The sequence below is a fragment of the Hylobates moloch genome, unplaced genomic scaffold, assembly GCF_009828535.3.
Source record: "Hylobates moloch isolate HMO894 unplaced genomic scaffold, HMol_V3 SCAFFOLD_3, whole genome shotgun sequence".
In the NCBI taxonomy this organism is placed as follows: Eukaryota; Metazoa; Chordata; class Mammalia; order Primates; family Hylobatidae; genus Hylobates; species Hylobates moloch.
In genome coordinates, this window is record NW_026652278.1 from 128,750,330 (window position 1) to 128,822,418 (window position 72,089).

General features: G+C 37.3%; 2 pseudogenes; one reads left to right on the forward strand and one right to left on the reverse strand.

Moving 5' to 3' along the window:
• Window positions 1-27,275: 27,275 nt before the first annotated feature.
• LOC116481160 (stathmin-like) lies at window positions 27,276-27,786 on the reverse strand (annotated as a pseudogene).
• A 22,153-nt stretch (window positions 27,787-49,939) lies between these two features.
• On the forward strand, window positions 49,940-50,357 carry LOC116463968 (small ribosomal subunit protein uS12-like; annotated as a pseudogene).
• Window positions 50,358-72,089: the final 21,732 nt, after the last annotated feature.

Genomic DNA, 72,089 nt, shown 5'->3' on the forward strand with positions numbered 1-72,089 from the left:
AAATTTTCACATAGCTTTGGAGGACTGTATTACCAGAAAATACTTCATGTATTTCATTTACATGTCTTTAAAAAAAAAAAAAAACTATTCCTCAAGGACATAAACTATTTCTTTGTATCCTATATGGAGTCTTACAAACAGTAGGTGTTCAATTACTATTTGTTGATAAATCATAAATACATGATTCATATATTTATGTATGTAATAGTTTTAAGATCCTAGCATTTGATTTTATATGCCTCTAAGATCCAGTGGCAAAAAAAGAGAATTTCCAGTAATGATATTAAAAAGTTATATACTATAGATAAGTTAATTGCACCCATGGTTTCTAAATACTCTTGTATATTAATATTAGCTTTTGAGTATGATATATGATATTCAGTAGATAAACTGAAATGTCAAATGTGTTTAAGATCTAACTTGACATATATTGAGCTTATTTATCTGATTTTATTTAGAGTTTATTTTAAGGAAATATAATCATTTCAAAATTTGGAAAGTGCACAGGAAAAAAATAGCTCTGCCTATGTTTTTGGCAATTGGAAATAAAATACAGGCTGGGTGTGGTGGCTCAAGCCTGTAATCCCAGCACTTTGGGAGGCCGAGCCAGGTGGATCATGAGGTCAGGAGATGGAGAGCACCCTGGGTAACATGGTTAAACCCCATCTTTACTAAAAATACAAAAAAAAATTAGCTGGGCATGATGCCGGGCACCTGTAGTCCCAGCTCCTAGGGAGGCTGAGGCAGGAGAACTGCTTGAACCTGGGAGACGGAGGTTGCAGTGAGCTGAGATCACATCACTGAACTCCAGCCTGAGCGACAGAGCAAGACTCCATCTCCAAAAAAAGAAAATACAAATCAACGATTTCTTCAAATTAATTTAATAATTGAAAAATATTGCCTGCAGTATTTCATACTTTTGCAAGATACAGTGACTTCCAATTTAAAGCTACATTTCAGGAAGAAGAAAATATATTATTTTCTCTGAAGATAGTCTTTTTATTGCTATTATGTTATATTCTCTGAAGATAGAATTTTCACTGCTAGTATATGACTCTGTGCTCATTTTCATATGTCAACTATCTCCTTCAACTGCCTTGGTGAAACTTTGGTATTTGGTCTAAAATATTGGCATTAAATTATTAATGTCTGAGATAACTACTTATAATGAACGGATTGAAATGTGTGTAGTTGGGCCCAACACCGTATCAGAGAGCCTGACCCAGGCCCCAGTTAGAATCCTCTATTTATGTCATGGCTCTGCTTCTGATTCATCACTAGGCGTAATGAATAGCCAGACATTTGTTTATTGACTCCCACTTAAAACTATAAGCCTTTCACAGTAGGTAGGTCAAGATTCACAAACTTAAATTATTTCTTATGGTACAATTTTACGTATGTGTTACACATTTTAGAATTTAAGAAAAAGCAAGGGACTCTAACGTTTACTGTACACTCTCCATTTATGAAATGCAAATCTAAAACATATATAGGGCTGATTTTTTAAGCCTGTATTCCAGTAAAGTTTATAGTCCCAGTCCTGTGGTGGGCTCCTCTCTTTAGGCATTTCAGAAAACTTCTTTTGGAAGAAGATTTTTAGTCTGTGGTATATTTTATTGACTTACCGAGTAGTGCTGCACTTTAAATTTGGATTTCATCTGAGGAAAAAGATGGAACTCATCTGGACCAAGACACATGAATAATGTAAGTGATGGATCTGGGCTGTGCCATTTTTGGCCCCAAATAGTCTGTGACTTTAATAGTTCTAAGATTGATTTTTGTTTTTGCACAACTCACATCTTTGCAAAAATATATGAGAGGAATTCCAAAATCTATGTTTAATGGAATAAACAGACCCTCTCCCAAGCTGTCCATTTTAAAGGACAATGCTCCTTTGAAGGAGTAAATTTAGACATATTTATAAAAAGATTATTTAAAGTCACACTTTGCACTTTCACTTAGGAAGAATAAGGTGTTATCAAGATTGCACAGGAGCAGGATCTGGCTTTGTGGGCGTTAAGTCGCTTGTCTGAGATCTCCAAGCACATTATGGAGTGGCATCGTGAAACTCATTATCAGTAGCTTTTTAAAAAACTTTTTGAAAAACACCTTTCCCTGTGATCTTCTGACTTGGTTCTTACCCTTGTTAAATTGATTTTTACAGTATTATGTGATGTTTTTAGCTTTGGAATGACTTGGGCTTAAACAGTTAACATAAGCTAATAATTCCTTGTTTTCTTTGCTTTTCTGGTAGGCAAGAGCTGGGCATTTAGCCAAGAAAGAAAACACTTATAATAAATCCAAAAACTGAATAAATACATCTTGTTTTTCTGATGGTGTCCTAAATTGGGGAGGCAAAGGTGACATTTTAAAATTGAGTCTCAACAAAAACTAAGTTCCTCCTGGAGAGTCTGTGAAACCACTATAACTGGACAACTGCAATTTTGGGGACTTTATTTCCATGGAAAATTAGAGATTCTCTCTAAACCTTTTTTAAATTATATATCTAAAGAAAGTAGTACTTCTTTGTCTCTTGAGGCTAAGCCCATACTGACTTGAACATTGGAAGTTTTGAGTCACATTTCTTTTTTAGTCTAATTTAAGATAGTTGTGGAGCTTAACATTTCTCTTTTATAATACAAGTGTCTTAATAATAATTGGGGCTCCATGTAATGCATAAGGTGTTCAAATCCTTAACTAATAAAATCATAATAAAAAAGCATAATTTTCAAATGTATTAATACATTTATTTAATATACACTTATGAAGTTTTTTTTGGTTTGGACACAATGCTGAAAGTTAGAGCTATAACTACAAATCAAAAATGAACAGAGTTCCTACCCTGTGGATCTCATAGTTTATCAAAAGACATTATTTGAGAGAATAATTATCATAAGCTGTGCATCTCAGGCTTATCTAAACCATCACATAGAGATAAAGAAAATCAATGTTATTATCCGTATTACAGTCTTTGAAATAGACATTAATAAAAAATAAAACGTAAATATTAATTTTTAAGAATTAATTTCATGATTGTGAATAGTATGATTGGATAACACCATAGGTCTTTTTGATAGGAGCCAGTACTGTGGCTTAATTATAATTTCAGAAATTTATTTTATGCTCAGCACCTTTGTTCCTTTACTCAAAAACAAATAACAACTACCATATCACCTATTTGTTTGTCTGGTTTTCCCAATAGGAAAAGAGGAAACTCTATTTTTACAAAACTAAAGCAAGCATTTTGCCCTTAATTAAGACTTCTGTAATAATTGACTCTTATTATTTTTAATGTTGTGTATGAATAGATTCTACATTTACTCTTTACTGATTTGCTCTATAGTTCCAATGATATGTTTTTCTTAACCAGATCTCTTGTAAAATAAGAAGCCAGAAGCCTCTGAAGCAGATTCAAATTTTAAATACAATAATCATGGCAGGTTAAGGAAGGTATATGGTGAAAAAGACTTGACCATTTCAAATAATAAATTACTGTAAAATGTATTGAAGAAAGCCAGTTAGAAACCCACCTAATTTTGTATTTAATTTAACCAGTAAAAAAATGTTTAATTAAGTATATATTTCTCTTTGTACTTCTAATTTTATGCAGTCATAAAGAAAATTATAGTTCTTTTCACTTTTCTACATATTTTGTGTTATATCTGAACATGACGTTTTTTCTAGAAAGCACTAAATATTTTTTGTAAAAAAATAAATCTTTATCTTTCACCCTTAAATTAGGAATGAAAATTAATTTCAATATTATATTAGATATATTAAAGTTTAGAAAATTAACAGTACATATAACATTATAACATTTGTTAAATGAGAGTTTTGTTTAGTATTTACTAGAACCACATTTTAAATAGGATTTTTCAGTTTACAATACTCAATAATGTCATTGATGCTTACAGTTTCTTCCGTGAGTGTAACTGAAAGCACTTTATTAATAATGTCAGCATGCCAAAAAAATTCTATAATGAAGGTACAGAATAGAAATTATTAGAGACTATAGACTTGACAATCAGTATGGCACATCCAAATTTATTTGACTTTATATTTGTAGTTAGGGGTAGTATGATGTTGATCATTAATATAAAAGACACTGTGTACTACTAGGTCTTTTAAGTGAAAATACAATTTTCTCAACTCTTTTGAATGGCAGTGTAATTGACTGATAAATTTGACATATGCTGATAGTGAATCACAAGCTAAAGATAAATTAATTTTATATTATGAATAGAAAACAAATATGCTATTCTAGGAAACAAATGGTAATTCCAGATATGGCACTGTAGAAATAAATAGAAATGAGGTATTTTCCCTGAAAAATGTTATCGATGATAAAAATAGATATGCTCTATCTCAAAATAATACAGTTTTTCATTGTGGTAACTGTTTTCGTTATTACAAACAAAACAAACCCATTTAAATAATGAGCAGTCATTTAAAATGTATGCCTTCTTTTTCCCTTAAATAAGTGACTATGGAATATTCAAAGGCATTTTAATAGTGATCTTGTAAATATAATTAACCTGTTGATCTGCTGATAACTGCCAAAGCCCCCCATCAAATCTTCACTTTAGTTTTCATTGATACATGTAATTAACAAATATATCTACCAAGTTTTATATAACTTCTTCTGTCAACACATTTCTAGGGTGACAACTTCGTATAATAGTCAATGAATTAATAATTATGTCCGATTAAAAATGATTTAGACATGGATTCTGATTTTCACAATCTGGGAAGATATATTAGGATAAAAAGAAAACTATCACAAGAAAAGTAAGGTATTAGAAGACTTACAGGGGAGAAAGTATTATTATAGATTACTAATAAAAATTACCATTACAGATGTAGTATTTGCTTTGGGAAAAATGAACAAAGTAGGCAGTTGAAAATATGAAATTAGAAATAAGGCTTTAAGACTTGTCTTCCTTAAAGTTCCAAAATCTACAGTGTAAATAAAGGACCTGATCTGGTATAAGTGACTCCGAAGTCCATGCTCTTAGAGAAAAAAAGACAAATATATAGAACATATAATAATAAACAGGGCAAACGCAGATGTGGAATATACTACTTGTGTCTGACATTCTGATTTTAACTTATACCTTAATCGGTATTGCCTTTTCAAGCTTGAATCTCATTTGCCACTAACTGCATGTTTATTACAGGAAAAATATGACAGTCTGCAATTGAACTGTTTCTTGAAGAGTGACATAATTGTCCTCAGATTAGGTGGCATCAATTAATCTTGTAGTATAGATAAATAAGAGTTCAGCATTCATTTCAATAATGCTATTAATTTCACCCTCAATGATTCATTCCTAGCACATCTTTGTTGGTGTTCGTCTTTCCCTTTGCACATCTCAGGTAAACCATTGTACCAGCAATACTGGAAAGGTTGCCATGCCTGTGTTTTTAAGCAAGAGAAGACATGTTCCCTTTTGAGATAAAGCCACATGAAGATATCTAAGGAGCACTTCATCCTAGAGCACAGAGTGAATAGTGGTTAAGTAACTGGGCTTTGTACTCAGGGTTCAAGTCTTGGTCAGTACCTACCAGAAGAATATCTTTGATAAGCAGTTTAACCATTACATATGATAGCTAACATTTATTTAGTTCCTGCTATATACTAACCACTCCAATAAGTATTTCACTTTGATTTTCTCAAATCTGTATGACTCTTTAAAGTAGCTATTGAGTCCTCTGTTTTACAGTGAAAGCAACTGATGATAATCAAAGTTTAAAGTAGGTCTAACTCCAAATTACTTACTGTTAATTGCTAGACTAAACTACCTGTCTTTCTCTCAAATTATTGTAAATTTGTTCTTTGACACTTCATATTTACTTTCATTCCTTTTCATTCCTCTCATTCTCTTTTTTTGAGACAGGGTCTCGCTCTTTCGCCCAGCCCGGAGTGCAGTGGCGCAATCTCGGCCCACTGCAAGCTCCGCCTCCTGGGTTCACGCCATTCTCCTGCCTCAGCCCCCCGAGTAGCTGGGACTACAGGCGCCCGCCACTGCGCCCGGCTAATTTTTTGTATTTTTAGTAGAGACAGGGTTTCACCGTGTTAACCAGGATGGTCTCGATCTCCTGACCTCGTGATCCGCCCGCCTCGGCCTCCCAAAGTGCTGGGATTACAGGCGTGAGCCACCGCGCCCGACCTCACTCCTCTCATTCTTATAAGAACCTGGATCTATGGAATATCCCTCACCACTCTTCTAACCTCAAAATCGTTTGGTTTCTCAGCAACATCTAGGAGACACATTTTTCCTCCCTCAGAAGTCTCCTTTCATTCTCAAACACATTGTCACTACATAGATTTCATCAAAACTGGTTTCCTTCTCAGTCCACAGTTGAATATAATTTGGTATCTGACCCATCACTCCAAGAAAATAAGCAGATTTTGCAAACTTCAATAACTTTTTTACTAAGCTATATAAACTCTATCCTACTTGACTATTCTTGACAGTATTTCACATTCTCTACCACAGTCTTCTCAAAACATACAAAATAGTGGTTAATGGATGAGCATTAAATTAATTTACATGTATTTAAATCCCAATTCCATCTTTTTTTTTTTTTTTTTTTTTTGAGATGGAGTTTTGCTCTGTTGCCCAGGCTAGAGTGCAGCAGTGCTATCTCCGCTCACTGCAAACTCCACCTACAGTTCAAGTGATTCTCCTGCCTCAGCCTCCTGAGTAGCTGAGACTACAGGTGAGCAACACCATGCCCGGCTAATTTTTGTATTTTTAGTAGAGACACGGTTTCACCATGTTGGCCTGGCTGGTCTTGAACTCCTGACCTCAGACGATCCACCTGACTTGGCCTCCCAAAGTGCTGGGATTACAGGTGTTAGCCACTGTGCCTGGCCCCCAATTCCATCTCTTAATTGTGAAACTCTGGGCAATGTTTTAAATTCTTTCTTTTGAAAATTCATACAGATCTATGTAGGGGGAGACAAAACACACATACATAAAAATATGTTTTCAAGCAGGGAATTAAAAATAAGAAGCAGGCCTGGTACAGTGGCTTACACTTGTAATCCTAGCACTTTGGAATGCTTGAGGCCAAGAATTCAAGACCAACCTGGCCAACATAGTGAGACCCTGTCTCTAATAAACAAAATAAAAAATAAAATAAAATAAAAATAAGAAGAAATGGAAATTAGCTGGTGCCTACTTCATATTGGGCTAGTGTATGTGGCAGGAGGGCAGGGCAGTTGTTTGGGCTGATACACGAAGAGGAGCTGGTCATATGGAAAGTGCTGGGAAGATAATCCCAGGCCAGTAAAAGGGAACAAGATTGGTATTATTGAGGGAAGAAAGCCTGTGTGTCTGAAGAAGATAAGAGAGTGGTATAGCATGGTCAGAGAGGTATGCAGATGCTAGAAGATGTAGGGCTTTGAAAATAAAGAGTCTGTATTTTACTCTAAATGCAATAGAAAGTCATCGAGGAGTTTTAAACTAGACAAAATAGAGCCTTATTTATACTTTTAAATGCTTAAACCTGATATGTATATAACATAGCAGGAGTTAATCAGGGAGACTAAATAGAAAGCTGGATTTCATTTAACTATAAATCTGAAATACTTGAGAAAGAGCAAGACTGGCTCTACAGACTTTGCTTTTATATCAAGAGAAAGACAAAGAGACAAATAAAAACTGAGCTCAATTACGGATAAGCAGCTAAAGCATTCAATTCTGCTATTCAATTCTGGTGAGTTCTGCTCTATCATCTACTTGCACATATGGATTAACATTGGAAGATTGCACCTAGTCCTCCTGCCCCAATGTTGGTGGGAATCTTCATCCCACTCATTAACAAACAATTTAGGGAATTTTTATGAACAGTTCAAGGGATTTCCCTTATATGTGCTTTATGATTGCTATAAGGATCAATGTGTAAGTACCTGGTACAATATTTGGAACATAGCAGCTGCTTTTGGTATAGATATAAATATAGGCATAGGCATATAGAGAATGCCCGAGATTTTATTGAATTCTTTTTGTATTTGTTGCATCTTTATTCTTTCATAATACAGGTTAGTTTGTTGTGGTGGTGGTGGTGGTGGTGGTGGTGGTTTTTGAGACAGCCTAGGCTGGAGTGCAGTGGCATGATCTTGCTCACTGAAACCTCCACTTCCTGGGTTCAAGCAATTCTTTTATCTCATTCTCCCGAGTAGCTGTGAGTACAGGTGCCTGCCACCATGCCTGGCTAATTTTTGTATTTTTATTTATGTATTTATTTATTTATTTGTATTTTTAGTAGAGATGAGGTTTCACCATGTTGGCCAGGCTGGTCTCAAACTGCTGACCGCCCGTGATCTGCCTGTCTCTGCCTCCCAAAGTGCTGGGATTACAGGCGTGAGCCACTGCACCCAGCCACAAGTTAGTTTTAAATCTCAAATTTAATGTGAACTAAGAATGTGATGATAGTATCTTCAATTTTATATTGATTTATAGTGTTCATTTCTCAAAAAAAAACCAATCTCAAATAATACAGAGAAACCTACTATTTGTGCATTAGTCCCATTTCACAGGTAACTAATCAAATCAATCAAGGCCTTGGAAAGATACAAAGACAAATAAATATAGTATCATGGCTTTTCTTGGAAGAAGAGGATAAAATATAATATTTGGTTTCTAAAATATGAACAAACTCACACAGCAGCTTAGCTCCAATCCCAGACTGCACAAGTTCTGTCATATATTTGATTGCCTCACATTTATAAGGTTACAAGCATTTATCAAGGACAAAAAAAACCTTTGAAGGATTACAAATAGGTAGATCAGTAGGTCATCCTAAGCAATGTAGAAATCTCAGCTGCCATAAGCAAAATGAAAGGTATATGGCATTACACATAAATTGTTTAGTTGTATGGCAAAAGATACCAATAACAAGTATATAGAAAAATGTAACCTTGATAAATATTTGTGGCACAAGTGGCAGACATGGGATTAATATGCTCACTACACAAATAAATATAAACAAATTAAAAGACGAATAATCAATAACAGTGGTCAAAGTACATAGCATTTCACACAAGGAGAGCCCAGATGGTTAATAACGTATAAAGAGAGGCTTAATCTTAGTAATCAGAGTCAGAGAAATGCAAATTAAATAAATATTTGAAAAAGGAATAGGTGCTAGTGATAGGTAGAATTCTCCTATTGATAGAGTAGAAATTTGGGAGATCTTTGGAAATATTCTGGGAATTGGCATTAAAAAAAATCACAGTAGTTGCGAAAACTTAAGATACCATAATCTTTGACTTGGAAATCCTTTACTGTGAAATAGCCTTAAGGTAATAAAATATTCAGTCTATAAGAACTTACATGCAGGAATTTTTAATGCAACAGGTTTATGTGCAAGGATTTTATTATATTTGCTTATAGCAGAAAATAAAACAATAATAATGGTATTGTTTAATAATTATATCAAATAAGTACTATTGAAATATTAGAAGATATTTAAATTAATGAAGTAGATGTATAGTCATTTATTGAAAAAAGCCATTATAATTTTATACTAAGCAAATCATCATATAAATTATAAATATATGTGTGTGTAACAGCTTAACAGCTTTTTTCATAAAAAGATAACCATTAACCTTCACAGACGTGTGCATGTTTTATGTATATTCATATGATAATTCATAAAAGTATAGAAAAATACATGTCAATGCTGTTATTATTGGTTAATTCAGTAAGGTGGAAAAATATTAAATATATTTGCCTTACACTTTTGACTGATTTGTTAGCTTAAACAAGCATGTACTACTTTCATAATTTATATAGATAATACATTTCTAAAAGAAATATAAATTATTTTTACAGAATAAATGTAATGATGTCCCTCCATTTTCAGAAGAAAGTATTTTATTACTTTCTGTCTTCTCTAACTGTAGCCTCATTTCCAGACTTGCCCTTTTTGTAATCACTTTGATCATGAGTTGTTTATTTGTAAATTTCTGTGATCCATGGAATCTCAATTCGAATTCCAAGTTAAAACATCTCAAGTGCATAGTTTATGCCCCGCAGAGCCCTAAAATGGCTTAAGATATGTAGCCCTTTGGTGGATGAGACAAATACGAGAGCACTTTCTTTTAAAGAAACAAGATTTCATCACCTCAGTAAAAAGCGTTTTTTTATTTCAAGTTTCTCTGCTTTCTCTGAATATTACAAAGCACTGCAGCATAATCAAATAATCAAACAATGCTTATTTACCATCGTAACATACCAGTGCTCAACAAGCTAAGGTACAAAAGAAATTAAGCAGCCATTATCACTTTATCCCTGCTGCTTGGAAACTAATAAAAGCACATTAATAATAAACTGTAGTCAAATATAAAGGGCTGTGTAACAAGCTAAAGCAATAGGAAAAGTAAACATTGTACAATTAAATACACACCTCCACAAAATTCTCATCACTAGGACTGGCCACAGAAAAAGCCAAACATGTTTATAGAAAAGAGAATAAATGAGGCCAAAATATATGTGTAAAAAAAAGACATGTAGATTGTATCAGGACACATAAAGATCTCATATTAATCTTACATAAGGAAATAGGGTGAATATGCCAATTCTTTAACAAAACAAAACAAAATTAACTTACAAAAATATCCCACAATGAAAACACACAAATACCACTTTCACATCCTCTGCAGGACAGTCAGGCAAACCGAGTTGACCATTGCCTAAAAATGTTCCAGGTACACTAGATTTTATAAGTGGATGTGTTTACTGACAGTGGAAAGGATATTAACAATAGGTAAAACTCATTCACTTGGAATTTAAAGTACATAAAGCATGTTAAGTTTGAGGAGTAAGGTAGGATGTCAAGAACCCCCATCACATAGGTGTTATATGAAAAGATCTGAGACAAAACCCACTTGCTGACAGCCAATTCTCCATGGGTCTCATATTTCTTTACATTTTCTGAGACAGAGTACTGACTGCCTTTGTTCAAAACTGTCATTTTAAGAGTGTTTGTATAGCAAAAAACCCTGGAAATTAAAGGTAGTGTCTTCCTCTAGAGCAAAGAGCAGGCATGCTTATTGTCTAGTATAAGATAATGACTCCCTTTGACAAAAGGATAGGCATGCCTATTCTCCTTTGTAAAAATTCTGGGTTCCGTAAGGTTAGGGTTCCTCTCTGTAATGCAGCCACCTGGGTTCATTTACATGCCTCTGTGGGACTTTGGACGAGGGAAACGTTCAAATATGCTGCTCTGCTGCTTACTGTGCCAGGAGAAGCAAAGTCCTTTCTCTCTGACTCAGGAGTCTCACCTCTTCTCCCGATCTATGAAATTGTGCTAGGCTAACTTGTTAGCTTACAAATAGTGTAAAACCTCAGACTTTTCATAGTTCTTTACAATATTCATTAGAAGGATGAAATTACAGAGAATGCTTTTGGGAAAAAGAAAGATGAGGGCCTTTCGGGCCAAATAAGGGGATTCAATAGAAGTCAGGGGATTGATAGCAAATATGATATTCTACAAAAGTATTCATCTACAATGGGTTATAAGTATTAGAGGGACAGAAAGATAGAGAAAGAGCAAAAGAGGAGGGAGAGACAGAAGTTAGGAACCAGGAGAGGGAGGGAGGGACCCTTTCCCACTTTTTTTTTTTTTTTTTTTTTTTTTTTTTTTGAGACAGAGTCTCGCTCTGTCTCCCAGGCTGGAGTGCAGTGGGCAGTGGTGCGATCTCGGCTCACTGCAAGCTCTGCCTCCCGGTTTCACGCCATTCTCCTGCCTCAGCCTCCCGAGTAGCTGGGACTACAGGCGCCCGCCAACACAACCAGCTAATTTTTTGTATTTTTAGTAGAGACAGGGTTTCACCGTGTTAGCCAGGAGGTCTCGATCTCCTGACCTCGTGATCCGCCCGCCTCCGCCTCCCAAAGTGCTGGGATGACAGGCATGAGCCACCGTGCCTGGCCCCCACTGATTTTTAAAAGTACTGCTCTAGAAAATTATTCTAAATCTGAAAATGTATGTAGATTGTTATAACAAAAAGATGCTCTTAGTTTGAGAAACTTAACACTATGGTACTGTTTTGGTTAATAAATGTTCTGATATACATAATGTATGTGGTTTTAACATTGTGTTTGCTTAAAATGTTTTGACTATACAAAGTGCTAGATCTGCAAATTTCAGCTCTAGGCTTTTCATTATTTCTCATTAATAAGATTGACTCATATACCCACTCTGACAAAATTTGACTTATCATTTTAATATTTGCTAACGAAGTCATTCAATCTCTTTGCATTTCCTTTTATGTGTATATTATTTGTAGCAAAGTCATATTATGTGTATAATTCTATGATCTTTATTCCCCCTCTCTATAGGAAGAACCCAAATCAAGAGATTTACTACAAGTTTGAAATAATTTTAAGTCAATGATGAAGAAATTCTGATTTACTTAAGTAACCAAAATATATTGAAAACTTGTAAGGTAAGCAATATTACTATAATCTTGCAGACCTTTTGAGACTTTATTGATGAAAGGCTGAAAAATATCTTAAATGGGACATTTTGATTCTTACAGTGTCAAAGGCTACATTTTTAAAGTCTCAGGAAATTCTCTGAAAAAAAAAGTAAAAGAGATGATGGAGAAGAATACTGAACATATTCATGTGCTAAGTTTCATACTGAGTCCTTTTAAATTCTGTGGCTTACTTGAGCTTTCTTATTTTTTAAAGTATTCTTTGGTTAACACTCATTAACCATACCCTGCTGATAGCAAGAAATAAATTTAATAGGCAGCTGGGTGAGAGGGACTGTAGCAGAGCTAAAATTGCCCTAGACTAGTGATGCAAAGATTTATCTTTCTCCAAATCCACTGCTTATTAAATACATGTTACCAAATAAGATGTATATTAAAAAACTCTTTAAGTACTTTTGCACGTATTATTGAATACAAAAGGTGCACTCCAATAAGTATTGACCAGCTGACAAAATAGTTGAAAGCAATATATATACATATGCATGTGTATGTGCAAGAGAAAGAGAGAGAAAAAATATGTACATATGATAACATGTGTATATATAACTATACATCTACCTATACATACACTACATACACATACACACATATAAAACACACATACATTTGTAACATTAATCTGCTGAACTCAACGTTCAATCCATTGGGATCATTCTTTATCTTTGTAAAGAAGTATATGATATAACATTGCCAGAGTGGAAATGAGATGAGTCATTATCAAAAATTTCACTATAAGATTTCATGAAGAGTTGTGATCATACTACAAAGAACCCAAGTTCTCTCTGCTTCTCAATTAGTGTTTAGACAGGCTTTTCAGCTGGCTCTGTCATCTTGCCCATGGCAAAAATATTACATAGGACTATCTCAATTAAAATATAATCCCTCTGAGTGTAGGTGTTATTGGAAACATAGACAATCTCCATCCTATATGAAGGTTGTATTCTAAAATTTTCTTTTAATTCAGCCATTTGGAACTCAAATGATTTTTTCTATGTAAGTTGGATTGTGTAGTGTTCTCTATTTTTCCAGGAAGGCCACAAAAGGCAATTCTGTCCATAAAATGTCTAAATATGACGGCTAATTCTATTTGAATTGCACTTAATTATTGTTCTGTAACAGGTGTATTCAAAATAACATGTCTTCCCCTTCTGAAGGACTGGGGCTCTCTATTTCCTATCAAAGTGTTGTTTAATCAGAAGGCTGGCTCTCTAGCAGAGTGTGAGTTGGCTTAGAGGTTTTCTATATTCCAACAGATTGCCTATATTTTTGTAGAAATGGATAATTGTTTTTTGTAGTTGAAAAGATAAATCTCTAGCTTAAACACCGACACTTATGCTCCCATTATGTCCTATACACTATGGTAGGAAGAAAAAACATAGAGGTCATAGATACTGACGAGGCTTTAAGGGCATTAGAAAAGCAGGGAACTCAGTACTTACACTTATCTATTGCACACAATACTCAGCATATAATAATAAATGAGGCTGAAGAAAACGTGAGCTGAGGATATTTCATATGGGTTCTTGCAAAATTTTTCGGACTAAAAATTTTACGCATTCATAGGTTTTATTAAGATGTCACTGAAAGCCCCGGACATACACTTTGAAAAGTTTAATTAAGAAGTTGTAGGTTTGAAAGTTTGGAAGGGAGAATAACTATTAGAGGACCCGTTAGTTTATTGCAACGGTTCAATCTCTCTCCTTAAAGTTGGAGAACAATGATCAAATATCTCCGGTATAAAAATAAAATCCTATATAGACACAAAACTACTTTATGAAATTTCATATATAATAGTTTCATTAGACAAGGGGTATTACTAATAAGACATCAATACTTACAGGAATTCCTGCATCTAAGTTATGCAAGAAAGCTCAAATATTCCACTTTAGATAATTTTATACCCTTTATACTAGGCATCTAACAGCAAATAACTATCATTTGAGAAAATACCTCCTTTTCCTAGTCTGTCACAATGAAGTATAATCAGTCTGTATGGAAATATGCACCATACAGGTAAAAATACTTTGAAAAATATGTGATTTCCTCTTTCTCTTATACAGAAAACATAGTAATTGCATAAAATATTATAGATATGTCAGCTTTGGAAGTCTGAAAATAATGTTCCTGACTAATAAAAAATCAAGTTGCTAAGAAAATTAAAGTAAGACAGTGAAACCAATAGATGCTTAAAGAAATCATGATATTAAGCACATTGAGGCCGGCCTAATCTTTTGGATCACTGAGATCTCACTCTGTGCTGGATGCTTATAAGAAGATATTCAGCTCCATGAAGAAATGTGATAATTAAATAATTTAGTGGCGACTTCTATGTTATCACACTGGCATTTTTCTTTTCCACACTTATTCAAGCATGGTGGTTTATGACAATTTTCTTTTTCTAACACAAGAAGAAAAAATAATTGTTTTTTATTCCTCCTACACATATATCACACACACGCATACAGTTACAAAACGTAGTTTAAAAAATCAAATATAGTTAAAGATTGAAGTTAAATTGAAAACTTTTAAATTGATCAAAGGAAATTTTTTTTTTTTTTTTTTGAGACAGAGTCTCACTCTGTCACCCAGACTGGAGTGCAGTGGAACTATCTCGGCTCACTGCAACCTCTGCCTCCTGGGTTCAAGTGATTCCCTGCCTCAGCTTCCCGAGTAGCTGGGATTACAGGCATCAGCCACCAGGCCCACCAAATTTTTGTATTTTTAGTAGAGACGGGGTTTCACCATCTTTGCCAGGCTGGCCTTGAACTCCTGACCTCATGAACTGACCGTCTCGGCCTCCCAAAGTACTGGGATTACAGGCGTGAGCCACAGTGCCTGGCCGGAAATTTTTTTGACATGGAAAAAATACGAAATGTGATCAGCTTACTAGGTGCCACTTTCTTTGCAAGTTGAAAGCTATGTAATATTGGACACTGAATCTTTATAAAATATAATATTGAGATATCTGATCTCTGATTTTCTTTCCAGGCCCATGACCAGACAGTCAAGCCATTAGTCACTGCCAGAAATCTGCACACGTTCCCACATTCAGCCACTTGACCTACTATACAAAATGAATGGTTAGTGATATAATTTGACTCTGTCCCCACACAAATCTCATCTTGAATTGTAGCTCCCATAATTCCTACATGTTGTGGGAGAGACCCAGTGGTAGGTAATTGATTCATGGAGGCAGGTCTTTCTCATGATAGTGAATAAATATCTAATAAATAATAGTGAATAGTATATGATGGTTTTATAAAGGGGAGTTCCCCTGTGCACTCTGTCTTGCCTGCCGCCCTGCCACATGAGACATGACTTTCTCTTTCTTTGTCTTCTACCATGATTATGAGGCCTTCCCAGCCATGTGGAACTGTGAGTACATTAAACCTTTTTTTTTTTAATTTATTACCCAGTCTCAGGTAAGTCTTTATTAGCAGCATGAGAACTAACCAATAGTTAGGCCTACTCCTCACAATTCTACTCAATGAAAAACTATTTTTCTCACTGCCTTTTAAAAGCACCCCTGTATGTGACTGTAATGTAGCTACAATCCATTCTTAGCTTCTTCTTTCATGTCAGTATGTCCTAATCATAAAGTAGAAGTTGGGCATTTTCCTTCTCTGCCAGCTACTAGTATCATCCCCCATAGGGGACAACCAGGGAAGAGGTTCTAGTGGGTAACCTGGAAGTCTGGGCTGCCTGCTCCTCAGCTTATCCAGCTTACTATTCTCTGCTCAGTCTCAGATGTACAATTTCCATTTTTGGATGAACTGCTATTTCAGCCCATTCAACTTTATGACTTGGAACAGCTGACGTAACTCAGATCATAGGGACAGTTCTTTGACGCATACTCACTTGGTGGCCTATCATCAAATGTTTAGTGTCTACGAAAGCCCTGTAACATGCCAAGAGCTACTTCTAAAACGATACACAAATCTCTGTTGAGGATGTGGTGGCTCTTTTCCAGAATTCCAGGGGACTTTGTTGTAATTTTTTCACAGAGGCGACACAAATATATCATACCATATAGTTTGCAATCACTGACACCATAGCACTTGATGAATCACTGTGGTAGAACAATTTGCCCCTCACCCTAGACCTGCTGCAGAGGTATCAACAAATCTGCAGCCTTCTTTGTCACCCAGTATATTGGCCTGGAGCAGTATTGCTAAGTCCGGGATATGTTGCCTCAAGAGCTCAATGAGGTCTACCAAGAGCTGTACTTTATTTATTATGGGTAGGAACTGACAGGCCATGAACCTTAAAAAGTTGACTAAAGTGTCAGGTCACTGAATCTTCAGAATGTTTATTTTTCATCCTCCAGAGCATACGTGTGAGACACCAAAGCTCTAATGGTATAGATTTAGCTACCTCTTGCTCATCCTGTCCAAGTAGGGTGATGTCATTGTTTTAATGGATCAGTGTGATATCCTGTGGAATATTCAGGTAGTACAAATATCTTCATAATATATTAAGGAAGAGGGTAGGAAAATTAGTATAGTACCAATGCAGAACTGTCAATGAATATTGTAATTCATCTGAGGTAAATGGAAACTGTCCATCATCCTCTTGCCTAATGAAAATAGCTGCATTTCACATACCTAAGGCCGTTAATCTACTCTAGCAACAATTTCACATCTCTTACAGCAATGTGGTTGGAGCTACCACTGGTTGAATTTGCAGTGATTTCCAGCCATTTTCTACAATCTTTTCACTTTTTTTTAGGAACCAAACTAGTGAATTAAATTAATTACAAAATAAGAAACCACATCCTTCCTTATTTTAGGTTTTTAGGTTTTTACAGGTAGAATATCCGCCATGTCCCCCTCTCCCCAGTATGTAATACTACTTTTGCTGTTCTGTTTTGAAGTCATTTTGTAAGGTTTCTACTTGGCTTGCCACAAAGGCCTCTCCCAAAGACTAAGTACTCAGTGTGAAATTTATCCCAACTGCCAATTATGTCCATTCCAATATCACACTCAGGGACTGAGGAAATGACCACTAAGAGGGTAATGGACCAAGGTAATCAACTGTGAGCTGAACTTCAACCAGGACTTCATTTACTACCTGGCTCCCATAGACCTCCTTTCTAAAAGTGGGACCATGATGACACTTTGACTCTTCAGTTACAAGTGCCAACTGAAACCTGGTGTTCAATAATTCTCAAAATGTGTAAGTATCACTTTCCTCAAAATGCCTGTGTAAATGGCCATAGGTTCCTCTGGGTGATGGTTTGGAGAGACCATTACCATATATATTCCTTGCAAGGTCACAGGTTTATTCATATTAGGAGCCTAGTGACCAGTTCAGTCAAATAGATTTCAAGTTTAAAAATTAGCTTAGGACTGGGACTTGAGAAAAAAAAAAAATCACAGAATTTTCAGAGGACAGTTTTAGTATCTAGTTCCTCCCATGGTTGTCTTTTACTGACTGTAGATGTTAAATAACACAGTTTGGCTGCCATTCTGTTTTGTTCCTCAGAACACCATATTCTGTGAATCACTTCCATAGTTCCTTGTGGGGCAGTGCTTTTGTTCACCCCTCAAGCATTGCTTTAGACAAATGTAGTTTCATGCCCTATTTTCTGGTTAAGTGATGCCATCTGGCTTCTATTATTTCAGAGCCCAATCATCTCAATGGACACTAACGAACTCAGTTCTATTAGCAGTTACCTCTCCAACTCTTAGTCTCTGTCTGCAGAAGAAATAAAATTCACAGTGGCGTTAGTGCTCCTTTTAACAGCTAATTTCTCATATATCCTCTGGGCCCTCATGCCCAGCTGATCTTCATATAATCTATCCATTACAAAATGTCCACCTTCCTTGCCCAGCTCCTTTATTCCTGGCTCCACTAAGCCAGGGAAACTCAATCATTTTCATATCACTCAGCACTGGCTGTTGCTTTTTTTAGGCTTCTGAAAGCCCTAACAGTGAGTACATTCCACCTCCCAGTGTTTTGCCAGAGTTTATATTCTGTGTCCCAAGAAAGTGCCTGAAAGTGAATGAATTATTTCACTTATATCCTACTTATATTTGATTCTATTGATTTATCCTACTTATATTTGATTCTATTGAATTACCCTACTTATATTTGATTCTACTGATAAAATTTCAATCTGAGGGTAGTTTGCTGACTCGTGTACATGGGAGCTCTTTGGGTATAAAACCTTCTTCCATCTCTATCACTTAGTTACTGACCAATTATCAGAAGAGGAGCTCCTTAAGAAGCTCCTCTATCTGCCTTTCTGAGAGGAAAAATCTTTTTCAACATCTTTAGCATAGATGTAAGCTATGAGGGCTCAGGAGAGCAATGCAGGGACGGCATCCTTGAGATAAAATAGAGATATTTTCATCTCATATTTCACAGTCCCAAATTCCTTCTAAGACCCTCACCTTGCATAACAGATCTTCTTTAAAGACTGAGCATTTAAAGGTCTGCAAAGCTCTGCAGACTTCAGTTAGCTGCTCTACTTTATTTGTTCTTCCATTGCAAGAAATTAAATTTTCTTTTTAGAATTAGTAAGTGAGGATTCCCTTTTCCTTGATTTTTTTGAACAGCTTCAGTGTTACTGGTACTAGTTCTTCCAGGATACAAAATCAATGAACAAAAATCAGTTGCATTTCTATACACCAGTAATGACCAAGCTGAAAACCAAATCAAGAACTAAATACCACTTCCAATAGCTACCCAAAAAAAGTGCCTAGGAGGCTGGGTGCAGTGGCTCACGTCTGTAATCCCAGCACTTTGGGAGGCCGAGGTGGGTGGATCACCTGAGGTCAGGAGTTTGAGACCAGCTTGACAAACATGGTGAAACCTTGTCTCTACTGAACATTCAAAAATTAGCCAGGCGTGGTGGCACACACCTGTAGTCACAGCTACTCAGGAGGCTAAGGCAGAAGAATTGCTTGAACCCAGGAGGCAGAGATTGCAGTGAGCCAAGATTGCACCACTACACTCCAGCCTGGGTGACAGAGTGAGATGCCGTGTCAAAAAAAAAAAGTGCCTAGGAATACATTTAAGACGATGAAAGATCTCTACATGAATAACTACAAAACACTGATAAAAGAAAGTATAGATGATACAAAAAAATGGAAGAACATCCCATGCTCATGGATTAGGAGAATCAATGTTATTAAAACAACATGACTCCCCCAAATAATCTAGAGTTTCAATGCAATTCCTATCAAAATGCCAACTTCATTTTTCACAGAATCAGAAAAAAAATTCCTAAAATTCCTGTGGAATCAAAAAAGAACCCAAATAGCCAAAGCAATTCTAGGCAAAAGAAAAAAGCTAGTGGCATCACATTATCAGACTTCAAATTATACTACAAGGATATAGTAACCAAAATATTATGGTACTGGTATAAAAATAGACAGCTAGATCAATGGAATAGAATAGAGAACCTAGAAATAAAGCCACATACTTACAACCAACTGGTCTTCAACAGAGTAGAGAAAAACATACGCTGGAGAAAGACACTCTATTCCATAAATGGTGCTAGGGAAACTGGATAGCCATATGCAGAAGAATGAAACTGGATCCCTACGTCTCATCATATAAAAAAGTTAACTCAAGAAGGATTAAACGCTTAAATATAAGAGTTGAAACTATGACAATTCTAGAAGAAAACCTAGGAAAAACTCTTTTCGACATTGGCCTTGGAAAAGAATTTATGACTAAGACCTCAAAAGCAATTGCAACAAAAACAAAAATAGACAAATGGAATTTAATTAAACCAAAAGGCTTTCACACAGCAAATGAAATAGTCAATACGGCAAACAGACAACCTATAGAATTGGAGAAAATATTTTCAAACTATGCATCCTACAAAATGGATTCATTTATCTAGACTAATATCTAGATTCTATGAAATACTCGAACAACTCAACAGGAAAAAACACAAAATGCCATTAAAAAGTAGGCAAAGGACATAAGCAGACATTTTCAAAGGAAGACAAACAAATGTCCAAGAAACATATGAATGTTCAACGTCTCTAATCATCAGAGAAATGCAAATTAAGCCCATAATGAGATACCATATTACACTAATCAGAATGACTATTATTAAAAACTTAAAAAAAAAAAACAAGTTGGTGAAAATGAAGAGAAAAGAGAACACATTATACACTGTAGGTGGGAATGTAAATTAGTACAATCTTTATGGAAAACAGTACAGAGGTTCTCAAAGAACTAAAAAATAGTACTATCATTTGATCTAGCCACCCCACTACTGGATATCTACTCAAAGAAAAAGAAATCATTATTTTACAAAGACACCATACTCATATGTTTAAAGCAGCACTCTTCACAATAGCAACGATATGGAATCAGTCTGTGTCCCTGAACAGATGACTGGAGAAAGAAAATGTGATGTATATGGAATAGTACTCAGCCATAATAAACAATAAAATCATGCCTTTTTCAGTAATGTGGATGAAACTGGAGGTAATTATCTTAAGCAAAATAGTTCAGAAACGGAAAAGCAAATACCACATGTTCTCATGTATAAGTGGGAGCTACATAATGTGTATACATGAACTTAGAAAGTGGAATAATAGCCATTGGAGACTCAGAAAGGTGAGAGGGTGGGAGGAGGTTGGGAGGAAGGTGACGGATAAGAAATTACCTAACAAATACAATGTACTCTATTTGTATGACAGTTACATGGAAAGCCCAGATTTCACCACTGTGTAACATATACATGTAACAAAACTTGTGCCCTGAATCTTTTTGTTTGTTTGTTTATTTGTTTTTAAGCTACCAAAAAGCCACTCTGACTCTTACATCTAGCCTTTAATCACTAGTCCTCAGCTTCTCATTATCTCTCTGCAGGCCTCAAGACAACTTGACAGAAATCAGCCAACTTTGCTATTTTTGTAGGCTTTGTTCCTCTATATCTTTCAAACGCCTGAGGTTTTTGTTTTGTTTTTTGCCTTCAAGAGCTTTCCTGCCACTGGGACAGTTTTTAAAGTTATTGGTGAAATATTTGTTAAGTGTGCTATCAACTTTTTCTAGGTACTAAATGTGCCTCACAGACCATTCAGATAATCTCCATTTTGCCCAACAAGTAGTCTCTCTTGTACATTTCTTATGTTAATCTCACTACAACATTCCAAGAAGATCCTACATTCTAGTTTGCCTGAGACAATCCTGATTTAACCTGTGGTCCTGGCGTTATTGTTAACACTGCCCTCTTTCCTTCTAAAGATTGTCTACATTGCATGATAAATTACTGATCATACTAATTAGAATACACTCCCACTTCTCACATTTTACCCATAGCAAAGATTTATATTCTTGACATTGGTGGTAATGTTATACTTTATAGGCCATTCTATGCCAGAGATACAGCTTATGTATATTATCACATTTAATACATAAATTATTATCTCCCACTTCTAAAATGAGGAAATTGAGTATGAGAGGATTTAAATAATTTTCTAGCTATTACCTAGCTGATAAAGGGAAGGAAACACAATGTAAAACCAAATCAGTCTGATTCCTAGGTTCTCTATTATGACCCTTTGTGTTCATTTCTGTTGCCACATTCTTATAATAACTAACTGAAAATAGCTCCATTACTGCCACCAATTTTTCTGGGCATTAGTTTCTCCCATGTCAATGTATATAGGTTGGCTATATAATTTCCAATGTTTTCTTTAAATCTATAATTCTACTATCTAAATTAAGAAGCTGGCTTTATTATGAATGTTATCAAACTGCTTTTGTATTTTGTGAAACAGGGTAGAAACATAACTGATTTAAAAATATAGTTGTACATAGATTCTTTAAAAGCAGCTGGCAAGGGACGGGCACGGTGGCTCACGCCTGTAATCCCAGCACTTTGGGAGGCCGAGGCGGGGAGATCACGAGGCCAGGAGATCGAGACCATCCTGGTTAACACAGTGAAACCCCGTCTCTACTAAAAATACAAAAAATTAGCCATGCGTGGTGGCGGCAGCCTGTAGTTCCAGCTACTTGAGAGGCTGAGGCAGGAGAATGGCGTGAACCCGGGAGCCAGAGCTTGCAGTGAGCCGGGATCGCGCCACTGCCCTCCAGCCTGAGCGACAGAGCGAGACTCCATCTCAAAATTTTTAGTAGAGACGGGGTTTCACTGTGTGAACGAAAACTTCCTGCGAAGTTCAACTATTCTTCAAAAAATCAGAATGTTTCTGTAAGGGCAACACCTTATGGATAACATAATACTGTTCAGTGATACCCAATACTGAAGCATACCCATTCATTTTAATTTTACTTTCACATAGTTTCAACAATCAAAAGGATCTATAAAGCCTAGTGAGAGAAATGGCAGTCACATGCCCTTATCCCATTCTCTTAGCTCTTTTGTTAGGCATTTTTCTTCACATCTATAAAATATATGTTTACCTTGCTACTGAGAGGTGACAGCATGCTGGCAGCCCTCCCTCGCTCTCGGTGCCTCCTCGGCCTGGGCGCCCATTCTGGCCGCGCTTGAGGAGCCCTTCAGCCCGCCGCTGCACCATGGCAGCCTTTCTCTAGGCTGGCCGAGGCCGGAGCCGGCTCCCTCGGCTTGCGGGTAGGTGTGGAAGGAGAGGCATGGGCGGGAACCGAGGCTGCGCACCGCGCTCGCGGGCCAGCTAGAGTTCCGGGTGGGCGTGGGCTTGGCGGTCTCCCGCACTAGGAACGGCCCGCCGGCCCGCCTGCCCCGGGCAGTGAGGGGCTTAGCACCCAGGCCAGCAGCTGCGGAGGGTGGTCGGGGCTCCCCAGCAGTGCCGGCCCGCCGGCGCTGCGCTCGAATTCTCGCCGGGCCTCAACTGCCTTCCCGCGGGTCAAGGCTGAGGACCTGCAGCCTGCCATGCCCGAGTCTCTCCAGCCGCCCTGGGCTCCTGCGCAGCCCCGGGCTCCCCAACAAGCGCCGCCCCCTGCTCAGTGGCGCCTGGAACCATCGACCGCCCAAGGGCTGAGAAGTGCGGGCGCACAGCGCCGGACTGGCAGACAGCTCCACCTGCGGCCAGGTGTGGAATCCACTGGGTGAAGCCAGCTGGGCTCCTGAGACTTCTAGTGAGTTGGAGAACCTTCACGTCTAGCTAAGGGATTGTGAATACACCAATCAGCACTCTGTGTCTAGCTCAGGGTTTGTAAATACACCAATCAGCACTCTGTATCTAGCTAATCTAGTGGTGACCTGGAGAACTTTTGTGTCTAGCTCAGGGAATGTAAACGCACCAATCAGCACCCTGTGAAAACAGGCCAATCAGCGCTCTGTAAAACAGACCAATCAGCTCTCTGTAAAATGGACCAATCAGCAGGATGTGGGTGGGGCCGGATAAGAGAATAAAAGCAGGCTGCGTGAGCTAGCAGTGGCAACTCGCTGCCCTCCTTTTCCTTTTTGTGGAAGATTTGTTCTTTTGCTGGTTGCAGTAAGTTTTGTTGCTGCTCACTCTTTAGGTCCACACTGCGTTTATGTGCTGTAACACTCACTGTGAAGGTCTGCAGCTTCACTCCTGAGCCAGCGAGACCACAAACCCACGAGAAGGAAGAAACTGCAGACACATCTGAACATCAGAAAGAGCAAACTCCGGACTCGCAGCTTTTAAGAACTGTAACAGTTACCGTGAGGGTCCGCAGCTTAATTCTTGAAGTCAGTGAGACCAAGCACCCGCCAGTTCTGGACACACTACTTTTTGATTTTTTTAAAGACAGTATTTTTTGGCTTCCTACTACGAAAATTGAAGACTAAGTTCTGTTTTGTTTCCCATGTTTTAAACAATATTTTCCCATATTTCACACTTTCACCTCATTCTCAAAATATAATTTTATTGTTTTATTAGTATTCAGGTTTTCATTATGACTATGTAGAGGGGTGAAGGCTAGTCATGGTTTAGTCGTGGTTTGTGTCTACATAGAATTTAACTTTGGCAAAACTTTAGTTTTCTTTTTTTTTCCTTTTTGCTCGTTTCCCAGGCTGGAGTGTAATGGTGCGATCCTGGCTCACTGCCACCTCCGCTTCCTGGGTTCAAGTGATTCTCCTGCTTCAGCCTCCCAAGTACCTGGGATTACAAGTGTGCACCATGACGTGCAGCTAATTTTGTATTTTTAGTAGAGATAGAGTTTCATCATGTTGGTAAAGCTGGTCTCGAACTCATGACCTCAGCCTTGGCATCCGAAAGTGCTTGGATTACAGGACTGAGCCACCACACCTGGTCAGAACTTTAATTTTCAAACCAATTTTCTTCTGCTATTTACTTAACTGTCTGGGAACATACCATTAATTTACCCCAAAATTGCTGATGTTAGTATCAATCTCCTCAGCACATTCAAGCACATCAAATGTTTTACTGACTTAATATATCAAAGGCATATTTCCTCGTGAGCACTAGAAGTCACCAGCCTGGGCTGGTTGCTCTTGAGGCTTGTGACACAGCTGTCCTACTGGGAGGAACTTTCCCGTTTCATCCTGGAGATTCGCTTCTCTTTGCACATTGAATCTGCCTTCTAGGCCACATAGGTTTCTTTTCTTTTTTTTTGCTTTACTTCATTTTAGTGGTATATTAGTCAGGATTCTGCAGAGACACAATCTGTAGGATATAGATATTTATTCTAAGGAATTGATTCATATGGTTGTGGAAGCTGAGAAGTCCCATGATCTACCACGTAGAAGCTGATGACCCAGAAAGGCCAGTCGTGTAAGTCAGTCTGGGTCTAAAAGCTTAAGAATCAAGGAAACAAAATGGTCTATGTCCTGATCCCAGGGCAAGAGAATAATTACATGCCAGCTGAAGGAGTGGGACAAAGGGGTAAATCCTCCTTTCTTGCATGTTTTATTCTATTCATGCCTCGATTGAATGATGCCTACACACATTGAAAAAGGCCGTCTGTGTTACTGAGTCTAATGATCCAAATGTTAATTTCATCTGAAAACATCCTTACAGACTTTTTCAGAAATAATGTTCAACCGTATATCTGGGCATCCCTGATCCAGTTCAGTTGATGCAAAACTTAAACATCAGTGGTGGAGTACATCAGCTAGCAACTTACTGAGAAAAGAGGAATGGAGATAATTTTTGAGACTACGCATATATGAAGAAAATGTTTTTCTACCTTCATATTTGATTGATAGGTGATGAAATATACAATTTTATTTTGGGAACAAGTCTCGCCCAGGACTTTGAAAGTGCTTTTGCTTTGTTTCTGTTTTTGTTTTTGTTTTTTTCAACTGGTTGCCTATACCACTACAGAAATCTCTGATGCAATTATGAGTCCTGATCCTTTTCATGTAACCTATGTCTATATCTTCTCCCGCTCTCAAAACCTTTAGGATCCTCTCTTTGCCAAACTTCAGTTTTCTAGAATTTCATTGTGATATGCTTTAGTACAAGGGTGCCAGAAACCGGGTAGTTTCTTTTCACCTGGGAAACATGCTCTACTGTGCTGGGAAAATCCTTTGAATGATTTCTTTGATATTTTATACCTCTCCTTTTCTCTGTTTTTTATTTTTGGAAATATTTTGGGGTGATGGCATAGTGATCCTTTAATTTTCTTTACCTGTCTCAGTATTTCTTATCAATTCTTCTATTTTCTAACTTTTCAAGCTACTTTCTAGATTTTATCTTCTAATATTTCAAATGTATATTTTCTAAAAATTTCTGAACACATGCAATTATTAGTACATTCATAATAACTTGTACATTAATAATAAATTACTTGAATTTTTAATTACTAAAGTGTCTCTTTTCTCCAATTTCCTTTTTACTTTTCTCTGTTGTGTATTTTGGTCTCCTAGGGCTTCTCTCAAACTAACAATCCCTACTTTTTCATTAATTTATATGTTTAGGGCACTTAAAAGAAGATGGGAAATTCTCTGGGCATGGGTTCAACTTATGGATCTATGGGCTGGTCAAAGCCTCAAGGAAGATTCTTTTGTCATCTATTATGAGGATTAAATTTGTCTGTAAAATTCAGAGGACCAAGAGAATCACAAATCTAGTTTAAAAACGTTCATGTAATTCTCCATTTTTATTTTTTTATTTTTTTATTTTTTTTTTTTTGAGACGAAGTCTTGCTATATCACCTAGGCAGGAGTACGGTGGTATGATCTCGTCTCATTGTAACCTCCGTCTCCAAGGTTCAAGCAATTTTCCTGCCTTAGCCTCCTGAGTAGCTGGGACTACAGGCATCTGTCAGCACACCCGGCTTATTTTTGTATTTTTAGTAGGGACAGGATTTCACCATGTTGGCTAGGCTGGTCTCGAACTCGACCTCAAGTGATCCTCCCGCCTCAGCTTTCCAAAGTCCTGGGATTACAGGTGTGAGCCACCACACCAGGCCTCTCTTTTTTTTTTGAAGTCACTACCACCAATAGTCCTGTGTAGTTTTATTAACTATTTAAATATCTTGTAAGGTGCTTAACTATTTAAGCATCTGGTAAGATTGGGACACAATTGGGATTGAAAAGTGAACATATATTATTCAGCATTTAAAAGTTCTAAAGAAGCCACTACATACTCTTCACAATATGTTTTCACAGAGCAAAACAGTACTTGCCATTAGCCAAGCACACCAAGTGTACCGAAATAAAAAAGAGGCAATAAGAAAAGTATCTACATTAGAAAGAACCACTTTCAGTTTCTCCCCTTTATCCCCTAAACCAACATCTTACTGTATGGGTTTATCTATACAGCTGCACATTAGCTTCTAGAGTATTGTCAGAAGGGAAAGAATAAATGACACTGGCTAGTAGTTTTTGGATATTTAGGAAAGAGAGGGTGAAAGTCAGTTCTCAGAACAAATTAGCTTCAGTCTCATCAACAGGACCTCTGGATTCTTTGTTCTTCTGCACTTGTTCAATGTGCTTATCCTTCTCTGGCAAACACTCCAGTTTGACAGCCATTTGTGCCTCTCTGTTCTCTTCATTAGCTTCCATTTTGTGGGTCAGGTTCTTTTTGTCATTTTACTGAAGTTAGTATTCTCTTCCATTGCTTTCTAAACCACTTCTTTCTCCATCCTTTGCAAGCTGCTTCAAGACCTCAACTTAGTAGGACTTGTGTCTTTCTTTTGCAGCTTCTCCTATCTTCTGAGTTTCCTCTAAGGAAATTATCCTTCTTCTGTGGAGGGGTGAAAGGGAATTATAGAATTGATTCTTTTGACTGAGGGCTGAGAATCAGCTCAAAAGCCTGGCCTGAAGCACTCTTCTCCAGTTCTTTCACCTGGATATCAAAAGAAGCCGGGTAAATAGACGACAAGAGACTGGCAATGTGTTCTACAGGATCCACTGGGGTATGAAAGGCCATGAGCCCACCATCCTTATCGTACCTCTGCTGGTGGGACAGGTCCTGGGAACAGGCTGAGTAGCCAAGAACCACCTCCTCCTGTCATCCCTGATCCCAGCCTGTGCAACCCAAGCTATCTGCACCCCACCCCCGACAGAGAGCATGGCCCGTCATCTGTCACCCACAAGGGTGATCATGGGGATCTAATTCTCTCTTTTAAATGGTAAATGTCCTTTTAAATGAAGGACAGAAAGAAAGGGAATTTTTCTTGTTTTCTCTTTTCAGAATTTAAATGATGTTCAAATCCTGAGGTGTTTCCGAAGTCAAATAGTAGTATCTATTAGATAAGTGTACTCAACATACAAATGAAAATATAAGAAAATACCCTTCAATGGCCAGGCGCGGTGGCTCACGCCAATAATCCCAGCACTTTGGGAGGCCAAGGCGGGCGGATCACGCTGTTAGGAGATCGAGACCACGGTGAAACCCCGTCTCTACTAAAAATACAAAAAAATTAGCCGGGCGCGGTGGCGGGCGCCTGTAGTCCCAGCTACTTGGGGGGCTGAGGCAGGAAAATGGCATGAACCCGGGAGCCGGAACTTGCAGTGAGCCAAGATCGCGCCACTGCACTCCAGCCTGGGCAACAGACTGAGACTCTGTCTCAGAAAAGAAAAAGAAAATACCCTAGAATTTGTAGATAAAGACATAAAGGCATATGATGCAGAGTATACAATCATGTAGTTCATATTATACATTCATATGGAACATACCAAGTCATATTTGACAGTGTTCAGTAGGTGTCAGGTTGAGCTCAAGACAATCATGGTTCTTCCAGGAATATTCTACCCATCATTCTGATCTGTAGAAAAAAGGCCGTTCTATGTCTTTAGTCTGATTCTGGGGAAGAATTATATTGTTCTTTTACAATATATTAATTTATATATAAACCCTATTCTATATGGGAAACCATTGTTAATAATGTAGAAAGACTTCACTAAAAATTGGGCAACCAATTATTTGCTTCTTTATTTTATAGTAAGGATATAATATGGAGACCTCTCTATATATATGCTTTTCTCTTTATTCTGCAGAATTAAGACCAAAGATGAATCCTTACATGAATAGATTCCCATCAATATAATCATTTTTAAATTGTCAGAGAATATTGCATTTTTAGATTTGATTCTCTCATCGCCTTATAGAAAATCCACAGGTGCTATCATAGGATATATGGCGGGTGGTAGAAAGAAGATTAATATTTAAAGATGTTTCAATATGAGGATGGGTGGTTTATAATGTGTATAAATCTTTATAAAGAGTTCTCCTTTGAGCCAGTTGTGGAATATAGCGGTGACCACTTCTATGTAGGTATCAAATACCATAAAACCAAATCTCATAAAAATCAGCAAGCCAAAAGTAGACTGATCTCTAAATCACAAGGAAATTGTATGCAATGGAGTGGTGGGAGCAATCTGTGTACTAAGGAACATTAGCTTCATCAATCAGATGTGAATGTGCTATTCTAATACATGTTTTCTGATCTAATAGCTTTAATGGAGTACACCTGAGACATAAAAGTTTATACTTTTACCATAACAGAGACGCTGAGGTTTCAGAAAGCTTTAGTATGTATAACAGCCTGTCACGACTACTACATTTGGCAAAGAAAATCTCTTTCTCTAATTTTTTCCTACTGAGAAAACAAGAATTTGACTTTCATCATGTTCAGTTATTCAGAGGAGAACTTATTATTCGTCAAACGACATACTCTTTAGTCTTTCTTTAAACTGGACAGAGAGACTTTACTACATATAGAAAATAACCCGGCTTGGGCCACGTGCAGTGGCTCATGCCTATAATCCCAGAACTTTGGGAGCCCAAGGCAGGAGGATCACTTGAGGTCAGGAGTTTGAGACCAGCCTGGCCAACATGGTGAAACTCCATCTCACTAAAAATACAAAAATTAGCCAGTAGCGGTAGCATGTGCCCGTATTCCTAGCTACTCTGGAGGCTGGGGTGAGAGAATCCCTTGGGTCTGGGAGGCAGAGGTTGTAGTGAGCTGAGACAGTGCCACTGCACTCCAGCCTGGGTGATGGGAGTGAAATCCTATCTAAAAAAAAAAAAAAAAAAAAGGAAAAGAAAAGAGAAGAACCCAGCTTATTTTTCTGATCAGCTAATGTTTCTCAGCAAGGGGAATATCCAAGTAGTAGATAGAAAAGGGGAACACTCTAAATTCAGTCCCCAGGTATCCCTGGTTAAACTGAGACTCTCCATTTGAAAACTTTGGACTGATTTCTACAACTGCATTTTTGGCTAGCCATCCTTGATACATTTTACCTCTTAATATGAGAAATCAAACTGTGTTTATACTACATGTCTCATACTAATGTACATACCATTTTAAAATCCACCGTTGTGGTTCAGGGAGTAGTCTATTGAAACCCATAACTACATGTAAAACACCAACATTAGCAACAACAAAACATGAAAAGAAAATGTCATTTTCTTTTCAGTCATTACCCACAAATCTTGTCAGCAGTGTACCTGAAAAAATAAGTGAAAATGCACCTTATTTTGATTCATATTGCAGTGGTTCAGGCAGTACTACTTAACTAAACTGAAAAATTGTATACTGGGCTTATTAGTGCTGATTTTGATACTTTCAGACAGGCTATAAAAATATTATGCACTTTGGCAACAACCTTTCCTGATAGAGTCGTAGAGTGACAAGGTATCTATAAACAAATAAATAAAAGACTGCATAAATAAGCCAATGCAGTCTACTGTCATATAAATTGTCTGCAAGAGTTAAGCTTAGACAAAAAAAAAGTTTTTGTCCAATTTCTATGATCGTTTGCATCATATTTTTGCTACTAATATTTTTTCTTAAATTTATAAAGGACTATTTTAACAATGGGAACAGTAGTTGGAATAGGTTATTTTCTGTTTACTTTGATACTTAAAGGCCATCAGAAGAATGGACTTTTTTCTTTAATTCCCTTCCTGCCTTCTTTTTTACGTATAGTAAATTTCCAGAAGAAAATAAAAGGATTCAATTTATTTATCCTATGTGAAAATATATTTTGGAATCTATAATAGACTTTATTGAGAAATACTCTAATTATGCTAATCAATTTTACCTAGACAAAGCTGTACTTGTTAAAATATAAATAAGTTTAATTCAGTTACTTTTTCACCACTTAACCATTATTATCATCAAAAAGCATGTATTAAAAATATATTTCCACTTAACCTAGTTGTGGTTGCTATACATAAAATTTGATTAGCTACAATTACTGGCTATGATTAGATTGTACAGAAAATCAGAAGTTTTACACTGCAGTTTTCCAATGTTTAGCAATATAGGCAGATAATTTAGACCAAATTACTCATCCTCACATATTTCAGCCAAATTTAAATGATAACAATTATTGTTATTATTATTATTTTCAGAGACAGGGTCCCACTCTGTCACCCAGGCTGGAATGCAACAGAATGATCACAGGTCACAGTAACCTTGAACTCCTGGGTCCAAGCAATCCTTCCACCTTAGCCTCCCATGTAGACAGGAACACACACACAACCAGGCCAGAGCAGTGTTTTACTTTTTGGCAGAGACAGGATCTCGCTATGTTGCCCTGGCTGGTCTCAAATTCCTGGGCTCAAGTGATCCTCCTGCCTCAGCCCCCCAAAACACTGGGATTAGAGGTGTGAGCCATTGCACATGGCCATTCTTTTTAAATCTTAAAATCTGATATAGTTCGGATATTTGTCTCCATCCATATCTCATGTTGAAATGTTATCCCCAATGTTGGTGGTGAGGCCTGGTGGGAGGTATCTGGATCATGGGGGCAGATCCTTCATGAATGGCTGGAGCCATACCCTTGGAGATAAGTGAGCTTGTCATGTGAAGTGTCTGCTCCTGCTTTGCCTTCTGTTGTGAGTAATATCTTCCTGAGGCCTCCCCAGAAGCAGATGCCAGCACTATGCTTCCTGTACAGCCTGTAGAACCTTGAGCCACTTAAATGTCTTTTCTTATAAATTACCCAGTCTCAGATATTTCCGTATAGCAACACAAGAATGCCTAATATAGAAAGTTGGTACCAGGTGCTGGGTATTGTTATAAATATACCTGAAAATGTGGAAACAACTTTGAAACTGTGTTAATAGGCAGAGGTTGGAAGAATTTGGAGGGCTCAGAGGAAGACAGGAAGATGAGAGAAAGTTTGAAATTTCGTAGAGACTGGTTGAATGGTTTTTACCAAAATGCTGATAGTGATACGAATAGTGAAGTCAAGGCTGCCAAGGTCTCATATGAGTACGCAGAACTTATCAGGAGATGGAGCAAAGGTCACACGTTATTCCTTATCGAAGAGCTTGGCTATATTTTGTCCATGCCGTAGGCATCTCTGGAAGTTTAAACTGAAGAGTGACAGCCTAAGGTATCTGGTAGAGGAAATCTCTAACTAGCAAAGTGTTCAAGATGGGGTCTGGCTGCTTCTAACAACCTATGCTCAGTTGCAGGAGCAAAGAAATGACAAAGTTGGAATTTATATTTAAACAGGAAGGAGAGCATAAAAGTTAGGAAAATCTGCATCCTGGCTATATGACAGAAAAAGAAAAAGCTTTTTCAGGAGATGAATACAAGCAGGCTGTGGAACAAGCATTTGCTAGAGTTATTTTTATAACTAAAAAGGAACCAAGTGCTAACATCCAAGACACTGGGGAGAAAACCTCAAAGGCACTTTAGAGATCTTAGAGGCAATCCTTCCTATCACAGGTTCTGAGGCCTAGGAGGACAGAATGGTTTTGTAAGCCAGGCCCATGGCCTCACTGCCCTGTGCAGTCTTGAGACACTGCTCCCTGCAACCCAGCCATTCCAGCTCCAGCCATAGCTCAAAGGGCCCCAGGTATAGCACAGGCTGCCACTCCAGAGAGTACAAGTCATAAACTTTGGCAGCTTCCAAATTGTGTTAAGCCTACAGGCAAATAGAATGCAAGAGTGAAGGCTTGGCAACCTCCATATAGATTTCAGAGGATCTATGAGAAAGCCTGGGTACCCAGGGAGAAGCGTGTCACAGGAGTGGCCCTCACAGAGAACCACTTCTAGGTCATTGTGGAGGAAAAGTATGGGGTTGGAAGCCCCACACAGAATGCCCACTGGGGAACTGCCTAGTGGAGCTGTGGGAAGGGGGCCACCATCCTACAGACCCAAGAATGGTAGATCATAGCAGCTTGCACCCTATGCCTGGAAAAGCTGCAGGCATTCAACAATCTCAGAGCAGACATGGGAGCTTTACCCTGCAAAGACACAGGGGCAGAGCTGCCCAAGGCATTGGGACTCTACCCCTCACACCAATGTGTCCTGGATGTGGAACATGTAGTTAAAATAGATCGCTTTGGAACTTTAAGATTTAATGACTACCCTACTAGGTTTCAAAATTGCATGGGGCCTGTAGTTCCTTTCTTTTGGATGATTTCTCCCTTTTGGAATGGGAATGTTTACCCAATGCGTGTACCCCCATTGTATATTAGGAGTAACTAACTTTTTTTTTTTACAGGCTCATAGGTGTGAGGGACTTGCCTTGTCTCTGATGAGACTTCGAACTTTAGACTTTTGAGTTAATGTTGGAATAAGTTAAGACTTTGGAGGATTATTGGGAAGGCATGATTGTATTTTTCAATGTGAGAAGAACATGAGATCTGGTGGGACCAGGAGTGGAATTGTAAAGTTTGAATATTTGTTCCCACCCCAATATCATGTTAAAATGTAATCCCATTGTTGGAGGTAGGGCCTGGTGAGAGGTGTTTAAATTATGGGATGAATCCCTCATAAATGGCTTGAGACTTCCCCTTTGTGATAAGCAAGCTCTCACTCTGAATTCACATGAGATCTGGTCATTTAAAAGTGTGTGGCATCTCCTCTCCACTCTCTCTCTTTCTTGCTCCTGTTTTTGCTGTGTGAGGTGTCTGCTCTGCTTTGCCTTCTCCCATGAGTAAAAGCTCCCTGAGGCCTCCCCAGAAGGAGATGTTGGCACCGTGCTTCCTGTACAGCCTGCAGAAGTGTGAGCCAATTAAACCACTTTTCTTATAAATTACCTTGTCTCAGATACTTCTTTACAGCAACACAAGAATGGCCTAATGCAATATCCTTACATCACATTTAGAAATATAATTCAGCCTTTAGTCTATAAATAATCTGAGTGTCGGAGTTCTTTTCCTCTCATTTATGTATTTTCATACATAGAAATGTTCCTATAAAAACAAGACTAATATTAGATTATGATGTGGGATGGAGAGTTTTTCAACTGAGATCCAATGTTCTACATTAGTTCCTTCATTTTGAGATGTCTTTGTAAATCCTCAGCCACCAACTTAACCTGCAGAATTTCATATCATTGATTGTTACAATTAAGTACTAGTATAAGAAATTCTTTTCCCTGAAAACTACTGAACTCATGAAAAATAGTATGGAATGAGAAATACAAATAAAGCTCAAGGTGGGGAAAGATTTTTAAATGAACATGAGCTTCTAGAGAGGTTGCAATCTGATACAAATGCTGTGAGCCCCCAGAGGGAAAGAGCAATGTGGAATTACCATTAGGTTTCTGAGAATGTGGAAACTATTTTACTTGCCAGGATATGTGAAGCAAAGCCGAGTTCCCAAATGTGAAACTGTCTGGCAGGCAGAGTTTTATTTTTAAAAATTTTACAACTCTTGGTTAAAACTTCAGCCATTACATGACACTAGATGGATTTTTTTTAATTCTATAGTAAAGGCATAGATTTGTATGCATTCAAAGTTTGATAGTATCCAGAAATTTAAAGAAAAACAAATGAATTGCTAGATAACTTAGGAAAACATGTTTCCTTTTGACACACAAACAAACAATAAAAACCATTTGGGTTTAAATTTAAGTATATTGCAGTGTTCTTGCTGACTAAGGAATGGAATGGCATTCTGAGAATAGGAATGGGGTAGAAGAGGGGACAAGTGCCTCAACAAAACAATAAAGCATCAGTGAACAACTGTGGCTGGAAATGTACCATCTCTTTGAATGAGTGTGCTAGACTCCTTTTTTCTTTCATAACAATCTGGTTTCTCCATTAAAAAAATGAAAGTACTTTCAAATGAACTGAAACATTACTCTCATGAAAACATAATCTTCAGATTTTTCCATCGTCTACCAAAAATGAATGTGGAACAGTGTTTTCAGATAATATCCTGCTCATGTGATCAGTTCATTTTTATGTTTAAAAAAATTACGTTAATTGCAATATACTTTTGGTAATTTTTAAGTCATTCTTATTTTCCCATAGTTGTATTCAATTTTTATTCATCATTTCTATTTTTTCTACATTAATATTTTAAATTTTAAATATAGTTACTAGAAATATAATTAATATTTCTTAAAATAATTATCAGGTATGGAAACTAGATCTATGCTATTAAATAATAGAAGATTGCATTGAGAAGGAAGAAAACAAGAAGCATATAATTTTAGAAATGGCAGAGTTTGATCTTTAATTTATCTTTATGTTTATGATTTTATTTTAATGTCTGTATTTGCTTTTTAGAATTCAAAGAATCGCAGCTAATAAAGCTGGCATAATCAAGCATTTATGCAATTGATAGCATCGTACTCCCAGAAGTCACACATCACATCATCAAGAAAAGAAAGTTGCATTTTCCCCAAGATATGGAAACTGTATGAAACAAACATAGAAAAATCTTCCCTTAGCTGCTGTATGTGGTTTCCAAGAGACTTGAAATTCTATTTCATCTTTGGAATTTTACCTGGGTCCCTTTGTATTCATATCTTCAGTTCTCTCAAATGTTGATAATATTTTTAATTTTTTTTGCATGACCTTTTTGGTGTATTTTAGTGTTTTCTCTTTATGTCTTCATTGACTTCCAGCTCTGAATGTTTTTAATTTCTTTTTTTATTAAATTACTATTTAGGAAGTTGAGCTTCATTTTAGAATCAGCCTCTGCTCTGTAAACTTTGTCCTTGTAATTCACACTGTCTGGATTTTTTTTTTTTTTTTTTTTGGGACAGAGTCTCGCTGTCACCCAGGCTGGAGTTCAGTGGCGCAATCTTGGCTCACTGCAACCCCCACCTCTCAGGGTCAAGCAATTATTGTGCCTCAGCCTCCCGAGTAGCTGGGATTACAGCCATGTGCCACCATGCCTGGCTAATTTTTGTATTTTTAGTAAAGACGGGGTTTTGCCACGTCTTAAACTTTTGGCCTCAAGTGATCCACCTGCCTAGGCCTCCCAAAGTGGGATTTAATACTTCTTTATCAACTGGCATTTGAATATGTTCCTGACCATGACCACCACCCTAGTAACCTTGCTATATCTACCAGTGTTCTCCAGGTCTTGCCTTTAGGCTTTCCTTATGCCATCCTCGTTCTGACATTCAGAAATGAGAATTTCAAGTTTCACTCCAAGGATATCATTAGCTAATCTCTTATCTCCAGATTAAATTTGCCATTAGATTTTCAAAAATACTTCCACAACATTCTTAAGAACTATCCAGCATGAAAGATAATAACATTGCTTTTAAAATATTTTTCCTCTATTGTTGACCAATATAACTCAATTTAGAGGCTGTATGTGAATGTTAATATTCACGATTTTGGCATATGGGAATTCTACTTAGAATTTACACAAAATTAATCAGAAATTTTAAGAGCCTTAGCAAATAATATACTGTAATCGAGACTTATATTATAGGCCTTCCAAGTTTGTGAGTAAGCAGGCCGTGTTAACCTTTCTCTCCAAATCGTAATGTTCTAAATGTTCCACTGCAGAGTCTTGGGAAGTCTAGTATATTACAATAAACTTTTCCCTAAATATTTTAAGAAGCCAGGATGCAATTCCATTGTCCACAGAGCTGGACAGTTTATGGATCATGTTTGCTGGTCCTCCATGAGGATTACATAGTTCAGGGCTGTCCAGCCCTCCAAGATGCTGCCTTCCGATAGCATTTCCTGTCTTTAACTCTTTATGTCACCACTGCAGTTACTATTGCTGTTGGAATTCCATCTCATCACCTTTCTGAACTGAGAGGAAAGTGTCGTTATCTGTGATGGGAGATGGGAAAAGATCTCATTAAAAAGCAGTTCAAGCTTCAGAAATTTATAGTGAGTGCTACAGGTTTTGCCCTCTCAGCTACGGTGAACCAAGATGATATTCATAGACTGGGCTTCAACAAACTCCCTCAGAGATAAAATCTGTCATAGAGATTTTATCGTAATTACCATCTATCTGGTCATCATTATCAGAGATCTCACTGCCATTATTACTGCTACCAATTCAGGTAAAATAGGAAATCCTCTAAAATTACAATTGAAGATATAACATATGCCAGGGGTTTGCAATAAGGAGCTTACTACAGTTTCTGCCTGTCCTTCATTGCTCCGCAGTGCATTCAAAGGGTTGTTTGTTAATTTTTTTCCAGTGTTTACAATTATTATTCATGGGAGAATAGGTCAATGGAAGATATGCTGTCATTTCTGACAGAGGATATCATGTCGTGTTTTGAATTCTCCTTTCCATTACCCTATCATGCACAGCCAATGGTTGTGCCATTTTCTAGTTTATTGTGGAAAAATTTCTTTAGACTTAATACTTTTACACAGATAGGAGACTTGTTTCCAAAAAATTTTATATAAAGTAGCCTCAACCTTTTTTTTTTACTTTAACAATTCTTTGTTATTTCTATTCAATACGTTCTTTACATGTCATTAATTTTCAAAGCTAGTTGTATTCTTCTGCTATTAAGAACTGTCCAAATGTTTGTTTTTCTGACATAATTCTTCATACATAGAGCATAAAAAAGACATACAAACAAGGGTTTGAAATGACTACTTAAAAGTACAAACCTAGAATGTTTTATATCATCTATTTCAAACTCTGTAAAATAATGTCTGTATTTCATATCATTTCCTTTTGGATATGAATGGTATAATAAATAAATAGGTAAATACCAGCAGTGTGATCTTAATTTTTCCATTTTTCAGGTTTCTCTTTCAAATATTAAATATTTTAGACTATGTCTGTTATTTCTTCCAGTTTAAAATTCTGTAAGTTTACCTTTTTGTTTCTCTCCTTTTTTTTTTTTTTTTGTTGGAGTTTTGTTTTTTCACCCCGGTTGGGGTGCAGTGGGACGGTTTTGATACATTGCTAGCCCCGCCCCCCGGGTTCACGCCATTCTCCTGCCTCAGCCTCTCCGAGTAGCTGGGACTACAGGCGCCCGCCACCACGCCCGGCTAATTTTTTGTATTTTTAGTAGAGACGGGGTTTCACCGTGGTCTCGATCTCCTGACCTCGTGATCCGCCCGCCTCGGCCTCCCAAAGTGCTGGGATTACAAGCATGAGCCATCGCGCCCGGCCTGTTTCTCTCCTTTTTATTTGCTTCTCTCCTGTCAAATTTTCCAGCCAATTTTTAATACCACACTTCCTTTTTGCTTTGTCTTTTTGAACTAATTCCCTCTTTATAGCTTATAAAAAGAACAAAATATATACTTAAGTCATTGGATTTTGTAGGAATTTTTAAAATTCCATTATCTGTCCATGGGTGTGTATCACACAGATCTCCCTTCAAGAAGGCCTACAATTTCAGGAAGACTCACAACCTCCTACGGGCACACCTTCAAATTCTCCATGGGGCTCAATCTGAGGCTTCATTTCCTAGAGGCTGCTGCAAGACAATGACCGGCTGTATCAGATGGAACATTTCAGCCCAATATGACACTCCTTTAATGACAGACCATTCCTAAGATCTCCCCATCAACTTTGTCAAAGCAGTTCTACAACACAAACTCTTCCGAGCTCATCCTCCTTTTTCCCTTCTCTTACTTCATAGGGGACGTGTCTGCTTTATGTTTTAAAGTCTTTTTTCATCATTCATGAGTCCTCTCTCCTTAACCTTCACAGGCATTTACCACAATCATTCTTATTTATGTCTAATCATATCTTGAGATCTTCTAAGATGACACAAGCAAAGTTGGTATTGAGAGTGGTTCAAGAAAATAAGTAAAAAAGATAGAGTTTAGAACTGGTTCACTTGCATCCTGGCTGGCAAGAAGAATTCAATCCTGAGTCAGCTGTGGGACACAAGTAGTTTTGTGCAAAAGTGGTGACCCAATTGCTAAATATTTCACTGGTAGTAACTTAGAGAAATGTCTATTGGAGGCAAACACCTTGCTGGTGTAATAATGTAGTCGTTTGTATAATGGGAGAAGGGGAATTGGGGAGATACTATAGGGAAAGTGAACCTGACTGTTCCTTAAGTCGTATTAATACCGAACAGAGGGAAAATGTTAAAGTGATAACATAAACATAGGCATGCACAGTATGGACAGTAAAAATTAAGTTGCTTCATTTTGCATCCCCTGTCACAAAGACAGAAGCACAATGCCTGGAGAGTCTCTTAAGTTTCCAAAGGCAACACATATAGAAATAACTGGAAATACTTTTTTGGCCCATATACCAGGAGACTCAGAAGGCTATTGGGCTTGAATGGGGTTCAGAACAGGAAAGACTCTGCAGCAGCTGCTGGCTACAGTACAAGTAGCCCTCGGCTTGTATCACAGCATGGCAAACTCTGTGGAGTTAGAGATTTCAGTGGTGACAAGATAGAAGTGTAGCATTTATAGCAATACATATGAGAGAATCACAATGTAGTCTCTTGAGACTTGGGTGCAAGGCCATGTTATCTGCACTAGAAAATTATATGCTTTTCAAGAAACACCTCCTAGAATGGTATTGACCCCTGATAGAAAGAGAACACAGTTGGGCAACAATTGAACATGATTCATAAATGCCCATCATGACCTATGACTCTCCCAGTTATAAATTCGATGAGGCCAGTAGTAGTTCATTATTAGGTGAAAATGGGACACCAGTTATAGCTCCAAGTAGGATGAGAGGGCATGAGTAGGTAGATAAACAGGAGGTCAGAATCCCAGTGCTACATGCCCTGACTGCATCTGTACCTATCCCCCACCTTGTAGCTGACAACCTGAAGGAGGAGGAAAAAGCTGATATGGTTTGGCTCTATGTCCCCACCCAAATCTCATCTCAAGTTATAATTCCCACATGTCGAGGGAGGGACCTGGTAGGAGGTGATTGGACCATAGGGAGGTTTCCCCCATGCTATTCTCTTGACAGTGAGTGAGTTCTCACAAGATCTGATGGTTTAAAAGTGTGATACTTCCCCTTTGCTTGCTTGCTCTTCTCTCTTACCTGCCATCATCTAAGAGGTGCCTTGCTTCCCCTTCACCTTCTGACACGATTGTAAGTTTCTGGGGGCCTCCCAGCCATGCAGAACTTTGAGTCAATTAAACCTCTTTCCTTTATAAACTACCCAGTCTGGGGTAGTATCTTTATAGCAGTGGGAAAATGGACTAATACAAAAGCCCTTCTTGGTTTATGGATGGGTCATCTTGATGTGTGGAGACAAGCAAAAATGGATGGTGATTACATTGCAACTATATTCAGGGAGGGAGTTGAAAGAGAGGAGAGAAGGAAAAATTCTGAGAAGCAAATCTGTAAATGAGGCTTCCATCACATTTTTTGTGGAGGCAGAAGTAGCCTTAAATGAAACCATATCCAGATTCATGTACAGTGCCAGTGATCTCATCAGCCGGTCAGGGTCCTGGAAGTAAAAAAATCCTCTAAGATCAGATATGAGAAAGCCTGGCACAGACACAAGAGTCAGTAGATATATGAGAGTTAGCACAAAAGTAAAAAGATATTTGAATCACACATAAACATCTACCAGAATGCAACCCTCATGGAAAAGTTACTGAAAAAGCAAAGAAAAATTCCTTATCCAGTAGATATTAACCAAATTTGCCAATGTCCAATCATGGAACTGACCCAATGGGCACTTGAATGGAGTAGACATGTGGCAGAGGGCACACATAACCCAACCACATGTTCTCCTATGTACCAAGGCTGATTTAGTCATGGCACCTCTGAATATTCTAACTGACAGAGACTAATGCAGAGCCCTCATATGGCATTATTTCTCAAGGAAATCAACTTACTACTTGGTGCCAGTTTGACTACATTAGACCCCTTCTGTCTTGGAAAGACCAGTAATCCATCCTCACTGGGTACAAGTTTTATATTCTCCAGGTTACAGACCCTCAGCCAGTATCACTAACTGAGGGCTGATGGAACACTTGATCTATGAGTGTGTAGAAAACTTTAGAGCAGTGGCTTTCTGCTTGGGCTTCTTAGCTCTTTCTTGCCAGCTTCAAATTTCAGCAAATGCTAACAATAAAAGTAACAACAACAGCATAGAGCTCACTTTTCTTGCCAGTCCTCTTTCCAGGACCTTGCACCTCAAATCCTGGCTGCCCTGGCAGCCCTGAACTCAAATTTTTGCCTCTAGAAACTTGGTACTTATTGTTCGGCTAGCTTCTCTGCTCCTTGTCTGCTGCCCTTTGCACTTTTTTTTTCCTTCTCACACAGAGGTAAGCATTGACAAATGCCCTAAGAAGAAAAGTGGCTTCCAGAATGATAACTCTTTCTTTGTGGTTCCCTTCTCTCTTGAATCTTGGCCTCCTAGTCCTGGCTATCTCAGCAGCTTCCAGATTATTTCATACAGAATTTGTCTGGTACTTTATCCATATGTTCTGTTTTCTTCAGTAGAGGGGCTGGGACATTATAGTGCCACAAGATAAATCTTTCTAGCTGAAAGTAGGATATGTACTTTAAATAAAATCCTGAGGGCCGAATGTCAACAGCTACCCCTCTACAAATTATTCATTTGGAAATCACATTTGTAATTTTTATAGTATCCCAATATCTATGTCCAATTATTATCAAATATTTCTTTGAATCATATTACTTTTTACTTCCATGAATGGAAAATCAGTATCACTTGAAATAAATGCAAAGTAACAAGAGAATAAATGTGATAATTAACACTTTTAAGCCACAATAGGTGACAGAAAATATGTGTTTGAAATTCTTAGTGAATAAATATTGTATCATTATGGTCTAACAATCCTCAAAAGTAGTGGTAATTAAGAAAAATTGGAGAACAAAGACGTTAAGAAACATATCTTGCTTACCTGAGGTCTCCAAGCTAGTAAGTGCTCGAGCCAAGAATTAAACCATGATAGTCTGGCTTTCAAGAACAAAGACTTCACAGCTGTATTTCATTACAACAATAAAAATATTTCAATGGTATTAAGCTTTAGTTAAATTCTATTTCCTGCTGAGAGATGATGAAAAGTGTTAGGAAAATGTTAAAATATACTAGCAACAAACTGATATTTTCTTCATAATGCATTAATGAGGACTAAAAAATGATACTTAGTGCTAAGCCTTTCTACCAGCAAACATCATCTTACACCTTGGGAAACATTGTTCAACCAATAACTTTTACTAACTTGTATTACTTTATTTGTCTAAACAAATCAAGAGACTGCTACGCTGAGTACAAAAAAAAAAGGTATTGTTAAAATTCTATCAGATTCCCTCTAATACAATTTCTATTATAAGATTTCAGATAAATGTATCATCTACTAAACACTGTAGAATATTAACTTTCTCCTTTAAACATCTTCATGGTTATTTGATCAAAATGAACAAATTCTCATCTTTGTGGTTTGCCAACACAGGGAAAACAAACAAAATTTTCAAGAATGTTGCTAAATGATGGTAGCACAATGATGTAAAAAAAAAAAAGAAGAAAAAAATATTGCACCACGTTATACCTATTAAAGTGATCAAAATCTGGAACACTGACAACACCAAATGCTGGTGAGGATGTGGAGCAACAGGAACTTCCATTCATTGCTGATGGGAAGGCAAAAATGGCAAACTACTTTGGAAGACTGTTGGGTGAGCTCTTACAAAATTGAACATATTCTTACCATTGATCCAGCAATCAATCCCCTTGAAATTTATCCAAAGATAGTGACACACACAAACCTGCACGCATGTTTGTAGCAGCTTTAGTTATAATTTGCCAAAGCTTGGAAGCAACCAAGATGTCCTTTAGTAGGTGAATAGATAAACTGGGTACATCTAGACAATAGAATATCATGCAGCACTAAAAAGAAATGGATTATTAAGCAATGACAAAACATGGAGGAATCTTAAATGGATATTTCTAAGTGAACAAACTCAATCTGAAAAGACTACATAGTGTCTGCTTCCAACTATATGACATTTTGAAAAGGGCAAAATTTTAGAGTCATCAAAAAGATCAGTGATTTATAGGGGTTGGAGGGATGGGGGTGTGATAAATGCTTGTGTAAAGCATGGCGGTAAGAGAAATGTGAGAAATCTCTGTGTCTTCCTCTCAATTTTGCTGTGAACCTAAAACTGCTCTCTAAGTGAAATCTATTAAAACTGCTCTCTAAGTGAAATCTATTAATAAAATATTGTTTTATATTATAGTTGAATTATCTAGGATGACTACAGTAATTGAATTAAATAATTTATCAGATTTTCCCTTAATATGTTTTTTCAAAGCCCTCATCCTCTCCAAAATATACATTGGTGGAAGACCATATAGGATGATTGCCACTAAATGCTGGTTAAGAACACCAATTAAATAATATCACTTTATGAAAAATATTAGCTGGCATATCATTAGCTTTTAATTCATTTTCAGTGACTGCAATGATTGGAAATCACCTGGCTTGAAATATATTTCCTTAGAATCTATTATTTTCTCAACTTCTGTTAACTATTCCAAATGAGGCTTTACTCAGATATATCAAATAACTATTATTCATGCCTGTTTCTCTTTCATGTAGAAGCACTGTTTTTATTCAGATGCATTCAGAAAGGTTTGAGAAAATTAAAATATCATTAATGTAATTTTTGATAAAATTCTTCTTTAGTGTCATGTGCTTTGTAGCCTTGGGGCTGATGTTTTGGATCATTCAATCATTATAAAAAGAAAATGTCTGACATATAACCAATACACAAAGCTAGACCTGCTGTCAAAGAAAACCATAGTAGCATTCTTCCTGTCAGAAAAAGCGTGACTGCGCACCTGTGGTCCCAACTTCTCAGGAACCTGAGGTGGGAAGATTGCTCGAGTCCTGGAGGTCAAGATTTTAGTGAGCCATGATTGCTCCACTGCACTCCAACCTGGGTGGCAGAACGACACAAAAAACAAACAAAAAATCAAAAAGCCTGAATTCATTTCCAATTCAAGTAAATATATGTCAATATGCATCCCACGAGGATAATTTCAATTCTGAATTCTAATTCTAAGATACATAAATAGTTAGATAATAGCTGGATAGATGATATATAGATGCTTGGATAGATATAGGGCTTTGTCAGGAGTTTTATGACTAATACTTTGCTGCTTTCTTCCTTAGAAACAGTGCATTATTTGACAGAACGATGAACAAATAAAGGTCATTAAATGAAAATTATTGCTGCAAAAGTCAGAGGGTAATTATGAAAGGGACACGAGAAAAGAGACCCTGCATGACCGCCTTCACCCATACAAAAGGATACATAATGACATTCAAAATCTAACAATTGTTATCCTTACAATTATCTGTGCCCATTTACCATTCGAGAAGCCTTCCTGACCCTCCCCACCAAGGGTACTCACAGCCCAATTTGATGATCATTGCTATAAAAATGTTTTGTATGATTTGTTTATACTTAAACTATTTTGAGTGGTTTATATAATTAATTGTTTGGAAGAAAATATTAAATACCACATTGTATGATCAGATTTCTTTTTCACTTAAAGTTCAATTACCCCAAAGATGTCATTAAAATTTAGCACAACAGGGAAGACACTTAAAGTATTTACATGAGCTCCCTCTTCCTCAACACACAGAGGCCTTAATTTCCATTGTCTTCTTCAATTTCAAATATGTCTTTGGTAGAGTTTCTATGATATATCAAATATACTCACGTCTGTTTATGGATTAATAGAACAAGCTATGATCTGCCATCACTCCAACTTTGATAAATGATTAATTTTATTCCATATAAAAAGGCAGAGAAGAGGTAGGCATAATTTAAATGTGTTTTAAATATCACTACACATGGCCAGCAGTATATTTTTCAAATGCACAGCAAATAACTGTTTCATACTTCTTCTTTTAAAATTCCATACAGAAAATATTTCCCTTAGAGTGTTTAAGATATAAGTGTCTTTCCAAAGAAGCCATTCAGTTTGACTCACAATAGGAAAAAAACATTTCAGATCAATGATGTACTTGAAATAGGATTTGTGAATTTTTTCTGAAGTCTGAATAGATCTTTGGGACAGGTTACACATAATGAGATTGAATGGTAATGAAAAAAATGAGAGATAGAAAACTTATAAAAAGGCATAAGCAGCTGAGTCCTAGGTATTTGATGTTATAGCTAGGAGCACAATTTTTAACTATGGTCAAAACTTTCCATGCAATAGAGAAAAATAATAGCAATGTTTACAAGCCCCTCCTAATGAAGTGGAATTTTAAAGAAATTCTTTCTAGCTCTTGTTTTAACAAGGAAATTCTATAGATATTTAAGAAGTAGAAGTTAAAATAATTCCCCTAAGCAGGTTTCAGGTGTATTGAACACTATTTCAATGTTGCTGACTAGTTTCAGTGTGGCTCTGAATAATTCATGTCCAAATCATTGTTTTTTTCAGGAAACAGACTTGGTAAAGAAGCCTGTCCTATTCCATTGCTGACTCACCTATTCCTTTTTCCTTACCACCTGACAAGTATATTTCTAATTGAAATGCATAGTAAAGTTTGCCTGTCCAGAAAAATAAGTGGAGAAAAATAGTTTATAGTTAATCTTATTTCAGTTTGACTGCTTAAAATCAAAATTAAATCCTCTTGAAGTTTGAATAAAGAAAAAAGAATACAGTCCGATTTGTCAAGCACCATATATTGTAGACTTATTTATAGCAAGAAATAGGTTACTATTTTCTGAAATAAATGCTTTTTATAATAGCCCGGTTTGTTTTATATCACAGATGGACAGGTGAAAGAGCAATGCATTCTGTATAGAATGCTAATAAAACCATATTGAGCATGCTAAAATATTAACAAAAACTCATATACCTCTTCGTTATTTACAATGTAAACATTGAAAAGTTGGAAAAAAATTTATAAAAACTCATAGCCATGTGGTACAGGTTTGGCGTTTTCGATATTATTCATAGCTTAATGAACTGCTCCTAGTACTACACAGCTTTTTTCTGTTAACTGGATTCTCTATTACATACATAATCATCTTCACTCCCAAAACAGCATCTTTCTTAACATGCCTATTACTCTTGATGGCACCATCAGCCTCCCAGTCACTGGGTCTCAAATCTTGGTGTCATTTTTAACTGCTTTTTCTTTCTTTTTTTTTTTTTTTTGCCACTCACATAATAAGAAATCAGTGCTATATATTCCACTTCTATGATTTTCTTACAGATATCCCTTCTTTTCCATTTTCACTGCTATCAGTCCAGTTTAGATTTCTACTAACTTTCACCTAGCAAATTATGGCCAAGTAAAATCAGGCCTGCCACCTGTCTTATAAATAATGTTTTATTGGTACACAGCCATGCTTGTCCATTTGCATATCATCTATGGTGCTTTTACTCTTCAACGATACAGTTGAGTAGTTGTAACAAAGACCATATGCCCACAAAGCCCAAAATGTTTACTATCTAGCCTCTCACAGAAAACATTTGTCATCCTCTGACCTAAAATATTGTTATAAGAATTCCTACTGGTATCGTTATCTCCAGACTCTTCTAAAGTTAATCCTCACATCAAACTGTCTGTTGGATCTTTTTGAAACATTAACATTCATGAAAGTCTCATGCTCAAATCCCTCAAAGCCTCGTGCTTACTCACACACTAACACACGTAATTCTGAGCTTAGTAAAAGCCCTACCTGTGCCCATATAAACTGATAGGGACTTTGTTTCCTGGGCATACATGGCCTTGAACTTCCCAGTTCAACTTGTAATATCCATCTTTGTGCTGTAGAAATACTGATGATGGTAATTATAAGCCCATCTAAAATAATACCTACTCCTAGAATCTTTCGCCAATACATTCGGCCATATGCAAACCTACATACTTTCCTCAGAAGATTTTCCTTTTGCTGTAGCCATTTGTCATCCACTCTCACTACATTGCAAGCTTATTGAAGAATAAAACTTTGCCCTACTTCATCTGCTGTTAGTTCTGATTTGGTTCCTTGCATTTGTTTATTTATTTAACAGACATCTGTTTTATAACATACATCCTCAGCACTATGCTAATAAAGAAGGATGCAAAGAAAACATAGTTGCTACCCTCAAGGAGTTTACTTAAGACTTTTAAAAGCAAACAATGTAGTATAATGACATTAGTGTAAAGGTATACCCAAAGGAAGCTAAGACTTCTACTTAAGTCAGACTGGAAGATAAGGAAAGGAGTCTCAGTGCAGTTGGCAACTCAGTGGTCCTGGATAGGAGCTAGCCCAAGTGCAACATGATTGAGGAACATTTTAAGCAAAGAGAAAGGTGCAGTGGCTCACACCTGTAATCCCACAACTTTAGGAGGCCAAATGGGGCAGATCACCAGAGGTCAGGTGTTCAAGGCCAGCCTGTCCAACTAGGCAAAACCTTGTCTCTGCTAAAAATACAAAAATTAACTGGGCATGGTGGGAGGTGCCTATAGTCCCAGCTACTTGGGAGGCTGAGGCATGAGAATCTCTTGAACCTGGAAGGCAGAGGTTGCAGGGAGCATTTGAGTTACTGCACTCCAACCTGGGAGACAGAGTGAGACTCTGTCTCAATTTAAAAAAAAAAAAAAAAAGGGAATGGAGATGGGATTTGTTAACTAAATATGAGGATTCATTAACTATGAGAATTTTTTAAAACATGTAGATTATAAAAAAAAAAACTCAAATAGTTCACCGTTTCTCACAGAACCATTAGAAGTTCTATGAGGCCATGTGTGTTCTGCTTCATTTTGCATCTCATCTGTTATCACGCTTCCCCAGTCTAATTTTCTTCCAGCAACTCAGTCCTTTGAGCTGCTCTCACTGTGCTTTATCTGGCCTGACAGGCTTAACACTTGCAATGCCTCACCTGGAACTCTCCCTTTTCTACCTTATAAACCAGTTAACTCAGTGCTCATACTTCAGATCTCCTCAAGTTTCCCTTCCTCTGAAGTCTTTCCTGATTTCCCTGATTAAGCTAAATGTTCCATTAAATGTGTTACTGGAATTAAATACCTCTCTTTCTAAGCTCTTAACATAGCTGGATTTTCATGATTTTGGTTTTTGTTTTATTTTGTTTGTTTTTTGATTATTTGTTTAATATCTCTCTCATCACCTAGGGCAAAATCTCCAGGAATGCATGAAGTGTTACCACTGTATCCTCAGTGCAGAAAACAATTGTTCTCTGCATGTCATAGAACACATAAAAAACTGTATAATATTTACTTAATAGAATAATTAATTAACCTGTAATTCATAAATAGAGGACAAAGTGAAAAATATTTTAAGATTCAACTTGGCACTGAGCACATGGTTGTATGTTTATTATGTAGGAAACACAACAGCCTAGGGTAATTTGAGGAATATGATTACTTTTGGTTTTTGACATGGCATTTTTTACATGCAAGATGAATTAGAATATTAGTCTGGAGGTTGGAAGAAAAAGTCTGAGTTAGCAATAGGCATTTTGAATCTCTCATTGTAGTTAGTGAGATAACCCAAGCAGAATTTATCTTGGGTTAAATAGGAAGTTTAAGAAGGGCACCCTGAGAAATAACTGTGTAATGGAAAGGCAGTTTAGTAAGCAAGGTCTATGAAAGAATTTTTTTTTTTTTTTTTTTTTTTTTTTTTTTTGGTGGGGGCAGAGTCTTGCTTTGTCACCCAGGCTGGAGTGCAGTGGTACAATCTTGGCTCACTGCAACTCCACCTCCCAGGTTCAAGAGATTGTCCTGCCTCAGCCTTCCAAGTAGCTGGGACTACAGGCACATGCCACCATGCCTGGCTGATTTTTGTATTTTTAGTAAAGACGGGGTTTCACCATGTTGGCCAGGCTGGTCTTGAACTCCTGACCTCAAGTGATTCACCTGCCTTGGCCTCCCAAAGTGCTGGGATTACAGGAGTGAGCTACCACACCCGGCCTATAAGAGAGATTTTGTGGCATGGCACAGAGTAGTGGAAAGAAAATCAAGAAAGAGTTTTTAGAAACCAGTAGGGGAACAAGTTTTGAAAAGGAGGAAACTTTACTGATGGACACTGGAGTGCTTCAAATCTAACCAAACTCACCGATGAGTTACATATTTCAAAGAACATATAGATGGAGAAAAACAAGGTTGCATTCATGAGTAGTATATACTTCTTCCATGTCTTTAAGACTCTAGAACTTTTCCTCCAGGGAAAGTTCTTTTTCAGTGTAGGAATGGGAGTGTCATATAGATTTGAGAGTTGGCTAGGACAGAATGAATTTGGACTAGGAAGATCCAAGCTTTTTACCTTCTACCTGTGTGACTCAGACTATTTCTATTTTTCTGGTTCTTCATCTGTACGTTGGAGATAATAATACATATTTTCCAGAGTTACTTGGTTTAAGGAAAGTATAAATAGATTTATTTCATTTTTTCTCTATATTATATTTTTGTGGAAACAGTCTATTTTAATGCTAGTTTGAAGATTACAAAAGATAAAAATATTGGCCTTTTTCCTTACAATAACATCCTGAAAACTATTCAAAGTACTTTTTAACAGAAAATGCAGTAGTAGTGCATTCCACAAAAATTGCAGAGCCTTAGCAAAATCTGTGTGACAAGGTAAGAGAAATCAGAAAATTGTTTTATAAATCTCTCCACCTGCAATAATATAAACAAATATCATAAACAGAATCCACATTCAAATTAAATTCTGGATATTTAATTACCCATAGACATCCTAAAATGGGTGAACAATTGTCATCATGTAGCCCTATGTAAATCACTCTTAATATTGTTCATAAACAGGTTGGCAATATAAAATAAAATAAAACCCAAACTCAAGGGTGGATGATAATTCCATTAGCATTAAAGTATTTCTATGGTAAAGTGTTTTGTCCACTTCAGAATCATCCAAAACACAATGTGCTCTTAATGAACAAATAGTTTCTAGAAAGTTTAAAAGTCTCTCTTTCGCCCAGGCCCATGGCGCTGGCAGGATGGGCAAGTGTCATGTACTTCGTACTGCTAGGAAGCTCCGTAGTCACCGAAAAGACCCGAAGTGGCATGATAAACACCAAGAAAGCCCATTGAGGCACAGCCCCAAAGACCAACCCTTTTGGAGGTGCTTCTCCTGCAGGAATGGTGCTGGGAAAAGTAGGAGTTGAAGCCAAACAGCCAAATTCTGCCACTAGGAAGTGTGTCAGGGTCCAGTGCATCAGAATGGCAAGAAAATCAGAGCCTTTGTACCCAATGATGGTGAGGAAAACGATGAAGCTCTGGTTGCTGGATTTGGTCGAAAAAGTCATGCTGTTGGTGACATTCCTGGAGTCTGCTTTAAGGCTGTCAAAGTAGCCAATGTCTCTCTTTTGGCCCTATACAACGGCAAGAAGGAAAGTCCAAGATCATAAATTTCGGTGTTGAAAACACCATAGTAATAAATTTTCATTTGCAAAAAAAAAAAAAAAAGTATAAAAAAAATGGTTCCACGCAAATAAGTTTTTTGTCAACACAGCATTTAGGGAGTCAGTTCTTACTCAGTTGGTATGATGTGCTATCCAAGGACTAATTTAAAGAACTTAATCAAATGGTCATTGTCGATATGATATGGAGTATGAGATAAATATGTTGTCAGAAGATCTATCTTGTCTTTTTCTTAAAACTAAATATTCCATTAGAATGCTATATGTTCCCATATTTTATGTTATTCTAGTATTTAGTTATCGGCATACATAACATTATCTGCAATCCTTTCTTAATATATGGTATATAATAATTATTTACAAACACATGTTAAACTGGTTAAGGTCAGGTATAAAAATTTGTCAAAAGCTTGAAATTGTTCTTTTCACACTGTGTTTCTATCACAATAAGTGAAATGATAAGGTTTTTTAGTTAAACATTAAATTATCTAGAAAAAGGTATATTAAAAATATTTAAACTGTCTTAAATTTTAGTTCCAAGCTTTGATAAAATTCAAGTAATTCCTAAATACCTTTTTGTTATTCTAATTCAAGGCCCAGTGTTATACCTACTAATAAAAATACAAATTTGAGTTTATAGTAATTTTAATATGTATTTATATATCAAATAAAGATACAAGTTTTATTTTAATCGAGATATAATTGTATTCAAGTTACATCCTTAATCTCTGTAAATTCTATAGGAGAAAATAAGAAAAAATATTTTTCACCAATATCAGAAACAGTCTATAAAAGATAATTTACTTTTTGAAGGTAGTAAACCTGGGGTGTCTTTTTATGAAATAATAGAATGACAATTTCTCTATGTAATCGGATTAATATTATTAGCCAAAATAGATAAGTCAGAACTTTATCCTGTTGTCACCGTTTTATTGTTCAGACTAACTAGAATATTCATTTCTATCTTATCAGTGGATCATTTGCAAAAAATGAAAATACATTAAAGAGATCTGTATAATTTAATATATTCACTTGATATTTTTTACCTATTAAATATGTGAAAAAGGAAATATACTAAGATCATAAAATTAAGGAAAGATAAGAATGGAATTATTAAAAATGCTTATAGTCATTTTGATTTGAGAGCATGTGGCTAAAATAATCTAAATTTCAGTGTTTTGAGGAATCATACATTGATTAAGCTTTTGGAAGATTTACCTTAGGGGAGTTTAAGGGAAAGACATAATGGGGAAATAGTCATGTTTAAAATCAAACATTCCTTTGATTAGAGGGTGAATATTGCCAAAAGTAATGAAAGCTGGCCAGATTTTATGTGAGGCACTGTTCATCAACACAAACCAAAAAGAAGAGGCAAATATATATATATACACACAGACATATGTGATATATATATGATATTCAAATATATATGACACTCAATTCGATATATTCAATATATATATGATATTCAAAATTATTTTATTTGGCTTTGAAATTAAGGTCATTTTAGTATTCCGTGCTACAAGTGCTAAACAACTGCATAGCAACAGAATAGTCTTTGGAATTTTGCAATACTTCCAATACAGACATTAGCAAAATATCAGATGTCATCATCTTTAAACAAGACATGAAATAAACAAGTTAAGGAACTTCAACATGATGGCTAATAGCTATATGTGAGTTCTAAACCAAACAAACAGGTTCCTAAGGATCCTAAAGAGACTTATGTCACGGTCTGACAAATTATTGTTATATTGAAAAACATTAAGAGCACATTCTCTCCAAAATAAAGTTTCCATTTAGGTACAATCAGCAGGGCTTAATTAGAAACCATGAATAATTGAACATGCTGCTGATCTTTGAGCAACAAACCTAAGAGTCACGTAGAAGCAAATTCTTATTAGACAAAAGGGCATGTTGTACTGAATCACTCTCCAGTGTTTTCCTGTCTCTGATGGCAACATTTTCAGTGATAATTCAAAAGAATACCCTCTGAGAAAATACTATAAATATGTCTTCAGTTAAAATAGGAAAAAAAAATCAAATAAATCAAACAAACAAAAACTCTTGCAATCTCTACAAAAAGCCACGTTTCTAGAAATATAATAGAGAAAGAGGGAGAGGGAAAAGGTATAGATTAGAAATACCTTAGTATATTGCAGTCTTCATAGAATTGATCATTCTGGCAATGATATTAAAAGCCAAGCTTACAAATACTCACTACTGGAGCACAGTTTGAATTTATGTACCCGTTTCTCATTGTATGTAAGTCCCTCCCTAGTAGTGTGCTAAGAGAGCATATGCTAAATGCTTACCTAAAATCCTCAGTGGCTATTCCAGTTTCAGTGTGTTTACTTGAGGTTATTCAAAATACATCTGTTAGTAAGCAGTGTTTAAATTAACTAAAACAGTTTGGGCACACATAAACAAAATCCAAATAGCTAAAAACAAAATAAAATTAAACACAAAAGCAAAAGTGTTGAAATAAAAAGCCAACTCTGTAAAATATTTAAAGAGGTTTATTCTGAGCCAAATATGAGTACTCATGGCCTGGGGTACAGTCTCAAGAGGTCCTGAGAACATGTGCCCAAGGTAGCCAGGCTAAAACTTGGTTTTATATATTTTTAGGGAGACAGAAGTTGTAAGTAAAGGTATAAAACATAAGGTATTCATTGGTTTGGCTTGGAAAGGTGGGGCATCTTGAAGCAGAGAGGTGGTAGAGGGAGTGCTTACAGGTCTTAGGTGGATTTCAAAGATTTTCTGGTTGTCTTGGAAAGAGTTAAGCTTTGCCTAAAGTTGAAGTCACCAGAAAGAAATGCTTGAGTTAATGGGAGCTGTGGAAGCCAAGTTTCTTGTTATGTAGATGAAGCCTCTCGGTAGTAGGCTCCAGAGAGAGTAGACGGTAAATGTCTCTTTTCAGACCTTAAAACATGTCAGATTTTTAAGGTCTGAATCCAGAAAAAAACTTAAAAAGGGAAGGAGATTCTCCACAGAATGCCAATTTCCCCAACAAGAGACATCTCGTCAGGCCCCTTTTAAAATATGTCAATTAAATACATTTTGGGGTAAAATGCCTTGATTTCCTTCAGGGTCATGTGATACTACACCAGTGTCAGGTTGGAATTTGGTACTTTATTGCTATAGAGTCTGTTTTGTAGTTTTATGTTCTCTCTTTTAATGTTAATCCTGGTCAGTTGTGCCGAAACCCCAAAGGGAGGGGGCTTAATGAGGCTTGTCTGACTCCCATTTCCTGCTATGGCCTGAACTAGTTTTTCAGTTTTTTGGGGGATCCTCTTTGGCAAGAGAAAGGAGTCTCTTCAGTCAGTTGGGGGATTATCATTTTGTTTTTGGTTTACAGTGTTTATCTAGTTTACTGATTTTCCTGGAGCCATGCCCAACACTGCTATTTCTGTGTCTTTCGTTTTTGTTATCTTTCTATATTATGGGCCATGTATCATTTTTTTGATTCCCTGTTTGTTTCAGGATAACTAACCAAAGGGGTCTCCCCTCTTTCTGTCTTATTATTTTATCTACTGTAAAGAGGAATTGCAACATTGTCTGTAAAAGCTACAGCTCCTGCTCCTGCTTTTGCTGACTTTGCAGTCTTCCTTGCCCTCTATATAACCTTCCATTCTGTAACTCTCTGCTTTTCTCAATTTGCTTCTCTGTCCATATATTGCGCTATGCCTCAGGACTTCCAGACCTGAAGGAGACATCAGAGTACACCTTAAAAAACCTGAACTAAGTGAGATTGTGACTGCCCAATGGGTTCACCTTGCCCACTGCCCAGACAAAGCTGATTTATCAAGGCAGGGGAATTGCAACGGAGAAAGAGTAAATCACTCAGAGCCGGCTGTGCGGGAGACCAGAGTTTTATTATTACTCAAATCAGTCTCCCTGAGTATTCGGGGATCAGAGTTTTTAGGGACAACTTGGTGGGTAGGGGGATGCCAGTGAGCAAAGAGTGCTGATTGGTTAGGTAGGAGATGAAATCATGGGAAGTTGAAGCTGTCCTCTTATGTTGAGTCAGTTCCTGAGTGGGGGCCGCAAGATCAGATGATCTAGTTTATCCATCTGGGTAGTGCCAGCTGATCCATCAAGTGCAGGGTCTGCAAAATATCTCAAGCACTGATCTTAGGAGCAGTTTAGAGAGGGCCAGATTCTTGTAGCCTCCAGATGCATGACTCCTAAGCCATAACTTCTCACCTTGTGGCTAATTTGTTAGTCCTACAAAGGCAGTCTGCCCTCCAGGCAAGAAGGAGGTTTGTTCTGGGAAAGGACTGTTATCAGCTTTGTTTTAAACTATAAACTAAGTTTCTCCCAAAGTTAGTTCGGCCTACGCCCAGAAAGGAACAAGGACAGCTTAAAGGTTAGAACCAAGATGGAGTCAGTAAGGTTAGATCTCTTTCACTGTCTCAGTCATAATTTTGCAAAGGCAGTTTCAAGATCAGTGAGCAGTTTTTTCTTATTGGCAATGGCAGCCATGACCTGTGCCCATTGCAGTAATACTAATACATGCTGACTAATACCTCCATGTTTGCTTTCTTGGATCTTCCAGTCCTTCCACTTGCTTCTCTCAGCTCTCTCAAAACAGATAACTCAATGTTTCCATTTGAAATAACTTTCCAGGAGCTTCTGTTTAGAAGACAGTCCCTCAGATAAGCCTCAGAGGTCTACTCTGTTTCACTACATCACAGGCTCCAAACTCCAGGATTCCAGCAGAGGCATTTCCACAGAGTTACTGCCCAGAAAAGACCTTGAGACATATTTTAATTGTCATCCAGGATATTCGAACCACATACGATAAATTCCTTAGCCAACTCCCATTTACTTGTCGCTGTCTTTAAACATTTGATGGATAAAATTTTTATTTTATTTATTTATTTATTTCATTTTGAGATGGAGTTTCTCTCTTGTTGCCCAGGCTGGAGTGCAATGGCGTGACCTTGGTTCACCGCAACCTCTGCCTCTGGGGTTCAAGTGATTCTCCTGCCTCAGCCTCCCAAGTAGCTGGGATTACAGGCATGCACCACCACGGCCCATTAATTTTGTATTTTTAGTAGAGACGGGGTTTCTCCATCTCGGCGATCCACCCACCTCAGCCCCCCAAAGCAATTTGAAGAGGCAGTATAGTGCAATAGTTCAAAATTCAGATTCTGTGACCAGACTGCCCGAGATTCCAGTCCTAAGGCCACTGCCTCCCTACCAAAAGGACCTTCAGTGTTTCATTTTATCTCTCTGTGCCTCCATTTTTTCACCTGTAAATGGGGCAATATTTATCTTGATCTTTTTGGAAATAAATGTGCTAATTATGTAAAGTGCTTAGAAAAATGTTGCCATTAAAACTGCCTTGCAAATATTGTAACTGAGGCAATTATTACAGTGAAAGAGATCTGACCTAACTGACTCCACCTTGCTTCTAACCTCCAAGCTGCCCTTGTTCATTCCTGAGTGTGGCTGAAGTAATTTTGGGAGGAACTTAGTTTATGGTTTAGCTTTCAAAACAAAGATGTTTACATCCCTTTCCCAAAACAAACCCCATTCCTGCCTAGGGTCTAGATTGCCTTTGCAGGACTAACAAATGAGTCACGAGATTAGAAATTATGGTTTAGGAGTCATGCAGCTGGAGGCTGCAAGATTCTATAGCTCCCCAAATTTCTCCTGGGGATACCATCGCTATTTTAAAACGTAAGATGAGATCCTGAGATATGTTGCAGACCCTTTACTTGACGGATAAGCTGGTGCCACCCAGACTGATAAACTGGCTCATCTGACCTTGTGGATCCCACCAAAAAACTGACTTAGTGCAAGAGGAGAACTTCGATTCCCTGTGATTTCATCTCTGACCTGACCAATCAAAACTCCCCATTCACTGGTCTTCCCCGTACCAACCAAATTATCCTTAAAAACTCTGATCCCCAAATGCTTGGAGAGACTGATTTGAGTAGTAATAAAACTCCGGTCTCCCACACAGCCTGTTCTGCATGAATTACTCTTTCTCAATCGCAATTACCCCATCTTGATAAATCAGTAATAAGCATCATATCAATTGTTAGCTATCGATGTTATTATTATTATTACTAGTATTGTAACTAAACATAGGCTCAATTGCTTGCTGCTTGCAAAGCCAATAACAGGGATAAGATTTAGTGAAAGGAAATTTACTTTATTCCAGAGGTAGCAGTGAGGAAATGGTCAAGGCTAGTACCTTAAAGAAACCATTTCAAACTTTAGGCTGGGACGAGGGACTTACAAAGGGAACTTGGAATGGGAGGCGTGTGGAAACAGTCCTGAATACAAGGTCTGAGTGTTCTGTCCTGGTGGCTAGCTTGAGTTGTGCTCCACCTGGAATGCAGGCTGGCATTATCTCAACCATGGCCAGGTTGTTGACTAACCACTTTGAGGTAATCTCTGAAATTTTGCAGCTGGGTCTCCCTGCCTGGTCTGTCTCATGATTAGCCCCTGGAACTTCTAAGTAAGCACATAGTTAAGTGTGCATGGTGTAAGTTTAACAGGCATACAGTTACATAAATGTGCATGATGTAAGGGGTTGTATGATGGAAAAAGGAGGAAATAAAGGGTTTTCAGGTACTTTTCAAGGCTACATTCTCAGATTAAGAAAGGAAAAAAAAAAGCTCTAAAATGCATTACTAGGCTGGTATTCTCAGTTACAGTATTAGTGAGAGAAAGCCAGATGTTAATCTTTTATTTTCTACTAATTCGATGAACAATTTTACAAAATTACGAACTTTTTGCAGTTTATTTTACTTTTAAGGAAAGAACTGCCAGTTAATATACAAGACCTTTCCTAACACTAAAAATATGAATTTCAAACTGAAGCAAAGCCGTTCTTAAATATTTAAAATGAAGAGTATTTAAGGCTGCTTTATTTTTGCATTACATATTGTTATAAGACAACCTCTTAGGTACTATAGAATAGTACATTAAAAATTGTATTACCTATATATTTTATAATGCGATTTCATTTTAAAACAAAATTATGTTAATAGGTTTTTCCCACATTATTTTTTTCTGACATTATTATTGATATATGCATTTTTTTTACCTTGAATCACCATTTACAATTATTTCTAGGAAGAAAAAAATGTCAAAATGTATTATTTCTTTCTCTATAATGATATTCTGTGTGAATAGATGCATCTGAGATTTTTTCTCATTTCAGTTCATTTCGCATGTAATATTACATAGCCTGGAGTATAAACAAAAGCTAAAAATAAAAACACATATTTCTTAGCTTGTAACATCTATGATACGCTTCCTGTAAAGAAGAAATAACCTAACCAAAATAGCAGTTTCAGAAAACACCTCTTCAAAGAGAAATTGTTTAGAAAAAGTATGATCTTAAATTTGGAGAAGAGCTGAGATGTCAAATAGTTAAGTTTTTACCTAAAAAATGAAACGCCTATAAAACATCAATATTTCTAATAATCATTAATCTTTGGCTTACAAGTACCTGGGGCGGGAAGCTTGTTACTTAACAAGGCATCCCATTCCTTTGCATTTCTGAAACACTCAGATTGAGTCACAAGTCACCTCCATGTCATTTCCCTTCAGAAGTCCCGCCTCTACTCTCTATTTTGTAAGAAATAAGTGCACTATCTTAAGATATTTCTTATGACATGATTCGTAGCTTTTAACTATCCTAATTGTTCTTCCCTAGTCATTCTTCTTTGCCAGTTTTCCTCTGAAAATCTCAGGCAATTTCACAGTCCTTTCTTGTTTCCTTTCTAACATAAAATACACAAATGTAAACTTAATTAATCACATAGTTGAAAGTCAGAGGACTGCATTTTTTTTCCTTTTATACTACAACTTTTATTCTGCTTCTTCAACAAATATCTTAGAACATAGTAGCAACAAAAACATATATTTAGTCCAAAAATTAGAATGACCTGTTTCAGGTCAATTAAATTTAAATGGCTGCCATCAATCCCTTTGCTTTCCATTTTATCATCAAGCATTATGTTACTGATTTTAATGTCCAGTTAGCTACTTATCTATTTTTATTTGTTGCCAAAATTAATTTCTTGGGTTTCTATTATGTGGTAAATCTATTCTATAAAGAGCTGAGAAAGTGTTATGCCTTAATTGTAAAATTACGAGATAAAAAATCAACTTGTTTAAACATATTGCCAAACTCACCAATGAGTATGAAACATGAAATAAAGTTCTCTCATCCAATTTGTGAGAAATCAAACACATATATTCTCAATGATAATTAGAAACAAACTTCTCTCCACAGTTTACCTCTGAATGAATAGGCACATGCCTGGTGCTTTTATTAATTCCACCCCCAACCACCACATATAGATGAAAATTCTACCATGCTGCCCCAGCTGTAAAGGAGTCACCTGCAATCCTGAGTGAGGCATTCTTTGTGATGACTTCTTCCAAATATCTATTCCTGTAGATTGTATAACTACAATTGTATAACAACAATATTTGGAAGAAGTCATCACAAAGAATGTCTCACTCAGGATTGCAGGTGACTCCTTTACAGCTGGGGCAGCATGGTAGAATTTTCATCTATATGTAGGGATTGGGGGTGGAAATTGAAGAATGATGATAAATAAGAATAAAAGAAAAATGGAAACATACTTTTGTGGAATTTAAAATAACTCATGATCTAGCCAAGTTTGTTTTTACAAATATTAAATGAAATTCCAAAAATCTATAAATACGTAATTGCTGTTAGCAATAGAGCTGGTAGGGAGGTGGGGAAACAGGGCATGCTCTGTTTGAATAAACTTAATATAAGTGAATAATAAATTATGGGAAGAGAAATAGGCACTGTAGTAATTTTGCTTCTTGAAGAACATGTTTTATGCATTTATGAAAATTCTCCCATAAATTAAGTAATGTATTAAAGAATGCAAGAAAAGGGAAACCCTTTATTCAAACCAGTTGTGTTTCATTTCCCAGTTTTATTATATACCATGGGAAAGTGATTTAAAATTCCTAACTAAACCTTGACTTGCATCAGAAAATAATCTTCAATTACACTTTTAAATTTACTTTTAAAGAGGAAAATGTGTATTTTACTGAAATCTTGCGTTAATAAGATAACTTTGCTTTTTATATAACACTTTGGCCAGAAATCCTGAGTTTTAATCTACGTACTTGCTTACGTTTATCTGATGCACCTTAACAATAAATCTGTGACAATTTAGGCAATGCTGGTAAAGAATATCTTTAGTTAAACCAAACCAAAACATTGATAAAGGTTGTAACATCATGTGCTGGCAGTTCCAAGTGAATTAGGCAAACTCTAATTTTACTAACTCAAAGATTATTAGGTATGTACTTGAGGTAACTGTCACATGCAATTTGAAGATAATCCCAAGATTTAGTCTGGGACTTTTGTTACTGGAAAGGTGTCCCTATCCAGACCCTAAAAGAAGGTTCTTAAATCTTTCCCAAGAAAGAATTCAAGACAGGTCCATAGAGTAAAGTGAAGGCAAGTTTATTAGAAAAGTAAAGCAATAAAAGAATCGCTACCCCATCAACAGAGCAGCCCCATGGGCTGCTGGTTGCCCATTTTTATGGTTATTTCTTGATTACACGCTAAACAAGGGGTGGATTATTCATGCCTCCCTTTTTAGATCATATAGGGTAACTTCGTAACATTGCCATGGCATTTGTAAACTGTCAGGTGCTGGTGGGAGTGCAGCAGTGAGGATGACTGGGGTCACTCTCGTCACCATGTTTGTTTTGCTTGGTTTTGGCCGGCTTCTTCCTCTGCAACCTGTTTTATCAGCAAGGTCTTTATGACCTGTATCTTGTGCTGACCTCCTGTCTCATCCTGTAACTTAGAATGTCTTAACCTCCTGGGAATGCAGCCCAGCAGGTCTCAGCCTCATTTTACCCAGCCCCTGTTCAAGATGGAGTTGCTCTGGTTCAAACAGATCTGACACTTTCATGAGACCTGGGAGAGAAACTGATTCTAGTTAATGTGTCTGAGCACTTGGAAAGGGATACATAATTTAACTGTACAGCTTAGAATTATAGTCTAAAGCTCTTATTCTTACTCTAGGAAGGCACAAATGACTCAACAAATAAATCAATATTTTAAAATTTACACTGAATTTGGTATTAAAATGATAATCTTTACTAGTTATTGGCCATATAGTATCAATCTGGCTGAGTTTGATGACACTAAATTTGGTAATTTCAAAGGGAGTGCAATATGGCTTTTGCTATTGTTATTTATTTTTTGAGACAGGGTTTTGCTCTTGTTGCCCAGGCTGGAGTGCAATGGCACAATCTCGGCTCACCGCAACCTCCGCCTCCCGAGTTCAAGGGATTCTCCTGCCTCAGCCTCCCAAGTAGCCGGAATTACAGGCATGTGCCACCACGCCCAGCTAATTTTGTATTTTTAGTAGAGATGGTGTTTCTCCATGTTGGTCAGGCTTGTCTCAAACTCCTGACCTCAAGTGATCTGCCTGCCTCGGCCTCCCAAAGTGCTGGGATTACAGGTGTGAGCCACTGCGCCAGGCCTGCTATTGTTATTTAATAATGATTTGCTTTTTGAAAGGATCATTGAAGGTTGCCCTCATGTTCTATAAATACTACCCAGGGATATGTCTCACTAATTATTGATACTCTCTGAGCATCTTGTGAATGTACAGTTTGAAATTTTTATACTTATCTGTGCATTAAGTCAGTAGAATTTTGTACAAGCTATTCTCTAACTCCTTGAGATATGGCCATTAATGTGTAACAAATATGTAGTGGTAAGACTACCACTAATTACCCACTCTAGGGAATTTATCTAAAGAAAATAATTCAACAGAGGAAAATTTCATTTACAAACATTAATTGCAGTATTATTTATAATTGCAAACCATTATAAATATCCTAAATGTCCAACAGAGAAATATTTTTTATATCTATTCAGATGAATGTTTTGTAGGCATAAGCTTGTATTTATGAAGATAATTTGATGATAAATATGAAGATATTTATAAAATCATGTGAATTGATAAAAGCACAATGTGATCTTAATAATATAAGAAATATACAAGCATTTTAAATTTGTTAGATGGACAAATGGACTTAGTCTGGATAGGTTTTCTAATTGTAAATTGATTTTTTTCTTTAAAAATGCTTTGTACCAATGTTATACAGTTGCATAAAATAAAGTCAGTCTAATCATCTGGTTTGCAATACTACAGAAATAGCAGAATACTACCTCTATCAGACAACTGCCCATGTTTTTTGAGCGTGTCTAGTTAAAATGATAGGATCATATTTGAATTTACTCTCTCCTGGGTAAGTATTGCACAGTAAAGACAAAGAGATGAGATCTATGGCAATTTATACAGGTAAAAGAATCTAAGATGCATGAATGATGACATTCTATTCAAAACTGAGTCAGAAGTGCTTGGGGAAGATAATATTGACTGCTATTATTGAGCCTGCATCTGTCCTTCACTGTGCCTTATATTTATTATGTCACTTAATTGCCACAATTATGTTATGTGATTGCTATTATTATGAACTCTTTATTATCGATGAGGAAACCGATTTGTAAAGAAATTGGCTTGCCTGAATTGCAGAGCAAGTAAATGTCCTAACCATATTTAAAGCCAGTTCTGTTTAGCCCCAGATCCTTTGACTTTAGCCACTATACACTAGTGGTTATAGTATGAGCTTTGATTTCAGGTTCAAGTTAATCTTGGTGAGCATAGGCATGCTTTTTCATTTCTGCCAGCTTCAGATTTCTCTTGGTAAAATGATATAATTGGAATACCTTTTTCCAAAGAAGTGTTCTGAGGCTTAGTGATATAAAACTTGCCATTTCATCCATTCATTCAGCCAATATTCATCAAACAGCAGCTTTGTACCAAGCCTTCAACTGTAGCTAGGAGATACTATGATGACTCAAAGAAGAGATAAAGACTTAATCAAAATACTTATGCAAATTAGTGCATAATTGCCAAGTGTGTGAAGTATTATGAAAGAAAAATAAGTGGGGGGGATGTCTTTAATACTTCAGGGATTGGATAAGTCTTCCGTAAGGAAGTGCTACATCATCTGAGATTTGAAAGATAAGTAGAAATTTCTTTTTGTTGTTGTTGTTGTTGTTTTTTTGAGACAGAGTCTCCCTCTTGTTGCCCAGGCTGGAGTGCAATGGCATGATCTTGGCTCACTGCAACCCTCACCTCCCGGGTTCAAGCAATTCTCCTGCCTCAGCCTCCCGAGTAGCTGAGATTACAGGCGTGAGCCACCACGCCCAGATAATTTTTGTATTTTTAGTAGAGACGAGGTTTCACCATGTTGGTCAGGCTGGTCTCAAACTCCCAACCTCTGGTGATCCACCCGCCTCGGCCTCCCAAAGCTGGGATTACAGGCATGAGCCACCATGCCCGGCCGATAAGTAGAAATTTATTTATTTATTTATTTATTTATTTTTGAGATGGAGTTTTGCTCTGTCACCCAGACTGGAGTGCAGTGGTGCAATCTCGGCTCACTGCAACCCCTGTCTCCTGGGTTCAAGCAATTCTCCCGCCTCAGCCACCTGAGTAGCTGGGATTAGAGGCGCTTGCCACCATCCCTGGCTAATTTTTGTATTTTTTTTAATAGAGACAGGGTTTCACCATGTTGGCCAGACTGGTCTTGAACTCTTGACCTTGTGATCTGCCCACCTCAGCCTCCCAAAGTGCTGGGAGTACAGGCGTGAGCCACCACACCGGCTGAAAATTCTTAAAAAGACAGCATGGGAGCTTCTCTGGCAGAGCGTGGCATGCGTAAAGATTCTGAAGCAACAGGATGTGTGTTTGTCGAATCAAAATAACGCAAGTAAATGACCTTTTATTCCTAAAGCAAAAGAGCGGCATAAAATGATGCTAGAGAGAGGAGCATGGGCCACGTAATGAAGAACTCTTTCAACCATTTAAATGATGTTGATTTTTTTTTCTTTCCTAAGAGGAATGTAAGTCGTTTAAGGTTTTTGACTAAAGCAAGAACCTAATCAGATTTGAGTTTAAAAAGAATGGAGAAACAGTAAGGGATGATAGAAGTGGGGAGATAAATTAGCAAATGCCGTGTGGGGGCGGGGCGGCGGATACAAGTAGACTAGACTAAAGCCAGACTCTGAGGATTTCCAACATTTAATCATTGAAGCCAGCTGAGCAACTTCACAATGAAACCACCTTTGCAAAAGTTATATCTGCGAGAAAATTTTAACAATAAGCTAACCTAACCCAACCCCCGTGTTGCCTTTCCCTAAATTATTCCTGGGCTATTGGACCAAGCTAACTTTAAAAGACATTTAGCCTGCAGTTTAAATGATAACAGCCTTTCTCAAAACTCAGCAGCTTTTGTAAAGCTAACAGGAGGCCTCCAGGCTGAGGGGAGAGGAGCGTGAGTCCTGCTAAGATGCGGACATTATTCCGGAGGTTGTAAGATACGCTACTTCCCCAATTCCTCCTGCAAAATAACACCAATATTGTAGATTGGCCTCTTAAGATAGCTTGTCAGGTTTCTTTGCATGTCTGACATAAATGGCTCCATCTGGACCTGATGATTCCACCTGAACAGACAACTCCACTCCTGTGGCCCCACCCAGAAGCAATTCAGCCAGCAAGAGGATAGTTTCAGCCCCTCTATGATTTCATCTCTGCCCCAAACAATCAGCAGCAAGCACCTGTTAACTGTCCACCCCTACCTCTTCCCCCAAACTGCCTTTGAAAAGCCCCTAACCTAAGAGCTTTGAAGGGGATGATTTGAGTACGAACTTCATCTCCCACATGTTATGGCTGGCCTCCTGTCTATTAAACTCTTTGTCTACTACAATGCTATGGTCTTTCTTTATGCAGTGGGCAGGAAGAACCTCTTGGGCAGTTACAACAAAGGGCAGCTAGAGAGACAAGGGAAAACCAAGGCTTGACAGTGTCAGAGAAACCAAGGGCTTCAATGAAGGTGTAATGAATTATAATGGAAAATAACTTCGTTTTTATTGTCCCCAGGGATTTACTTTCTGGTTCGGCTTCTGATCTGATTTTATCTGTTCCACTTTTATGTTTTCCTTTTCAAATAACAATTATCACGATTAAACTTTGGAGTAATTTCCAAGGACATACTTTTTATAATTTTAATTAATTAATTAATTTATTTTTTTGAGACAGCATCTCACCTGATCGCCCAGGCTGGAGTGCAGTGGAGCCATCATAGCTCACTGGAGCCTTGAATTCCTGGGATCGAGTGATCCCTCTGCCTCAGCCTCCCGAGTAGTTAGGACTACAGGGATGTGCCACCACACTTGGTTAATTATTTTATTTTTAGTGAAGATGAGTTATTGCTATGTTGCCCAGGCTTGTCTTGAACTCCTGGCCTCAAACAATCCTTTTGCCTCAGACTCCCAATGGATTACGAGTCTAATCCTCAGACTCCCTTGGATTACGGGCATGAGCCACCACATCTGGCTTCCTTTTTTATAATGTACAATCCTTACTAGAAATGATGAAAACAGAAGACATTTAGTATCAAAATGGAAAACAAAATCAAATCTATTTCTACCGAGTTTGGATTTTTCCTGTGTTCTGACAGTTAGAAAAACTCTAAGGTTATTATTTTCAAAGATGACCAGATGTTACTCCTTATAGATGTGACTTTAAAACTCAGTATGTGAAATAAGAAAATTGACGTGTACCTCTGGAATTTTAGGTGAAGTTTAGTAAACTGAACAAAGTTGAATTAGCTCACTTATTTTTTAAATTGCCTCCCAGATAATTGTATAGCTTATGAATAAAAAATGTAGTCCTATTTTCAGATGCACTCGAACCAGAGCAACTTCATCTTGAGTGAGGGCTAGGAAAAACGAGTCAGGGACTTGCTGGGCTGGATTCTCAGAAAGATAGGTATTCCTAGTGAGAGAAGAGAGAGGAAAGAACCAGTTAGGCAGATAGTTAGGACAAGGCCCCTGGTAGAAGTCTTTCCAACAAAAGAGCAGCCTGGAAGCAATCAAGCTGCAAGCGCAGATAAGGAAGCAAGGTCCAATGCCCTTGTCTCTTGTGCAACCAGTGAAATCTGCCTATACATGTGGGCTTCGGTGAGCACTTTCCTCTCCTTTTTGGGCATACTCAGATAAGGGAACTTGTACAGAGGGGCTTGCCTAAGACAGACCTGCAGCTATATAGATAAGAAAAATTACACAGAACCAGACACACCTGCAGTGGAAAATTCCATCTCCTGACACATACATAGTAAGGGAAATAAAACAACATGGAGTAACTCAGGCTAAGGACCCACATGTGTACTAGAGGGATGGAATGGAGCTAACAAGAATTCATCCCTTATGTAAATAAGACATCCAGACCTAACTGGTTTTTTGTGCCTCATGTAAATGAAACCCTCTGCCCCTATAGTTTGTTTATAAAAGCCTTTGCATTCAACTGTGAAATGGCAACTCTTTCGGGCCCCTTCTCCACTGTGGAGAGCTTTCCTCTTTAGCTTGTTGAACTTTGCTCCAACCTCACCTTTGGTGGCTATGCTCCTTAATTTTCTTAGTCATGAGACAAAGAACTCCGGTAATACTTCAGATGAGGCACCTCCAGTGACCCTAGACTGCTTCACTAACCTCTAGATGTTTACAATTAAGGGAACACATTGATAACATTTACTAAACATACTCAGACTTAGGAGTGTCCTGATATCCCTATATCTTCAGAACAGAAGCATTCCTAATTTTGCTTTAAAGATAATAATATTGAGGCTGGGCACAGTGGCTCACACCTGTAATCCCAGAACTTTGGGAGGCTGAGGTTGGCGGATCACGAGGTCAGGAGATCGAGACCATCCTGGCTAACACGGTGAAACCCCGTCTCTACTAAGAAATACAAAAAATTAGCCGGGCATGGTGGCAAGCACCTGTAGTCCCAGCTACTCGGGAGGCCGAGGCAGGTGAATGGTGTGAACCTGGGAGGCAGAGCTTGCATTGAGCCGAGATGGCGCCACTGCACTCCAGCCTGGGCGACAGCGAGACTCTGTCTCAAAATAAATAAATAAATAAATAAATAAATAAATAAATAAATAAAATACCTACTTGAACATGATGACATGAAAAAACCACTTATTTCTAGAAATAAGTGGAAGGAAACACACCAAAATATTAATTTATTTTCTTTTGTGGAATTAGTGCATTTTTGTTCTTATTTAATCTCTGTTTTCCAAATGTACTTTAATACAAATGTATTGCCTTTTTAATAGAAATATATTTTATGGAAAAAAGTAAAATATTAATAGATTCTTAAAAAGATTTGTGCACATTAAATTTAATCTCTATTCATTATCCAAGATAAATTGATATTGTCGATTTATGAACTATTCTGAAAAAACACTTTCAAGGCTAGTAGATGCAGAGAATGCACCAAAGGATGCAAAGAAATAACTGTTAACAAAACCCAAATCTTTTGCATTTCAATGCATTAAAAGGCATTCAATGATAATAGCTCTCCTGTATAAAGTAGCATAGTTGTCTTAGCCCATTTTTGTGCTGCTATAAAAGAATACCTGAGTCTGGGTAGCTTGAAATGGAAGAAATTTATTGGCTTACAATTCTGGAGGCTAGAATTCCAAAACTGAGGGGCCAGCATTGGGAAGGGGCTTCTTGTTCATCAGTCTGTATTGAGAGGGCAAAGAGAGGGCGAGAGAGAGCAGCAGTGGGCTAAACTCATCCTTTGATAAGGAACACACTCCTGCGGTAATGAATCCACTCCCGCAATAACAACATTAATCCACTCATAAGGGCAGTGCTGCCATGACTCAAACACTTCTCTTTGGGTCCCACCTCCCAACACTGCCATATTGGGAGTCAATTTTCCAAAACATGTACTTTGGGGGACACATTCAAACTATAGCAATGGTACTGAATACTTAATTTAATTTAACTTGAAATAAGTGATGATTAAGTTTTGCTCACCAGCCTGTTGGTGACAAATGGTATTGTGAAGCATATTCATGACCATAGAAACATGTTCATGAAAAAGCAGTAAGCCTACCCTCATTTATGGCTTAACTACTAAGGGATCTTAGAAAGAGCAGAGGTTTAGAGTAAGCTAAATCTTTTTAATTTCTCTCTTGTTGTTCCCAAAGTTGGAGTCTTAGCTCCATCATCTTTAGGAATGGGGTTGACATCTATTCTACTACCCACTAAGCATTAGTTCTTATTTGTAACAGTAATAGGTAACCTTTGCTGAGTGTTTCCTATGCAAGAGGAACTTTGCATCTATGAAAATTATCTAATTAAAATGGTCCTATTAGAACCCTTGTGTGCAGAATATAATATTCAGGATCAGAATGGCTTAATAACTGGGTTAAGGTCTTACAAATGGTAGGGGAATAGCTGGAATCACATCCAGACAGTCTGGTATTTGAGTTCAAGCTCATAACAACTATGCATTCAGCCTCCTGTTCTCGTAGAAACTTGATTTAGCTTTTTCATCTCAACTGATATGCTAATACTAATACTCTGATTACATGAGCACCACCAGACTTTAATTAACTCCAGTTTCTTTCCTATCAAAAAATTTCTTTAGGCTTTCAGATGTAAAGAAATTCATAAATTCAGCAAATCTTCACTTTTAGTTACAAGTATTTCTCCTTCATTAGATAAAATGAAATCCCACAAATGATTTTATAGCAGACCTCTGTTATTTGTCTGCTGATAATTCATTAAACAAAGCCAAAAAAGGAAGAAAACCTTTTCTGTTTTTATTTTTTTGACTTGTTAATCCTTGCAAAGTTGATCTTGCTAGGAAGCTGCAGGGTACTTTAAACCAGGTCATTTTAACTAAACATAAATACAGCACAAATTGGATGTCCCCTCAGGCCTTTGAACTGACTTGAAGCTAAGACTTTAGGCAGGCCTTTGGTTTTATCTATGCATGTCCTTGGAGGAGAGCCAAATTCTCAGCAGAAACACACATTTGCAGGAATAGGACCAGCTGCAGAAGGTTTTGAAGCTATAAGCACTAGCACTTTCTAAAAGTTGAAAAATATAAACGATCTCTGAACTTTAATTACTTGCCTTCTCCAAAGGCACATGTAGAAACCCCCATGTCTATGCCTAAACTGTTCACTGCTGTGGGGTATGATGGAAAGACAATTAGCTTTGGAGCTTGCGCAGTTTTGCAATACTGGCCTGCTATTCATTTCTGCAAATTGTTCAAGTTTTATCCTCAGTTTTATAATAATTGGGTTTTTTGTATGTTCCTGGAATATAGCAGAATATCGACAAATAGTTTTATGTTGAAGCTGACCACTTTGCATTACCAGTATTCAGAAGTATGTCATTCAAGATATTCATTTTTTTAGTAAGATTTCAAATATTCTTCTCGTTCTAAAGCTATCTTGCCTTTTAGTGAATTCTCTTTTCCTTTTCCTTTCACAGCCTTCCACTGCAACTGTCTTTCTAATGACTGTATCATTTTGCATTATACAGAAGGCTCATCCTTTAGAGCAAGTAAAACGCTAATTTATAGAGCATTCATGAAATACTCCTTCAAACTTATTTAAGCTGAAATAAGACAGTCTCAAGTACCAAATTTCTAAAAAAGGCTTGAAAAGCTTTGGAATTAAATGGGAGAAAATGTTTTTTCCATGTCTCATTAAAAGAAATGTATTTAAACAGTTCAATTAGGAAAGACAAAATAAATTTGTTCTTTTAAGTATGACAATGGAAAGAGGCATCTTACCAAGCAATGTCTTCTGAACTCAAGCATATTGGTTTAATTTTCAAGATTTACTAATCTTACAATTACTTATATTATAATCTGCAATTATATCCTGTAATATGAGTATTTTACCCAAGTTTAATGGCATTGTAGATCCATTTCCTTTCCTAAGAGATAAAGAGACTGAAGGAGATTGTCAATCCCCTGTGTCCAGAAGTAGAAAGAGTACTGCATTCTGCTTCAATGATATGAACACCACTCTCAAGCTTGCCTGTTTATAACACACAAAAAATAAGACAAGTGTCAACTTTAGAAGACTACAAAGAGAATAAATTTGAAGTAAACTATGGGATGCCTATTTTCTTTTTCTGGATTCTTGGAGTTAAGTCAGGTCCTGAGAAATGCCCATCTATATATTCTGAAGGCCTTTCAAATGATGCCAATAATTTACAGTCACTTAATAACTAAAGATACCTGAACCAATATTGACTAAAAACTCTGGCTTCCAGCTTTACTGAGTGTTCTAGGAGTTAATAGAGGTCTCCAGTATATGCAAAAGACACCCACAACTGAAACTCTGGGACACAGAAAAGAAGACCTTCAAAGTCTCATGAATTATATGCCAATTCAAGGCCCTTGTAGCGGCAGGCTAGCTCATACTTAGAGGGATAAATCAAAGCATTAATCGGTCTTGTCGAGAAAGCAGGTGTTTTGACTGCCTTTATGGTTCATTTTCATGCAAAAGGGTTGTGGGACACAGAAATCACAAGGGATTGCAAATAAATGGCACTGACAGGATTGATCCCACTAGGCAAGGGGGCTAAAATCAGCCCTTCTTTTCGTACTATGAAATATACCTAATAGCAGAGCCTCTTTAAGCTCTAGCTCCACAACAGCCTATCTGTGAGCTCAGGATTTTTTTCTTCTTTTTTTTTTCCTTGTCTTTTCTTTTTATGATAAACGATTCCAGCAACCATAGCAGGTTTATAATGTTAAAGAACCATGGCGCACAAGATTTGACAAAAGCATTTTTGTTTTTAAAGGACTTTAAGGACAGGATATACAAACTCTGTAATCTGGTTCCAAGATGGAAGGGGAGGAAGAGGATAAGGAGAAGCGAATCCTTCATTTCACCCTCATCTCGAGATTCAGTGATAGCAAAAATATCATCAAAAACTTCCAGGAACATAAACAACTACCAAGTGTTGGTTTATGTGAGGCTTTATACTTTAAAAGGTAACTAAATTTGGAGAAAAAAAATTAAACTTAAAAAAATCTCAAATAAATTTATGGTCAATTTGGCATTTTATAGAATGGCACTTTTGACTTATTATGCCATGATCTGCTAGGTTTCTTCAGTGAACGGTCATTGATGTGGTAGAATAAAACTTGAAAAAATAACTAAAATGACAGTGGTGAATTCTCCAAATTTTGTGATTATTCTTCTGTATAGTAGTACACATTTAGATAAATTCCAAAATTACATGCCAACTAGGTAATAGCTAATTATTGAGCATTTACTATATTCTAAAAATTATTCTAAGAACTTTATATGTGTAGTACTCATAACTTCATGTGGCAAATTATATTATTTCCCTATAAGGAAACATAAGCACAGAGAGGATAAGTAATTTGCTCTATGTTATATAACAATTAGGCTGAAATTCAAGCACAGACTGACTCCAGAGTTCTTATGCTGAGCCCTAACATTCTTCTGCCTCTTCAGAACATCTTATTACGTTCTTCGTTCTCAACATTAATGTTAATAGGCCAGGCACGGTGGCTCATGCCTGTAATCCCAGCACTTGGGGAGGCCGAGGCGAGCAGATCACCTGAGGTCAGGCGTTCGTGATCAGACTGGCAAACACGGTGAAATCCTGTCTCTATTAAACATACAAAAATTAGCCAGGCGTGGTGGTGGACACCTGTAATCCCAGGTACTCGGGAGGCTGAGGCAAGAGAATCAATTGAACCTGGGTGGTGGAGGTTGCCGTGAGCCAAGATCACACCACTGCACTCCAGCCTGGGTGACAGAGCGAAACTGTCTAAAAAAAAAAAAAAAGGCAGTAGTGTTTGAATGGTTACACTAAATGCATATTTTTGCAATACAGATTTTTTTTAAGAAAGCAAACTAAGTAAGAAATACATTTCTTAAGCCAAATTAGGTTTAACCTCCCAGTTCCTAACACATAATAAGATCTTGCTGGAGAGTTTGTTTTACCTTTTCTAATATCTATTCTAAGAAAACCTAATAATTTCATTATTTACCTGAATGTCTACAAGCTATGGCTCAGGAGCAAGAAGTGGCCATGGGTGACAAAGAAGCTTAAAGGTAGTTTGAAGAAAACATTACCTCAACTTTCAACCTGATATAAACCTTCCTTAATCTCTGTTTTAAGGTAAGGGAGGAGACCACCCCTCATATTGTCTTATGCCCAATTTCTGCCTCCAAAGAAAGAAGTAAAAACTGAAGGGCAGAAATGAAATCCTCAAGCAGATAGCCCAGCACCACATCCTGGGCCTGGTAGTTAAAGATCGACCCCTGACCTAATCGGTTATGTTATCTATAAATTCCAGACATTGTATGGAAAAGCACTGTGAAAATCCCTGTCCTGTTCTGTTCCGACCTGATTACCAGTGCATGCAGCCCCCAGTCACGTACCTCCTGCTTGCTCAATTAATCACGACCCTCTCATGCGGACCCCCTTAGAGTTGTGAGCCCTTAAAAGAGACAGGAATTGCTCAGTTGGGGAGCTTGGTTGTTGGAGACATGAGTCTTGCCAAAGCTCCCAGCTGAATAAAGCCCTTCCTTCTTTAACTTGGTGTCTGAGAGGTTTTGTCTGCAGCTTATCCTGCTACATTTCTTGGTTCCCTGACTAGGAAGCGAGGTGATTAATGGATGGTTGAGGTGGCCCCTTAGGTGGCTTAGGCCTGCCCTGTGGAGCATCCCTGTGGGGGACTCCGGCCAGCTTGAGCGACAAGAATCCTGAGAGCACTTCTGGGTAGGCAATTGCCCCAGTGGAAT